Below are 72089 nucleotides of genomic sequence, written 5' to 3' on the forward strand. Positions count from 1 at the left end.
GTGCATAGGACAATGATACCTCAGTCCCCTTCAAAGTAGGCACCTTGAGACCTCACACAGTTCTTCTACCATCTCTTCCACTGTTCAAAACACTCTGCAAACTCCTTTGTTTCAATTGCTATCAGCTACCCTGTCATATTTTCCTCAATCTCATTGACAGTCTGAAATCTCCTTTCAAAGGTGATTTTAGTTTTGGGAAAAGCCAGAAGTCTCAATGCACCAAATCTGGGCTGTAGGGGGGCCTGAGTCACCTGAGTGATTTGATGTTTCACCAAAAAATCTGCACTAGACGTGATGCATAGGTGAGCGTGTTATTGTAATGAAGCTGCCAATCACCAGTTGCCCATAGCTGAGGCTTCTGAATCATCTGAATAGTTTCCATGGAGAATGTTCAAGCTTAATGCAAAATTTGATGCAGTTTCATTCCTCTACTCATTCAATCATCTTGAATGCAACAGTCACACAGTACACATGCACACTCAACAACTTCTACTATCCCCACTGACTAGAACAGTGAAGTCCTCATTGTTCATGCACACACATTCCAGCCCACTCTCCTTGGCTGCTGGTTTACATTGATGTAGTGCAAACTGTTCTCATTATATTAATAATGGCTGGACTTTTTCCAGACAGACCTCATATAGAAGATTCCATCCAAAAACAATAGAATAAACATTTTTTTCAAGCATATGAGAAGGTAGAAGCCCTAGGATAGATAAAACTAATATTTTTATATTATCTCCATCTCATTGAGCTATTTTTCTGGAGTTTTGAGCTGTTCTTTCATTTGGGCCATGTGTCTTTGTCTCCTCAGTCTGACAGCCTCCTTGTGTTTGTTTCTATGTATTAGGTGGAACAGCTATGACTCCCTGTCTTGGTAGCATGGACTAATGTAGTAGGTGTCCTGTAGGGTCTAGTGGCACAGCCTTGCCTATCACACAAGCTGGGTACTCGAGGTGAGCCATTTGTGTGAGCTGAGTACACCTTCCTCTTGTAGTTGAGCCTTGGTTTCTGTTGGCAGATCAGTGGGAGTGATTTACTAAGGCCAGTTAGCTTCAAGGATTGACTGTGACCACTGACCACCACCCTCCACCTCCATGGAGGATCAGCTGTGCAGGGGCAGGGTGGTGGTGGTGCTCTGACATGTTCTGTCGCTGTTCACTAGGTGCATTGGCCCTGGGTTTCCCAGGATTGTGCTGGGAAGGTCAGCCCCCACATGTGTTTTGCCTGGAGCCACCCTGCCTGAACTATAAAACAATCTGAGATGGTTGCTACTTGTGCTGGGCTTGGACATCTTTATTCTTAATAGGTAAAAACTGGAAATAGCCCAGATGTCCTTCAACAAATGAAGGATTAAACACACTGTGATATTTCCATACCATTGAATACTGCTATTCAGAAATAGAAAGGAATAAGCTACTGAAACATGCAACAACTTGGATAAATCTCCAGGAAATTATGGTAGTGGAAAAAGCCAATCCCAAAAAGGTTTTTAATAAAGCATAATTCCATTTATGTAGCATTTTGAAATGCAAAATTTTAGAAATGAAAGGCAGATTAATGGTTGCCAGGAATTAGGGACAGGAGAGGGATGGCAAGAGGGAAGTGGCTGTGGTTATAAAAGGGAAGCAGAAGGGATTGTTTTGTAGGTGGAACTGTTTACTATTTTGACTTTTGTGATGGATACATGAACCTACGCAGGAGAAAAAAATGTACGGATCTAAATAGACAGTGTACACACACACATATACAAATACACAAAGACATACCAATAAAATGGCAAATCTGAGTAAGATTGGTGGATTATATAATATCAATATTCTGATTGTGGTACTGTGCTATAGTTTTGTAAATTATTGTCATTTGGGTATCTGGGAAAAGCAAACAAGCAATCTTTCTGTATTTTTTACAACTGCATGGGAATCTTCAATTAGTAAGAATTTAAATTAAACTTGTTACTGTAGAAGTCTAGTGAAGGGAAGAGGAAATTGGATTTGGATGATAATGGAGGTCTCGTCAGTATATTAGTCAATTAAAAAAGACAAGGTACAGATAGTTCATGCAGTGTGTTCCCATTTATGATTTAAAAGGATGCATATATATGTATTTGTATATCAACATCAAAAATTGCTGGAAGGAGACATAGGAAACTGTTGAAATAGAGGCCTCTGGGAATTCTAGCATGGAAGAAGACTTCACTTTTTAAAATAAACCCTTTCCTGGTACTGACACTTATTTTTTTTTAACAACTTGCCTATATTGTTTGTTTATACTAAAAAATACATAGAAACTAGAATATCATACATAAAATATAAACCAGTGTTTTTTAAAATTCAGACTTATAATTGTGATGAGCATAACAACATTAATGACTAAAAGTTTTGAATACGTCCTATGTGTTAATCAGTACTCCAAATGCTCTAAATACATTAATTTATTATCAACATAATAGCTTTTAAATATGAATTTTATATTTGATACTAATGCATCCATCAAAAAATGATTCCCATTGCTCTGATACCCCCAAGACTTCACACTCCAGGCCTGAGGAAATTGCAGAGGAAGCTATCACCAGGGAGTGGGCTGAGTTGTGATAGCATCTTCATGGTGGCTTTTAAAAAGTTTCCGTAGATGCTATATTTTGATGTTGAACTGTATGGAAGAAATTATTTTTTGTGCTAGTGTTTTGTCATATATACTGTCTCACATTTTAAATATGTTCATGAAAACAGGTGTATATAATTTAAAAGTTTATATCCTCCTAATTCTTGGTTGTGAATGTCAATAATATTGACAGTAGTTGGTGTCTAATACTGCTTACAGTCTACCAGCAGGGAAGAGAAGAACTGATGCATGGATTACAGTAACCAGTTGGGCCTAATTCTGGGTGCAGCAGGACTCCCTTTTAGGGTGTCCTTTTTAAGCTGATCCATTGTAACTTAATGAGGAACAGCTAGGGAGCAGGTCTGCAGTACAATTAATTGTTGTATAGGTTCTCTGAGACCTTTACAGCTATGTATCAGCTTAATACAGAGGCAAGACTGCACAAACAACGGAATCTATGTAAACTGCAAAGGTGGTGGATCACACTTAGGTTATCTTGGACCAATGTGATTTTGAAAATGGGGGGACTTGACTCGGAGTGGTGAACACACAATACAATATACAGGTGATGTATTATAGAATTTATACACCTGAAACCTATATAATTTTATTAACCAATGTCATCACAACAAATTAAATAATAAAATAGTGTCTTTTCAACAAATTATACTGGAACAACAGGATAACCATAGAGGAATAAAATGAATCTTAACTTATACCTTACACCATACACAAAATATAATTCAAGATGAATCATAGATAGATATGTAATGCTTAAACTACAAAGCTTCTATAAGGAAACAGCAAATATCTTTTCAATCTGAGTGTAAACATGTTTTTTGGAGACAGTACACAGACACACACACACACACACACACACACATATCGTTGTCAACTAGGCTTGATGAGAATAAATAACTTCTGTTTATCAAAAGATACCATTAAGAAAATGGATAGACAAGTCAAATGCCTGGAGAAAATATTGATAAAATATATTAAGTACAATAAAAATGTGGAAAAGAATGTTTCCCCTCAACTCCATTATTCTCTTTATAGCTCCCCAGTTTTTTGTTTTGTCATTTATCATGGTATTTAATTATGCATGTACTTGTTTGTTGTCTCTCCCACAGAAATGTAATCTCCAAGAGAGCAGTCTTTTAAAAGTTTCTAGTTCAGTGCACACAGTAGGTTCTCCAGAACTATTGGTTGAATAAATACATAGTATTTATGCATTGATCTAGGAAGGGCTGGGACTGTATATTTATTCACTGGGTGAGGGTTGGCATCATCCAAGGAACCAATCAGCTGTGTGTGGGAGTCTGTAAGTGTGCACTTTTCACAGTTTAGGCTGGATTCACTTAGGTATTTCCTATTGTTGGCAACTTGAGATGTCTTTATTCCAGCCTCTGCCTCAGGAAGTGAAATTTAATGTTTGTTAGTCACCAGGAAATAATCAGTCTCTTAGGTGTGTATTGTTCCTTGAATTACTCCTGTGCTTACCTAGAAATTCAGTTGGAATGGTCCTAAATTTTATGGTAAATATTTTTGAATAGAGTATGGCAAAGCCCAGCACTTTATTATGTATTCAAAGTTGTTTTCATGCATTGATGAGGATATTGAAGTATTTCAAGCTCCAGATGAAAGTACTTAAATGAACTGCACATCATCTTGGTGCAGGGAGTATTGAGTTTGGTGCTCGTTACACATGGGATTTACCAACCTTGTCTTACAGTCTAAAATGCCAGCAAAGATAGTGAACACTGAGAATAATTTGGGTATTGATTGTTTGTATACCAGCCATTGTTAAAATGTTGCTTTCAAATTCTCAAAATCAATTTCTATTTGTTTGCACACAAGTAAAGAGGCTAGGGTTTTGAACTCAAGTTGACACCTAAATAAATGCACCCAACAAATGCTTGCATTTGACCAGCGTTTCTAATCATCATCTGGAAGGGGCAAAGTGAGTAATTTGCAAAGCTGTGTTTACTCTGAATAAATTTGAGAAATTCTGTTTCAGTCCAATATATACTTAATATAAAATGTTGGATTAGACAAATGGCTGTTATAGATCAGCCAGCCTCAACCATGGTCAAAGTTAGAAGGGAAAAATAGCATGCTGTGGGACATTAAGAGAAAGCCACTGGCTGCCTTTGAGGAGAGGAATTATCTGGGCTCTTGTGTGATTGTCTAACACTCCAGTGACCTATCACTGGAAAATATGCTGACTCACATTTCATCACAATTATAAATTTCTTAAACAATTTGATATGTCAGGCACTAGGCCACCTACTCCATTTTTACATTTACAAAACATTTTTATATGCATTTCCTCATGAAGTGCCCATAGTTGTCCATCAAAGTAAGCATCACTAACCTCCATTTAACAGATAAGTAAACTGAGGTCCAGTGGGAAACAAGTGATTCCACATCACCAGTGGATGGAAGAGCAGGATTCTAATTCCTCTGTCACTCCAGAGGTTTGCTTAGTTTTTTTTTCTTTCTCATCACAAATATAATAGCATCAACTAAAAAATGTAGCAGAATGAAATGAAGAAACTTAGGAGACTAAAGTAGCAAGAGGGGTGCAAGGATCATGCAGGCTGGTTCTTCTGAGTCCCAGGGCTTCTACAAGTGCATTTCTAGAACCAGTATCAACTTAAATTCTCTGTATGAGAATTGCTTCAGAGAGCCTACTAATTTCTCAGGGAGCCATACAGGGTGATCTCTGATTTGCCATTACATTCACTCTGAACTGCAGAAATAATTCCAAGCCTCAGACTCCCAGCCTGGGAAAGGAAACCTTCAGAGATGAAATGATGGTCCCTCCCTGTTTATCTGAGTTGGCTCTGTATTTTTCTACTTGACATCAGAGCATCTGGGCTATCTATGGCGGTGAGCTATCTGCATGAAAGAAACAAGCCCATTGAAGATAGATCCAATCCTAAGGGGCTCATTTGAGTCCTGCAGAGTCAGTGGAGAGGATATAGCTTACAAGCCCCTTCTCCATTATGTACTCAGTAACTGAATGGTGTGGGCCTGGAGAATTTTGGAGCCTCAGGCCTCAGGCACAGGAGATTCCTGACTAAGATCAGAGGATGGCTGCTTTTGAGAATGCTCAGTGATTCTCCACTGCTGAAGCACTTGGCCGAAGGCTGTGCATTAGATCTCCAGAATGTTTTCATCTTCTAACTGAAAGTTTGTACCCTTTGACTAATATCTCCCTATTTTACCCACCCTCCAGCCCCTGGAAACCACTATTATACTCTTTGTTTCCATGAATTTGGCTTTTTAAGATTCTATATATAAGTATACAACACTCCCAAGATTATTGCACAATTATTCACAATAGCCAAGATATTGGAAACAACCTAAGTGTCCATCAACAGGAATGGAACATATGTGACAGGAAAGATGTGACATATCTATCTTTATCATCTATCTATCTATCTATCTATCTATATATCTTTATATCTATCACCTGTCATCTATCTAGGAATAGTACTTTGCCATGAAAAAGAAGGAAATCCTGTCATTTACAACAAGAATGGACTTTGTGGGCATTATGCTAAGTAAGATAAATCAGACACAGATCACATTCTTAAATCCTTCACTATTCTGCTTCCAGAAATGTCCCTAATCTGGAATCAGAATTTCACTGTTGCCCATGCATTGTTCAATTCCAGCTGATTATAGTAACAGTACTAAGGACCACCATATGTTTTTCATCCATGATGTGCCAAGCACTTTACAAAATTTATTTTGAATCCTCACAAGAACTCTGCCAAATGGGTGCTTTTTATTTTATGGATAAGGAATTTAGGTTCATAGTGTTTAGGCAACAACTTCCTGTCCTTTAAGATGGGTAAGAATGGTAAGGATAAGAATGCCTTTGGCAGCACAAGGGTTGTGTGCTAACAGATTTCATGAGACACTACTCGAGCTGGTAAGAAACACAAAACGTCCTGTTCTTTTTGATCAGTGCACCTCTGGGAAATAATAGAAAGTAGGAAGTTACCTCTGTGTTTCCACAGTCATCAGCCATGTCATCCTGGGCAAATTCATTTTTCTCTAGGAGTTTGTTTCTTCATCTGTACAGTGAAGATAACTCCTACCTCACAAATTTGGCAGGAACATTAAATGCGAAAGTACATGTTGACTGTCTATCCCAACATCTACCTCTTCATTATCCTTCCCTTTCCTATAATTATATATCTCACCTTTCTGTGGACTGTTGGCAGGTTTCTGTTTCACCTTTGCAGTAGTCATGGCTGAAATTTAGCTTGACTATTTTTCACATTAGTAATATATAATTTCTCTATGTTAGCATTTGAATAAATTGGGAAAATGATGGGGTAATTTTGTATCTGATTCTCCTCCCTCTGAAAAATCTAAGCATTCTATTCTTTGGGTGTTTGCATGGAAATACTAACCTCACAAAAACTGTACATCATAGAGGATTCCAAAATTTGACCTTTTTTTCTTACTTTATATATTTAATAATGCATGCACATGGGGGAAAAGGCAAAAGCTAATGAAGTGTGTACATTGAAAAATAAATTGCTCATTTCCATCATCCCCAATCCCCAGTCACTCTTCTCAGAGGTAAGCACTTAAGTTATTTTGGGTCTTTCAAGTGATATTTTGTGCTTCTATGAACATTGGGGTGCATAGGTTCTTTTGGATTGTTGTTTTAGGGTTCTTAGGATATCGTCCCAGCAGTGGAATTGCTGGGTCAAAAGGCAGATCCATTTTTAGTTTTCTGAGAAAATTCCATATTGTTTTCCATAGTGGTTGTACCAGTCTGCAATTCCACCAATAGTGCACCAGGGTCTCTTTTTCTCCACAGTCTCTCCAACACTTGTTGTTTGTTACTTTGTTTGTGATGGTCATTCTCAATGGTGTGAAGTGGTATCTCATTGTGGTTTTAATTTGCATCTCTCTGATAGCAATAGCCAAATGTTGGAAGCAGCCTAGGTGTCCATCAGTACATGAATGGATCAAAAAACTATGGCACATTTACACAATGGAATTCTATGCAGCAGAAAGAAAGAAGGAGCCCCTACCCTTTGCAACAGCATGGATGGAACTGGAAAGCATTATGCTAAGTGAAATAAGCCAGGTGGTGAAAGACAAATACCATATGATCTCACCTTTAACAGGAACCTAAACAACAAAACAAAGAAACAAGCAAAATATAACCAAAGACACTGAAATAGAGAACAGGCTGACAGTGTCCAGAGGGGAGAGGGGAGGCAATTTCAGGGGAAAAGGGGAAGGGTTTACAGGAACAAATATAAAGGACACATGGACAAAAACTAGGGATGAGTGGAAATGGGAGGGAGGTGGGGAGGGTGGGGTGGGTGGGCTGGGATGTGAGTAAAAGATAGAAAATCATACTTGAACAACAATTAAAATAAAATTTAAAAAAGAAACTACTTTTGCAGAGTACTTAGCTTTTAGGAATACCAGTTGCAAAAAAGGGAACTCAGCTGACTTGGAGGTGAAGTAAGGGCCAATTTATTGCTGAAACACCCCAGACCAGTGAAATAACTTAATGATATCTGACTCAATAGCAATATAAACATGAATAAATGTACAATTACTGTTTGTAAAAAAGATATTTTGTGCATATACAAGTGTATGTTTTTTTTATATTTCCCTGTTCATGTTTGTTCATTCTCACAAACATGATAGCATATTCTACACACAGTTTTGAGCCTTGTTTTAATTGTTTAACAATGTGTCTTGGCAATCTTTTATTTCAGTATGAATAGATTTCCCTCATTATTTTTAATGGCTGTGTGGTATGCAAATAAGTGGCCATCCTATAATTTATGTAAACAGTCCCAAAGTTGTTTATGGTCTTTTGCTATTACAAATAATTTTGAAGGCATTATCTTTGTACACACATCATTGCCCACATGCACAGAGTCATAATATAAATGGTTGTTACTGGAATCTCTTGATCAAAGTGTATGTACATTTACAATGGTGATAAATATTGCCAAATTGTACTTCAACTAGGGTGTCCCAGTTTAATTACCACCAACAATGAATGAGGGTGTCTCCTCACACCCTGGAACACAGTACATGTAGTGTTTTATTCTTTTCAATTCTAATTGGAAGATGATCATTTGTTTTAGTTTAATTTCATATCTGTTTTACTCTGAGTGAATTGATTATCTTTTCATATATTTGAGTCATTTGAATTTCTTTTTCAATATAGATGTTCCTTGACAATTTATCTTATGAATTTTTAAATTTATTTTACTTGTTTCTCAAACCTTTTTATGTATTAAAAGTTCATTCTTTACCCTATATAGGGCCTGGCAGAAGTAATGCCTGCTTGAGTGTGGTTGGTAGGTTAATAACATGGGTGTAATAATTTGTAGTTTTCATTTGAACATTTCACCTAAAATGTCATGTGGTATGCTTCAGTGTGATATTGTTGTGTTACAGAATCACATGCCTATGATTTTGTAATAAAAGATTTAGTAATAAAAAGGGGCATTATTCGATCCAGACCCTGTATATTGATAGTACTTTGCCACTTTTTTAAAAAAGATTTTATTTATTTATTTGTAGAGAGAGAGAAAAGGAGGGAGAAAGGGAGAACGGGAAAGAAACAACAATGTGTGAAAAATACATCAATCAGTTCACTCTCACAGATCATCACCTGGGGACCTGGCCCACAGACCAGGCATATGCCCTGACTGGGAATCAAACCGGTGACCTTTCAGTTCACAGGCCTGCGCTCAATCCACTGAGCCACACCAGCCATGGCTGTCTGCTAATTTTGACTTCATTCATAGTATTCATGATATTTTGATACATGGTGTGTTTCAAATTTTAATATCTCTGTCTCTTGTTTAATGGGTTTTGGTGGTATGTCATATTTATATAACATTACTGAGAATATAATAAGCAGTTTCTCCTGTTTTCTTACTTTAGTGTTATTATTTTTTTAAAGAAATTATTTTAACACTATAATTCATCTGGTATTTACTTTAGCATAAAAATGGTGCAGGTATCCAACTTTATTTTTTCAAATGCCTAGCCAGTTGGCCCAATACTATGTATTGAATAATTCGTTTTCCCCTGTTGATTTTAAATACCTCCTTAATAATAAACCAGATTTTATATAGAGATAAATATGTAGAGAGGTATCTGTCTATCTTTTCTAGATTCTCTGTTCCATTTCATTGATTTGCCTACATCAAACTGTGTTAATTACATTAATTTTATGATATTTTAACTGGTATTATTGCTAGCTCTCTCTCACTACCCTTCTACAATATAATTGACTGTGTTTCTTATGCTATACTTTACATTCCCATAACTATTTTGTAACTACCACTCTGTACGTCTCAATTCCTTGACTTTTTTCACCCTGTCCCATAGCCCACTTCTCTCTAGCAACTGTACGTCTCTACTCTGTATCTATGAGTCTCGTTCTGTTTGTTTGTTTATATTGATGTTTTGATTTTATGTGTAAGTGAAATAATATATTTGTCTTTCTCCAACTGACTTATTTCACTTAGCATAATACGTTCAGGGTCCATCCATGATGTGGCAAATGGGAAGAGTTCATTCTTTTCATGGTCAAGTAATATTCCATCATGTAAATGTACCACTATTTTTCATCCAGTCAACTATTGATGGGTACTTTGGTTGCTTCCATAGCTTGACTATTATAAATAATGCTGTGAAGAACATAGGGGTGCATGTATTCTTTCAAATTAATGTCTTGGATTTCTTTGGATGTAAACCCAGAAGTGAAATCGCTGGGTCATAAGGCAGTTTGATTTTTAATTGTTTTGAAGTAACTCCATAGTGCTTTCCACAGTGGCTGCATCAGTCTGCATTTCCACCAACAGCGCACGGTGGTTCCCTTTCCTCCACATCCTCGCCAACACTTGCTGTTTATTGATTTACTGGTGATGGCAATTCTGACAGATGTGAGGTGATATCTCATTGTGGTTTTAATTTGCATTTCTCTGATGATTAGTGATGTTGGGCATCTTTCATATGTCTGTTGGTCATATGTATGTCCTCTTTTGAGAAATGTCTACTCAGGTCCTCTGCCCATTCTTTAATAATATTAGATTTTGTTTTTCTTGTATTTTTTTGGTGTTTAGTTGTATGAGCTTTGTATATATTTTGGATATTAACCTCTTATCGGTTGTAACATTGGTGAATATGTTTTCCCATTCAGTAGGTTGTCTTCTCATTTTGTTGATGGATTTCTTTGCTGTGTGCAAGAACTTTTTAGTTTGATGTAGTCGCATTTATTTTTTCTTTTGTTTCCTTTGCCTGAGGAGATATATCAGAAAAAATATTGCTAAAAAATGTTAGAGATTTTACTGCCTATGTTTTCTTCTATGAGTCTTATAGTTTTGTGTCTCACATTTAAGTGTTTAATTCATTTTGGAGTTTATTCTTGTATATGGTATGAGAAGGTGGTCTAGTTTTTTTTTTTTTTTTTGCATGTATCTGTCCAATTTTCCCCACACCATTAATTGAATAGACTGTTTTCATTTACCTCTTTGCCACCTTTGCCAACTATTAATTTCCTTCATTGGTGTGGATTTATTTCTGGGCTCTCAATTCTGTTGTATTGATCTATGTGTCTGTTTTTATGACAGTACCATGCTATTTTGATGACTATGGCCTTGTAGTATAGTTTGATATCAGGTAGCATGATTCCTCCAACTTTGTCTTCTTTCTCAATATTGCTGTGGCTATTCAGGGTCTTTTGTGGTTCCATATAAATTTTTGGATTATTTGTTCCAGTTCTGTGAAATATATTATTGGTATTTTGACAGGAACTGCATTGAATCTATAGATTGCTTTGGGTAGTATGGACATTTTAACAATATTAATTCTTCCCATCCATGAGCATGGTATATACTGCAATTTATTTGTATTCTTCAGTTTTTAAAATTTTCCAAGTAGAGGTCTTTTACCTCCTTGGTTAAATGTATTCCTAGGTATTTTATTTTTATGTAATTGTAAATGGGACTGTTCTCTTGGTTTCCCTTCCTGATAGTTCATTATTGGTTATAAAAATGCAATCAATTTCTAGATATTTATTTTGTATCCTGGTACTTTACTGAATTTATTTTTCAGTTCTAGTAGGTTTTTGGATGGAATCTTTAGGTTTCTCTTTATACAGTGTCATTTCATCTGCAGATAATGACAGCTTTACTTCCTTTTCTACTTGGGTGCCTTTTTCTTCTTCTTGTTTGATTGCTGTGGCTAGGATTTCCAGTACTATGTTGAATAAGAGAGGTGAAAGCAGACATCCCTGTCTTTTTCCTGACCATAAGGGAAACACTATTTATTTTCCCCACTGAGTGTAATGTTAGCTGTGGGTTAGTCATATAGGGCCTTTACTATGTTAAAATATGTTCCCTCTATTCCCACTTTGCTGGGAGTTTTTTAAAATCATAAATGCATGCTATACTTTATCAAATGCTTTTTCTGCATCTATTGATATGATCAAATGTTTTTTATCCTTCCATTTGTTTATGTGGTGTACCACATTAATTGATTTGTGGATAGCATACCAACCTTGCATCCCAGGAATAAGTCCCACTTGATCATGGTGTATGATGTTTTTAGTGTATTGCTGGATCTGTTTTGTTTATATTTTGAGGATTTTAGCATGTGGGTTAATAAAAGAATATTGACCTATACTTTTCTTTGTAGTTTCTTTATCTGATTTTGAAATTAGGATAATTCTGGTCTTATAAAATGAGCTTAGGTGTCTTCCCTTCTCTTGTATTTTTTTGGAATAGTTTGAGAAGAATTGGTGTTAGTTATTCTTTGAATGTTTGGGAAAATTCACCAATTAAAATTCACAAAATATTAAATAATTTTGAAGCCATTCAGTCCAGGACTTTTATTTGTTGGAAGTTTTTTGATTACTGCTTCAATTTCATTGGTTGTAATCATTGTTCTTATTTAAATTTTCCTTATGTTTCTTTTCTTTTTTTCAAATGTTCTTTTTTTATTGTTTTTTTCAAGTATAGTTTTCTGCCTTTTCCCTTCATTCCTCCCCACCACCCCAGCCCTTCCCACCTCCCTCCACCATTTCCACCCCACCTTGTTGTTGTCCATATGTCCTTTATAATTGTTCCTGTAAACCTTTCACCCTTTCCCCCTTTATCCCCTCCCCTCTCCCTTCTGATCACTTTCAGCCTGTTCTCAATTTCAATGTCTTTGGGCATAAAGTTATATTTTCATTTATACTTTAGAATACATGTGTCTGATTCAAAATAGGATCCTATTTGGATTTTTGAAATAAGTATTCTTGATAGAATTGTTTGAGTAAAAAACATTTCTGTTGCTACCCAAATGGGTTATTTTATTTGATTTTTAAATAAATGGTTATTATATATAAGAAAGTTTGTTATTTTTATTAAATAATTTCCTATATAGCTCTAAAATTGTGACAGGGAAGCATACATTTTGAGTATACATGATGAGTACTCTGGTTCCAGTTTTGGTATATACAGAAATATATAAAAAACAAAGAGGGATAGGATCAAGGGTGGGAAGCAGGGATGGCTGGGGTGTGCGGGAGTGGTGGGGGGAAAATGGAGACAACTGTACTTGAACAATAAAGAATGTGGAAAAAAATTAAAAAATAATAAAAATAAAAAAAAACTTTTAGAAAATGTATTGGCAGGACATGAGCCCAAATGTCAACCTTGATTATCTCTGAATAGTGGATGATGATTATTAATGATCTTTGTTGTCTTCTTTGTGGTGTCCATTGTTTTCCATATCTCTGGCAGTAAACATGTGTTACTATTATATCAAAAAGAAAAATATTTTACAAAGAGAAAAGAGTTCATGGCATCATTAAGAGATGTAACCTTGGAGTATAATTGTGGTGCTTATATAGGGAGAAATGGAACAACATGACCAATTGCATAATCAGGAGTCTAATTGCTGTAATAAACTGTCTCAAACACTCAGTGACTGGACATAAGAGAAGTTCCCTTTTTTCTTACAGTGTAATGTAGGTCCACAGTAACTGGGATAGGGAAGGTGTGCTGTTGCATATAGTAGGTTTTAGGGGGTCAGCTCAGAAGTTATATGGTTACTTGCACTCACATTCAGTTGGCCAGCCCTTAGTCATGTAGCCATATCTAGGTGCAATGGTGACTGGGAAATATAATCTAGCTGTGTTCCTAGGAATTTGGATACTGGTGAGCACACATAAACTCTAAGTGAGTCTAGTGAGTACTCATTAGAGTTGCATTAGTGCTTTTGCATCATTTTCTAAGACAGTTATTTGGGTTTGGAAATATTCTTCCTAAAGAGCTTTCTTGAATTTTTTTGAGACTACCCAAATTGCCTCTGAATAATCAAACAGAGATGTTCCCTCCCCCACTAAGATTCACAGGCAAATTTATTGGTACTTTGGTCCCTTTGTTCAGCCTTCTTTTGGACTGAATCATCTTCAATATGAAGTTGAGTCCTCAGACTCTAGTTTCCCACAGTACATCTGCTCTGGCTTTGTATCTTCAGTCATTTAATGAAGTAACTGACTTTCACCTATGATGGGCACTGCTTGCTCTACATACATGGTGAATTGTCTACATTTCCTTCTGTGTCTGAACTCAACCCCTCTCTTGCTTCTTGACATGACACTAGGTTGTCAGGCTGGCATCTCAGAAAGACTCTCTGTCATCTTAACTAGGGCTGATTACTTCCTGGAGAAGGAGGGAATAATTTTCCCTGTCCTGGTTTCTGGAAAGTGATTGATGAACTATTTACAGTTGAGTTAATGTAATCACCTTCTCAATGTCCTTTGGTATTTCAAGTTTGTGTAAGGTAGTTGATAGATGTATGTGGTACAGCCTGACATGGCTTATTTGGAAAAGATTTCTGATGGACAACTGATGCCATTGCCATCTCACAAAATATCAAATACATGTTTGTGGTGAAACATTTGGTGTATTCATAAAGGACAAACCCTCCATAAATATCCTGGGAAGCTGGGGTTCAATTTTGTTAGTTCTGTGCTCACATTGAAGGGAACTATTTGTTTCTTTCCCATAGGGGCTTCAGAATGAAACTCCTTTTTTACCCATTACGAGTTTTCTGTGATGTGTTTTAAATGGGGGCCTCCATTTAAGCAATTTCTGTGCTCTGCTCATGTTTTGCTCCCCAACAAATTGCTAGACAAACAAAATGCCTAGGGCCTATGACCAACTGTGGGTATTGGCATTCAGAGCTATTTTTAAAATAACATTTCCTTTCTGATTATAAAAGTAATGCATAACAATGACTTATGCTTCCCAGTTGATACCAAGAGCACAGTGCAGGACTCAGTCTTTTGCATGCATTGAATAATCTTTGTAACAGCTTCTTGGATATAACTATAATGATTTCCATTTAACATAGGTGGAAATGGAGGTCCTAAGAAATCCTGTATCTTGTTTAAGTTGACAACTAGGAAGTGGTAATACTAGAATTAGAACATGGGTCTTCTGATTCTGATACTGGGACCAGAACACTACTGCCACCAGATCCTGCCTTTATACATAACTATTACAGCAAATCTGAAGAATGTAAAATATAATGCAGATAAAAACAAAAATAAAAATTATTTGTATTACAATAACCTAGAGATATCTGTTTTTCCAAATGAATATTTATTAAAATGAAAGTATATTAAAGTGATTTAAAATAGGATTAAAAATAAGAAATTAAGATAATAGGAGCTCCCAAAGGCAGATGGAATTAATTGATTATATTTTTCCTCTTGATTCTATTTTTCCATATAAGTCAAAATTTCTCTGCAAAAATTTTGTGCAATGTTGAAGAGCTCAGGACTTCTGACCCCTTTTGGAGTTTTTGCCCCTTCACAAAATAAAACCTTTAAAGATCATAGTAGGTACTTAAATACTTGTTGATTGATGTGAGATTTCATTTGCTAGGAAATAATTTAGTTCAAGCTCATCTATAAAGTCCTTTGTAAGTGAAAGCACTATTCAATGCAGATTATATCTGAATGTATACACCCTGACTTGATAGAAAGGCATTAGCTACAGGCTTCCAAGTTTTCACTCTTGGAATCAGTAAAAGAAAGGAAACCCAGACTCTTCAGTTTAGCTTTCACATTATCCATAAGCTCCTTGGAGGACTTCTGCAGTGGAAGCCAGGGTGGGCCCATTGGAATTCCAAGACACCAGAGTCGTGTTGGCTTTGTTTGGTGACATGCCAAAACCTAGTTTGACCACAAAGTTCATATATCTCTGAGCACAATACTCACAATTCAAGGCCAAAGAGAAGTCCTTCCATTGAGAAGCCTCCAATATTTGGTTTGTCTGTTTCCTGGGTAGTTAAAGATATAGCCCGTTGCTCCAGTTGCTCCCATTACAAGAGCACTCAGCAGTTGCTCACCCATCCCAAAAAGGAAAGCAAGCTGTCACTGGCAATTTTGATCGACATGCTGCCTGAAGTCTAAGAGATCTGTGTCACTAAATTTCAGTCCTTGGAAGGTAGGGATCTTCTCCTGAATCCCAAGCAACAACTCCTCAGCATGACTGCTCAAAACAATAAATGCCTCATTAATCTGCCCACCAGATATATTTATTTTATTTGGTACATATTCTTCAAGTCTTTACCTCTGATGGATAGGTATTTTTTAAATGAACAAGTTTTACGCATGGTTCTGTACTCCACTTTTAACATTTAACCTCTTACTGTTAGCATATTTTCAAGTCATTAAATTTTGTTGAAAGCATTTTGTTGGTTGTGTGCCATTCAAGCTGTACCATAATTCATTTAACCAGTCCCTTATTACTGGACATTTTTCTGCTTTCAGTTTTTGCTATATTATAAAGCCAATTATAAATAATTCTACCATAAATTCATTTGACTATTTTTGACTGATTATTTTCTTGTTATAAATTCCTAGTAGAATTACTGTTTTAAATATATGCACATGTTCAAGGCCCTTGACACCTATTGTCAAATATAACAGATTCTTGGTTGCATCTGTATATCAATCAATCATAATTGACTCTAATATACTTTATAATTGATTCTAACCAATACCAGGGATATCTTTTTTTTATATGACCATTGAATACAAGATAGATTAGGGTTATCTTAAGTACCATATTTTCTTCTTTATCTCTAGATCTATGTTTTAGGAATAAGGAAAGGATTGAGCCTCAACCTTACCAGCTCAGAAAAGGCTTGATGACCTCAGGATACCTGAGGTGGGACTGGATGGTGTCTTCAGCAATATATGGCTACCAGGAAGGAGGGCCTGTAGGATAGGCTGAGGGAGTTCTGCCTACTGGAAAAACTGTGCATAGATGCAACATTTGTGGGTATATTCCATTTGTGAGATTGGCATTCTTGAATACAAAAGAATGGTAAAAATAACTCAACATTTAGTCTCTTTCAGCTTAGATACTGAATTTAAAATTCTACTCATTTGAAGCTGTCATGACTTTCCCTACGTAATGCCCTTGCAACAACTCTATAAGGCAGTGGTCCCCAACCTTTTTGTCAACAGGGACTGGTTTTATGGAAGACAATTTTTCCATGGATGGGTGGGGGGAGTCAGGTGGTAATGGGAGTGAATCTTTACTCACTTGCCCACTACTCACCTCCTGCTGTGTGGCCCAGTTCCGGTACTTGTCTGTGGCCCAGCAGTTGGGGACCCCTGCTATAAGACACACAGATTAAGTGCTATTTTCCTCAATTTATAGAAGATCACAACAGTAGCAGTAGAAATTTATCAAGTGCATGCTATAAGACAGGCATTGTGCTAATACTTTGTATGCATTATTCTCTTTAATGCTTGAAAGAACCATATGAAATTGGTACCACATTTCATGGATAAAGCCATTATTGTGAACCAATGTCACCCGAGTAAATTCAATAAAAAAAGAAAAACAGCAATTTAAAATAACGTATTTAAAGCTGCAAATTTAGCAAGTGGCGGAAAAGAGATTCAAATGTACTTGGTTTCCAGAGAAATCTCAAGGGTGCTTAATTGCCTTGTTTAATGTCTGCCAGAGACTAAGCAGTTGAACTGGAACCATGTCTAGGTCTCAGTGTTCATTGATCTTTCCAGTAGTCCAACATTCCACTGTACATATTTGGAGGCAGTTGGCAATATCAGCCCTCATTTGAAGTGCCCAAACTTTGAAGAGTCTTTCAAGCACAGGCTAAGTTTGCTTAAAAACACAGGACAAATCATCGGCTTTGTTCCCAACACCTGTGCATGCCCCTGTGTGTGTTTGTACCTGTGGGGACCTGAAAATTCCCACAGGCACCTGTTTATTAATGAGTAAGTGGAGGAACTAAGAGATAAAATAACCTGTTGAAGGGGCATAGCTGGTAAAGGAAGTAGAGATCATAATGCCCCTTTCCCAGAGTTGTTGAGAGCATTATATGCATGTTGGAAAGTGCCTTTTATAAAGTAAGCATTTGGTAAATATTCATAAGTATTAATAATGACTATGATGATCATGATAATTATCATGTTACTATAATAGTGTAATCAGTTCTTCTGCCTCATTAATCCTTCTGTCCTCAAATGAAGACCCTCAGTGTCATTCCTTGTCTTACTGGATCAAATATTGCCTGACCGATTGGCAAATATCAATTCCATGGTATATGAAGAATGCCTCTTGGAAGCTGCTGTTTAGCTAGGGGAAGCTGGCTAACCTTGAGATCCTCAGACTTGTACCAAAACTACAGAAGCCTCTAAACAGAGACATTTTTTTTTCAATGTGTCAACCTCACACATATCTTTTATAAGCAGAGGCACTTCTACTTTTACACACTATACTTGAACATGATTCTGCTTCAACATGATAGGAAGCAACAAGCTACCCAATCCCTGCTATTTTAAGTTTTTTAATAGCAAAATCCTCTGAAAATCTAGAACACTTCTTACTATAGAATGTGCTGACACAGTGGAATGGAATTCAAAGGGACCTCATACCTAGTGTATTTCACCACCAACATGTTTTATTTATGCTCGCTTGACTGTATGAATGGGCAATTTTCCTTTCAGATGAAGAGGCATTCTAGTAACTGAACTATAATTTTCCAAGGAGAATTACTTGGCCCCTGTTTTGAAGGAAAAGGTCATTTTGGCTGAGAGAAATTAATATTTTCCTGGTGTGGTAGTCCCATTGACACTAAAATATATGGTGTGTAGATGCTAGCTTGATTTTTCTTACAAAGAGTGAATACAAATAGTGACACTATCTAGTCCTCCATTATCAAAGCCGTATATACTAGTGAGGCTAGAACCAGGCAGACATGGCTCTGGGTTGGAGTTCTGGCTATAACTGTACTGGAGATCACATCACTGCCATGTGCAGGAGCCTTCTCACTTGCAAATGGGGAAACAGAGCAAGCCTTGCCCCTCAAGGAAGCATAGTGAAGAATGTAGGTTTGTATCATTAGTCCTCCCCACACAACTGTGCTATGTATTGACATGGCCAGGGCCAGCCATCATCCTGAGAACAGGCAAGAGAATATGGCAGACACTATAAACCCATTCCTGCTACCAGAAATAAAATAAAATATAAAATAAATCAGTTAATGAAAAACTTGGTGTTTACTGTCAATTATGTGAACAAGTTGAGCACCTAAAATGTGCTGGGATATTGTAATAGATGTTTTACTAACAGTATTGCCAAACTTCAAAACAATTATGCAGGATAGGTACTATTATTCTTATACCCATTTTAAAGATGAGGAAACCAAGGTGCAGAGAAATTAAATAATTTTCCAAGGTCAGATGGTAGGAGTCAAGCTTGAAGTTGAGTTACAGAGCCTGTGTTCTGAACTACTAAGCCCAGTTTTTCATCAGCGTAAAAAACAGCCCTGGCTGGTGTGACTTAGTGGACTGAGTGTTGGCCTGTGAACCAAAGGGTCACTGGTTCAATTCCTAGTCAGGGTACATGCCTGGGTTGTGGGCCAGGTCCCCAGAAAGGGGTGTGCGAGAGGCAACCATGCATTAATGTTTCTCTCCCTCTCTTTCTCCTTCCCTTCCTCTCTTTCTAAAAATAAATAAAAATCTAAAATAAATAAAAAGACAGGTGCATTGCTGTGGACACCAGGGCAACATAGAAATTTTATAATATATTCATTAGAATACTTGTGTCTCAACCTGTGTGGGCCACTTAAAAAAAAAACACAATAGCAGCCTTTAAGGATAAATACTGTTATCACCACCATACAGATAAAGCAACTGAAGCACACAATAAGTTCCCCAAGGTCATCTAACATGTATGGCACAGAGCTGAGACTCAAACTACAGTTTGATTCTAAAGCACCAGCCTGCAAGGAGACTATGAAGATGAATAAAACAGGATGCTTGCTCATATGATTTTGTGTTCTAATAAGTGAGGAATGGACCTTGGACATGAATCACTAGAATTCAAAGTCCAATGTAATAAGTTCCATATGAGTAATAAAAGAAGAAGAAAGAGAAAGAGGGGAGAGAGAACATAGGAGGAAGAGGAAGGACAAAAGGGAAAATAGGAAAGAGATTGAGAAGTAATCCTGTAGAAGAGAGAAATTCCATTTCTGTTCATTATAGCTCTGAGATAGGCCAGTAAGCCAGGACAGGTGGAATGGGGAAACTGAGACAGATAGCTGAACAAAATGACTGAGCAATTTATAGTCAGATACAGAAGGTCTAGGCCTCAGTTTTATTTCAGCTCCAGGCCCAGAAAAGCAGCAAAACAAGGTGGGTGATGCCAGGACGAGCTGCAATGCCTAAAGACCCCTGCCCTGTCACTGACCAATCAGTGGAGACCATGAACCTGAAAGGGCACAGCTGGAGAACTCATGAATATTCTGCTGAAACCCTACCCTGAGACCTCCCCTAAGATTCTCACCTGCAAGAAAGAAAGAAAAGCTTAAAGACAAAAGGCCCAGCACTTGAGCTGTCCCTCTGGGAAGCAACATGCCATTCCCTTTCCCTTCTTCCTTTTCTTCTTCCCCCATAGGCACACATTCCCTAAACTCTAAGAGACCCCTAAGATTTGCAGTCAGAGGAGCAGTGGGCAGCTGCAGCTGGTCCCAGGTAACCCCCTGAATCCATCCCCAAGGCCACTTTTCTTTGACTTCCCAGTGAGCTAAGGCAGCCCAGCCTAGGCTGTCCTCTTGCTTCTTCTATGCCAAGTCCTTCCCTGTTTCACTGTCCCCAGCTTCAATAAACATACCCTCATAGTCCCCTGGACTTGTGTTGTGAAATCTTTCCTACACAGAAGTCCAGAACCCACCCACTACTGGCTAGCCCTAGGCAGACCCACTCAGGGCCAGGCCCATGTCCGGTAACAGCTGCATTGAAAAGGAGGCATTAAGTGCCTCCCTGAGGGATGGAAAAGAGTTGAATAGATAGTGCCTCCTTTCATTTAGATCCTGCTATATGCCAGGCATTGCACTAGGTTCTTTACATCCACTAAGATTGGGTCTCATAAGAACAATATCATTGTTTCCAGTGTGTATCTGAAGAAACAGAGACAAGGCAAAATGACGTAGCCAGATGTAAGTGAATGGCATATAGAGTCTTGGCCCAGGGATCATGAGTAGAGATGTTGTTGGAACAGAATTCACAGTGGTATTAGAAAGGAGTGTTGGGTCCAGATTGCAGGAGTTCTGGGACTGTATCCTGTTCACAATGGAGAGTCAGTCAAATTTCCTAAGAAGGCAGCGATGAGATAATTAGCAGGCTATTTTAGGAAGATCCTCAGGCATTGGTTTGCAAGGGTGAATTGAATGGCAGTAACTAGAGTGAGTAAAGGTGCTGTTTCTATACCCCAAGCACAGGACAGTAGGCACAAGCCTGGAGGCCTGAGTCTGAGGCTGAGCTCTGTCATTGATTAGCTGTGTGATCTTAGGCAAGACATTCTATCTCTCTTGACCCTCAGTTGTCTTAGCTGTAGATAAAGATGATAATACAATGTACTTGCCTCACAGGGATGCTGTGAGGAGTAAACAAGACAAAATATGTGAAATGCTCTGCTTAGTGCCTGGTTCTTAGTAATCATGGGAACCCCTATTTTGTTTCATGAAAAACTGCTACTAGCTTAGAGGCTATTAAAGTAATCCATGTATGAGGTAGTAAGGGCCCAGCCTAACATGGTGACTAGAGAGGACTGAAAGGCTGGAAATAATAGTAAGTATTAGTGACTCCTTCTTACATGGCTAGGCTGTTGAGAAAAAAATCTTACTTTAGCCATATTTAGAATACTCTGCTCTCAAATGCAAAACATCTGAAAATGAAAATTATCTGTCATGCATAGTGTAGTATTTGTATGGCTTTTGTTAGACTCAAAAACATTGACTCCAATTTTATTATATCTATCATTCTTTAAGCATTCAGTGTATTGATGTCATATCTAACCAACACCTTTTAAGATTAAGCAATGGATTTGATAATATATGAAAATGAGCCCTAAAATGGAAGATTGGATTTCATTTTTGCAACCTTTTGTTCTGTGATTCCAAAAGACTTGCCTTTTTATTATTTCCATCACGTTTTCTGAACTGACATTAATTTTATAGATATTAGCTCTGATATTTAATTAAAGGGAGGTTGTCTGTTCATGTAATTGCTGTCCAGGGTAATCAGTCACTTGTCTTAGGTAGCTAGAACTGAGTGTTTCCACCACAAACCTGTGTCAGGTATTTGATACATAAATCAGGCCCTGGAAAGAATAAGCTTAGGAATTTAATGTCTGGAACATGGCTTTGATTTCAATATTCAACCCACAATAAAAAAATTCTAAAATGCCAACCTCCAGCCCTTTCATATAATGAGTTTATTAGTTGATCATTAAACATACAGTATATGCCACAAAATTAATTTTATAGTAAAGTTGGCTAGAGCCTGGATAAATAGACGATTAATGTCTCCTCTGAGAACAGATCTATTATCATAATTGCTAACAAAAATACAATTCACGTGCATGCATAAGACAAAAATAGCACCTCCTTCTCTCTTAGGCATTTGATACAGAAGCAAAAAGCTCAATCTGTAAGATCTAGTAAGACTAATTCACTTCATTGTTTTCTTCTTCACCTTGAAATGGTAATCAAGTTTTTTTTTTTTTGTGGAGCTCTCCTATCTTGTTTGCATTTAATGCTGTAGCATTCTTTATTTGAAATCTAAAGCTTTTGTTTAACAATGGAATATATTATTAGGTAGATTTTGAATACCTAGTTGAAATAAAGAGACAACATATAAATTTCATTAGGAGACTTTAAAATCATAATTAACCTAATGATCAATCATTTATAATGTATCTATACATTGATAGGTTATATATTTCTGAATGTGATATAAGAGGAAAGAGATGTTGCATACTTTAATAACTCTTCCACTGCAGACAATAATATTGATGGATAAAATTTCACAAAAATAAACAAAAAAGACATAGCTAGTCTTGAATAAAAGACAAGCATCTCCCTGGATCAGATACAAAAAAAGAAAAACAAGTGTGAGCAGGGCTAAGTGTTGCTTAGCTCCTGCTCTAGTAATAGGAAATAATGACTAAGAAGTTAGGTCTTTCTGGAGAAGGCAGCTAACATGCTTCACACAGGAAGGGAGATCAGGACTAATTCAGTGCTTAAAATCAGAAACTGGGCATGGGGGACACAATATTTCACCTTGTTTCATGAAAGGAAGCTGCAGCTCTATCCTGTGTGACTTGGTTGGGCATTGTCCCACAAAGTGAAAGGGCATTGGTTCAATTCCCAGTCAGGGCACATGCCTGGATTACAGCCAGGTCCCTGTGTAGGGGCATGCAAGAGGCAACTGATTGATGTTTTTCTTCTACTTCCTCCCTCCCTTCCCCTCTCTCTAAAAATAAATAAATAAAATATTTTTTGAAAGAAGGAAGCTGTGAAATGTGACCTGAGACCATATCCCCTACAAGATATAGGCCTTAGAAAATGAGAGGACACAGATATAGCCTCATGGCTTAGGAATGAGCCAAGTTGTCCATTTGTTCTGTGAAAAGATCTACCAAATGTCCAACATAACCACTGGGCAGAAACTCCAAACTGAGTCTGTAAGACCTGGTTCCAGAATACAGACCTGTAAGGCTGAATGGAGACAACTATAAAGTTCGAGATTGGAGGGATAAAAATAGAAACAGAAAGAGAAAGAAAAGGCCCTATGCATATTACTTTTAAGAAGGCACTTGTACACAGAGTAAGTGTCTCCTTAAATTTTGTGCTTTAGCTGCCTAAGTCTCTTCACTAGGCTCTGCTAAGAATCAGTGAGTTCTTACAAATATAAATAAATGATCAATAAATGGAGGATTAGTGAGAGTGTTTCATTACAAAAGTGTTAATAAATGTGGAAGGAATAATAGAAAATAATCATTTGGCAATAATTGTCAATGCTTGCTAAAACTATTGGGTTACATTTTGATGAGTAATGATATATTTACCATATTTTTTGGACTATAAGATGTACTTTCTGCCCCCCCCCAAAATTTGGGAGGAACAATGGTTGTTAATGCTTCTGTTGAGTTCTGTTTATATTTACATTGGTAAAATATTATGTTATTTATGTTATTAAATATTTTACCACATTTTTTGCTTCAAAAATTTTTTCTCCTCCTTTAAAACGTAGGTGTGCCAAAAAATAAGGTACATAGTTTCACAGGCTCTTGTCTATAACATACTTATTAATAACAAAGGGGAAAATAAGAACTTTACAGTGGGGAAACCCATATTTTCTTGTGATGAGAAATTTTAACATCTACTTTCTTAGCAGCTTTCAAATATGCCATACTTGCAATATTTTTAACTGCACTCACCATGCTGTACATTATATCCTCATGATTTATTCATTTTATAATTGAAAATTTGTACCTTTTGACCCCCTTTACCCATCTCACCCATCCCCACTACCCACCTATGGTTTTTGTTTTCACATATAAATGAGATCCTACAGTATTTGTCTTTCTCTGTCTGACTTATTTCACTTAGGATAATGCCCTCAATTTCTAATCATGTTGTTGCAAATGATAAGATTTCATTCTTTTGTATGGCACTCTGAATACTATTCCATTGTGTGTGTGTGTGTGTGTGTGCGCGCGCGCCACATTTTCTTTATCCATTCCTCTGTCAGTGTATACTTCAGTTGTTTACATGTCTATCACAATACTAAAATGAACATGAAGTTTGTATAGTTAGTGAGTTAGTGTCTGCATTTTCTTTGGATACATACCCAGAAGTAGGATTGCTGGATCATGTGATAGTTCTATTTTTAATATTTTGAGGAACATCCATACTGTTTTCCACAGTGGCTGCACCAATCTGCATTCCTACCGACAGTGCACATAGGTTCCTTTTTCTCCACATTCCTGATAACACTTGTTATTTCTCGTCTTTCTGAAAGGAGCCATCCAAACAGGTGTCAGGTGATATCTCATTGTGGTTTTGGTTCTTATTTCTCTGATGTTTAGTGATGTTAAATTTTTTTCATGTACATGTTGGGTATCTGTATCTCTTCTTTGGAAAAATGTTTTGTCAGGTCCTCTGCCTATTTTTTAATCAGATTGGTTTTTGCCAATGAGTTGTATGGATTCTTTATATATTTTGGATGTTAGCATTTTATCAGGTATTAGATTTACAAATATTTCTTTGTTCAGTAAGTTGCCTTTTAATTTTGTTGATTGGTTCCTTTGCTGGGCAAAAACTTTTTTGTTTGATATAGTCCCAATTGTTTATCTTTATTTTGTTGCCTTTGCTTTTGGTGTCAAATCCAATAATCATCACCAAGACATGTCAAAGACCTTACTACCTATGTTTTATCCTAGGAGTTTTATGGTTTTGGGTCTTACATTCTTGTCCATTTTGAGCTAACTTTGTATATGGTGTAAGATAGTGGTCTAGTACCTTTCTTTTGCATCAGGATATCCAGTTTCTCCAGCACCATTTATTGAAGAAATTGCCATTTCTCCATTGTATATTCATGGTTCCTTTATCATAAATTATGTAAGGGTTTATTTCTAGGCTCTTTATTCTGATTTAAGTGTCTCTTATTATGTCAATAGCATACTGTTTTAATTACTATAGCTTTATAATATAGTTTGAAATCAGGGCACAGCATGATGCCTCCGGCTTTGTTCATTCTTCTCAAGATTGCTTTGGCTACTCAGGGTATTTTGTGGTCCTATATGAATTTTAGGTTTGTTTGTTCTATTTCTGTGAAAAATGCCATTGGAATTTTTGATAGGGATTATGTTAAATCTGTAGATTGTTTTGGGCAGTATGGACGTTTTTACAATATTAATTCTTCCATCTATAAGCATGGTATATCTTTATATTTATTTGTATCTTCTTCAATTTCTTTCATCAATGTCTTTTACTTTTCATTGTATAGGTCTTATGACTGTGTAAGTCACCCAACTTCTCTAAGTCTATGACAGTAAAGGTTAGTATGGTTTAGCAACACTGGCCAGTAATCCATCCTCTGAATCAACAAGCAGACCTGATGTTATTTCAGTTACATTTGCTGAAATGCTTAGAGAGGCCTGCCCTCTCTCTAATGGGTAGAGAGATCTGGGGTATGGAATTTTTCTCTGTGAACCAGAGTCACAGGAATGATACTCAGCTTCAGATACCTGAAGCCAAACTTAAAATTTCCTAGATTCTTGTTTTGGAATCATGTACACATATGCATGCATGATGTATACACATGTCCTTTTGATTTGTTTGTTTGATTTTTTCACTTCATCAAACCCAGAGTCCTTTGCTACTTTATTCTCCTTACTCGCTGCTGAGACATTTAGACATAGATATTCTTTTTCTACTGGGGAGGAAAAAGCCTGATGGTATTCCCCTTGATGAGGTTCTGACTGGAGCAGTGAGTAGCAATCACTCACCCAGGGGAGAAGGAAGCAAGTTTTGGTGCTGTAGAACACTGAATCCTATAAATGGGTCTGAAGGATGTTGCCAGTCTTTGACAATGTTTTATGTCTGTATTTAAATGAGAAAAAATAAAGACAAGGTCATGAGTTTTTCAAAGAGCTAAAAGGATTTAACATAATGACGTGTCCTCTATTTTGAGATTATGCCCATCTAGTATTTTAGAGGATAAAGTGTTTTTTGAGATTGTTGCGGTAGCTTTTACAAATGCTTTCACTTAGCAACTAAACTTTGGAAATCCTACATATGTTCCCAAAATGTTTGTGGAAAATATTATTGTTTTATGAAAATGTATTATTGTTTCTATGAAATCTAAAAATCTAGGGACCCCTGATTCATATTGACAAAGATGAAAGGATTTTCAACATTGAGCTCCCCATATCGATTTTATGGATAAGTCAACTGAGAGACTTAAACTCACATAGAAATTTGGTAAGAGGACAAGGTCTAGAACTGCATGACTTGATATCCAGGCTACTGAGCCTTCCTATCTTCTGCCCTGCTATTCCAAATGGAAAGAGGGACTGATGAAAACCTCCCTTGACCTCACTATGTAACAAATTTTTACCATGTACTGTTGGTTTCCTGTTTGGTTTTAAGTTCAGGAACTAAAAGAACAGCCAAAATCCCAATGGGAAATGATGACAACTAAGTTCCCTGTCCCCTAATCATTAACCCTGTTGGAATGGGGGTGGGCAATAAAATGGTCACAAAGTTTTGCATACTTGCTCACTGTTGAGTCAGAGTTGCTTACTTAGAGAATTAATTTCTGATTAGCTGTTAGTCCAGCCAGGTTAGAAAATTGGATGGAGAAAAATAAGCATTCACATAGATTATTCAGATCATTAACTAGTAATGGCTTATAGAAATGTGTCAGTGCTGTTACAGAGGGGGAAACTGGAGGTTTCTGAGCTCTCCCTAAAGCAAGAGACAATACAATTGGCTTCTGGTGTGGGGAAGCCAATGGGGGTGGAACCAGTTCAAAATTGGGCATTTGGGTAGCTCATACCTAGAATTCTAACTGCAGTGCCAGGATTAGAGGAACCCTTACTCTAATCATGTAGAGGCACTGCTTTGGGAAAACATCTCTCTACATCTTGATTAAAGGAGGCCTGACTTTGAATAGAAAGGGCTCTAAATGTCATGTTTTATAGTAGTGTATTCATTTCCTATGATTACTGTAACAAATCACCATGAACTTAGTGGGTTTAAACAATGAAAATTTATTATCTTATAGTTCTTCATGTCAGAAGTCCAAAGTGAGTCTCACTGGGCTAAAATCCAGGTGTCAGCAGGGCTACTTTCCTCCTGAAGTCTCTAAGGAGAATCCATTCCTTGCCTCTACAGCATCCAGAGGCCACTACATTTTTTTTTTGGTACCATGGTGGCACCACTTAGACTTCTGCTTTCACAGTCACATCACATTCTCTCTAACTTTCAGCCTCTTGCTTCTGTCTTATGAGGACTCTTGTAATTACATTGGTCCTACCAGGATAATTTGCCCATCTCAATATTCTTAACTTAGAACACATCTGCCAATTCTTTCGCCATGTAAAATAACATTCACAAGTTCCAGGGATAATGTAGATCTCTTGGGGGACATTTTTTAGCCTACCACAACTAATAAAACATTTTTTCCAAGTGAAGTCATGTGAGAAACCCTAATATATAAATTGCACCAAAGCAGAACAACTGTAATTAAAGTCTTATCCATTCAGCCTCTACTACTTCCAAACTGTGACAGTCAGAGAAGCACCCAAATGGAACCTTGTGGCTTGAGGACCAGTTTTAATACAACCGATTTATACCTGGAGGGAGGATATCATTTGAAAACACCTCAGTCAACACATCCTCAATAGTCATTATATTCTTCAGTGAAACCAGATGCCTCTTAATGCTTGTCAATGAAGTCTATAGGACAAGAGACGTTGCTCATTTATCCCTGCATTACCAGAATCTGAGGTGCTCAATTTTTGTTAAATGAATGAGTGAATAATCAATTAATGGTGAATGAAAAATGCTTAGGCAGCATCTGTTTCCTGTTTCCCTGCTAACAATTACATGAATCAGACCTATATATCAGCATTATTGGAGAAAGATGAAAATGGAACTGTGCCACCTTGCTCTCTCTCCATATATCCTGTCCCAAACTATTTATGCACATGTATACACACTGAATTTAACTGCTTGTCATGAGTCTTAACAGAATGTGTCACTTTAAATCTTTATCATGGACATCTTATTTGCATATCATGGAAGTAAATAGTGGTATAATAAATATTTTTATCCACTTATTTCCCAGAACCTCATTTCTGAGGGCAAATCTAGAGATGGAACAAACAATGTTTAGAGATGAAGGTGCTTTGGTGCCCTAAAGGCTATCTAGAGCAGGCAACTTTACAGATGAGGGAACTAAGGCCTGGAGAAGAGAAGGGACTTATCCAGTAGCATAGAGCACATCTTATAAGATTGAAACTAGAACCCAAGTCTTATACTCCTGAGCAGAGTGTTCCTTCCATTGTTCCACAGTTGTGCAAAGCTGAACAATTCTATCAAGAAGAATTTTAGCACCCTGGTTGGTGTGGCTCAGTAGATTGAGCACTGGCCTGTGAACCAAAGGGTCCCATGTTTGTTTCCCAGTCAGGGCACATGCCTGGGTTGAGGGCCAGGTCCCCAGTAGGGGGAGTGTGAGAGGCAACCACACAGTGATGTTTCTTTCCTTCTCTCTCCCTCTCTTCCTCTCTCTAAAAATAAATAAATAAAATCTTTTTTTTTAAAAAAAGAAGAATTTTAGCTATAGAGATCACAAAAATGTGAGGTTTCAAGGATGGTACAATTGTCTCTCTTTTTAAAAATTGTTTTACTGTTGCTCAAGTACAGTTGTCTGCATTTACCCCTCACCACTCCCCACCCTCAGCCATCCCCACCTCCCTCCCCTGATCCCACCCCCCTTGGTTTTGTCCATGTGTCGTTTATAGTTGTTCCTGAAAACCCTTTCCCCCTTTCGCCTCATTATCCCCTCCCCTCTGGTTACTGTCAGATTGTTCTTAATTTCAATGTCTCTGTTTATATTTTGCTTGCTTGTTTTTTTATTTTTAATTTTATTTATTTATTTTTATGGGAGAACTATTTTTAATTTTTTGAGGAATCTCCATACAGTTTTCCACTGGTTATACCAGTTTATCATCCCACTATCAATGTGGAGGGTTATCTTTTCTCCACATCCTTACCGGACTTATTTGTTGATATTTTTGAATCCTCACCTAAGGGTATGTGTATCGATTTTAGAGAGAGAGTTTAGAAACATAGATGTTTCTAATCTCTGTTTGGAGAGAGAGAGAAAGAAACATTGATGTGAGAGAGAAACATTGATCAGTTGCCTCCTGAATGAGCCCTGACTGGGGATCAAACTGCAACCTAGGTAGATTCCACTTAAAGTTGAGATCACATGGTATTTGTCTTTCACCACCTGGTTTATTTCACTTAGCATAATGCTCTCCAGTTCCATCCATGCTGTCGCAAAAGGTAGGAACTTCCTTCTTTCTGCTGCATAGTGGATGGTACAATTATCTCTTTATCTCTGTAAACCTGAATTCGGCAAACTGGTGGCTCTCAAGAGAAATCCAACCCAAAGACCTGATGAAATTTGTCCCATAATTTTTAAAATTATTGATATATCTTTAAATAGAGCAGGCACACTCCAGCCCATCAGTGTCCCTTATGCTCCCTATTCTCTTCAATTTAGTTCATATAATTCATTTATGTTATATATTTGACCCTTGTAGATATTTGAGATTTTAATCCCTGATATAAACAATCTAAATGTACAAGTACTGTCAATGTTTGGGGTTACAAGCTCTATTTCTAAATGCTTTTTACACTGTAAGTAGCATAAACATTTATTTGACAGTCCATGTCTTGAAGACTGATGGTTCAGAAAATAATCACCATAGTTAACCCATATTTCATTCAATACATGAGAAGGGAGAGATGACAGAGCAGACCATATCTAGTCTTCCTCCAAGCCAATCATCACTCACTTCTCACCTGGACTTCTTCACAACAAGGTTTTGAAATTTTTAGGTATGACTCTAGTTGAAATTAGTCCTAGGTTGTATGTAACTGTGACTTAGGCAGTCTAACCTTATAGCATATAAAGAAGATGATTATAAAGCTAGTTATCATGTGAACTCTTGAGCATGAGGTAAATGTTAATAGTGAGGGCAGAACAGAACTCCAGTACCAGTGGGGAACTGGAATGATAATTAGGAATTATTTTGAGCACATACAATGTATAGTTCATTTGGAATATGAGTGCCCAAAGTCTCCTCTTAGATACACCAGGGAGCAGGTTCTAGGCAGCAGGGCTAAGACTAACCCTACCCTTGGTGGAGGTAGGGCTTCTGGTATCTTACCTTGTACATATTTTATAGGCTTTTCATACTTAAAGCCCAGAGTTGGGGCAAGTAAACTTTAACAATTACAACACTTTGGGGCACATTGTTGGCACCCAGTCAAAGCATGTTGATTGAAACAACTTATTGGAGATAATCCCAATCTACCCAGTAGAAATACAATTACTTCCAAGTTGTGGTTCTGAACTTGCACACCTAAAAACATTGAAACAACCTCAGAACTTTAAGTCTGGCATACCACATAGAATGTTTTTGGAAACTCTCATTTTATTTGGAAAATTATATATGATATTTGGCAAAGGATTAAAGTTTCCTGGGCTTTGAAGTAATTCTGAATCCTAAACAGTGAACTTTCAAAGCTTCAACTCCTCCATATAGCACTGATGGGATCTACAAACAAAAAGAGAACAGTATTTGAAAAGGAAAACAAGTACCAAATTTTGACATTAGATGCAATAAGGAGGATTCTTTCTCTATTTCAGCAATAGTCCTATCCCTTAGGAACACAACTCTAAGCAATGATATCTTAGGAGTAGGACTGAGCAAGAAAGCAGGGCAGAACATCTACCCGGCTCTGCCACTGATGTCATATGGCTGGGAGACTGCCCAAAGTACCTACTCCATGGAGATAGCATGTTGCATAAGTGATGGTGAAAGAAATACAGTTCACACCAGAAATGTCTCCTGGGAGACTTAGACATATAAGTTCCATGAAGACAAAAACTCTGCTTATGACATTCACTAACATATCCCTGTGACTTAGACTTAGACTATGTGTCTGACACAAAGTTGGTACTTATTGTGGCTCCCAAAGGCCCAATAAATAGCACTTTATTTAATCAAAAAAGTAAAACAATACATATGGGTTTTAAATCACACTTTATTATTTTTGGAGCTCAGGCTAGACAACCTGGTTTAACAAGGAAGGAAAATGTGTTTTTTAAATGAACTGTAAAAATTAGACAGACTTACCCACCATTTAAATATAACTAGCACTACATCAGAAATCGAGTGCAATGGAAGTCTGACTACTATGGAATTAAAGAAACCACATCCATCCACACTGTTAGGATGGGTGGAGATATGGCATGGGCTGGTCCTTCATACACATGTGATGGATAAAAATTGGGGAGGGATATCTCGGGAGCAAAGAGTCCCAGTCCTACACCAGGCCCCCTAGTCCAGGGTTCCAGTGCCAGGAATATAAGTCCCTATAACTTCTAGCTGCAAAAACCAATAGGAATTGAGTCACCGGAAGAAATACTAAAGTTCCAAGAAGTTCCCCTAAAAAAACCCACACATGGATTTACTCAGACTTATTCCCTTTGAGCTCCAGCACCAGGGTAGCAGCTTGAGAGGCACTAGTGGCATACAGGAATGAACTGAAATGTGTGGCACCAAGATGAGAACTAGAGAACAGTTTTCTCCCAGACAGAAAGGCAGACAGAGACCATTGTCCCTTTTCTGAACCCTCCTACCACAGAGTCATAGAGCCATCAGGCTGGTGGCATATCTGAGACTCTATCAACTGGCTAACATTGTTAGCCCTGCCCTGGAGATACTCTGAGGCTTCATCCCACCCAACTTACAGCTGTTAACAATGGATTTTTCATATGAATCACTGGTCTTGGCTGATGCTTCACAGCTTCCTAAATCCTCTCAAACAAGCAACAACCAGTCTCTGTGATACCCCAGGCCCCATACCTCTTACTAAGTGGCCCCAGGCCCAGCACTAGCAGCAGCCAGCCTAAATTCACAGCCTGACTTTGCCTAGGAATCTCCAAGCCTAGCACAACTAGCAGGCACCTCAGATAGTTTTATAGCTCATGCAGGGTAGCCCCAGGCAGAACACAGGTGGGGACTGACCTTGGCATGCACCACCTGGGAAACCACAAGGCCTGCACACCCAGTGCACAGCTACAGACCATGCTGTAGCACCATCACCCTGACCCTGCACAACTGATCCTACAGGCAGGGTGGAGGTTGGTGGTTTGTGGTCACAGCCAGTCCTTGCAGCTGACTGGCTTGGGTAATACTTCCCATTGACATGCCAGTGGTAACCAAGGCTCAACTACAAGAGGAGGGTGTACTTAGCCCATGCAAAGGGTGCACCTTGAGTACCCAGCTTGGGTGATAGCGGAGGCTGAGCCACTCGACCCTACAGGATACCTACTACATTACTCCCTGCTACTAATACAAGGTGTCATAGAACCTCTACCTAATACAGAGAAACAAACACAGGGAGGCTACCAAAATGAGGAGACAAAGAAATATGGCCTAAATAAAAGAACGAAATAAAACTCTAAAAAAGAACTAAACAAAATGGAGATAAGCAATCTATCAGATGCAGAGTTCAAAACACAGGTTATAAGGATGTCAAGGAAATTAGTGAGGACCTCAACATCATAAAAACGATCCAGTCAGAAACAAAGGATACACTAACTGAAATAAAGAACAATTTACAGGGAAACAAAAGAGTGAATAAAACCTAGAATTAAATCAATGGTTTGGAACATAAGAAAGCAAACAACAACCAATCAGAACAACAAGAAGAAAAAAGAATCCAAAAAAATTAGGAGACTGTAAGCAGCCTGTTGGGCAATTTCAAGCATTCCAACATTCACATCATGGGGGTGCCAGAAAGAGAAGAGAAAGAGCAAGAAATTGGAAATCTATTTAAAAAAATAATGAAGGAAGACCTCCCTAATTTGGTGAAGGAAATAAACATGCCAAGTCCAGGAAGCACAGAGAGTCCCAAACAAGATGGAAGCCCAGAGAGTCTCAAACTAAGAGGCCCACTCCAAGACATGTCATAATTAAAATGCCAACGGTTAAAGATAAAGAGAGATTACTAAAAACAGCAAGGGGAAAGCAGATAATTACCTACAAAGGAGTTCCCATAAGACTTTTCTCAAAAGAAACTTTGCCGGCTAGAAGAGATCAGCAAGAAATATTCACAGTCATGAAAGCTGGGACCTACAGCCAAATTAGCTCTGCCGAGCAAAGTTATCATTTAGAATTGAAGGGCAAATAGAGAGCTTCCCAGACAAGAAAAAACTGAAGGAGTTCATTATTACCAAATCATTAATATATGAAATGTTAAATAGACTTATTTAAGAAAAAGAAGAAGATCAAATCTATGAACAATATAATGGCAATAAATACCTATCTATGAACAATTGAATCTAAAAACGAATTAAGCAAACAAGAAGAACAGACACAGAATTATGGATACAGAGAATGTTTTGATGGTTGCCAGATGGGAGGGGATTGTAGGGGAATGGTGAAGAGGTAAGGGGATTAAGAGGTACAAATAGGTAGTTACAGAATAGCCACAGGGATGTAAAGTACAGTATAGGAAATGGAGTAACCAAAGAACTTATACGCATGACCCATGGACATGAGCAAGGGCATGGAGATTGCCTGAGGAAGTGAGGTGTGCTGGGTGGAGGGGGGCAAAGGAGAAAAATTGGGACAATTGTAATAGCATAATCAATAAAATATAATTTATCCCTGGATGGTGTGGCTCAGTGGTTGGAGTGCTAACCTGCAAACCAAAGGTTCACCAGTTCAATCTCCAGTCAGGGCACATGCCTGGGTTGCAGGCCAGGTCCCCAGTAGGGGGCATGTGAGAGGCAACTACGCATTGATGTTTCTCTCTCTCTCCCTTCCCCTTTTTCTAAAAATAAATGAAAATATATATATATAATTTAAAAACAGACAAAATATGACTTTAAGCAAATGGAGTTAATAGGGAGTGTCTATGGGATGATCTAGGGCTTATGGAAGTTCTTGACCTCTATGTATTTGCACGAACCCCATAGGAAGAACTCTATGTTTAACAATAAAGCTCTGTGTTCTAACTTTCCCTTCCCTTGTCTTCTTTTTCCTTCTATAAATACCCTTCCATCTTGGCACATAGACCAGAGTGTGCAAGTGGCTGCCATGTGTGCATGCACTGGGTTGCAGCCCTTTCATTTTCTTGAATAAATATTTGTTGGTGACAAAAGTACATACATACATACATGCAACACTAGAAGAACAGAATAGAACATTTGCTTCCATGAGTACAATTGCTCCCAAGAGAAAACAGGACTGAATTGAGTTAGGCATGTCCAGTAATACACCAAAATTTATCAATCAAATAAGAGTTCCTCACTTGCGGTGCTCAGTATATACTTTATGGAGGCATACATAAATGGTACCTGTGAAAAGTGGAATGTGAACTTGAAACACAACCTGTAGTGATCAGTGTAGCACAAACATGTATCTTTATATTTGCCTGAGGTACACTGGGAGAGCCACAGTGGGGTCCTTGTGTAAATAGCACTTTGGAGTCCATATCACATTTCTATAGCACCAGGCTTCAGATCATCTTATATGCAAATGAGATAAAGGCTGCCTCAACTTCTGCATAGAGAGTCACAGGCAAACATCTTTCACCCTAATATAAAATGAGTTCAACTAGGGGCAAGGGCAAAGTTTTACTGATGGATGCAGCTTGAATAAGAAGGATCAGCTTAAATTTTCACCAGTATCAAAATGGAACAAAATAGATTTATTAAGCCAAAGCAAGTTTCATGCTTTGTTTTCCTTTCTTTGTTTTGTAGAATACCTGTTAATGTCACTCTATTTCTAGCCGTGTATCTCATTGAACTAATCCAAGACAACAAAAAGAAGAACCAAGTGGCCTAATGCTCTCAGAAAGAAATCATCAGAAGGGAGCTACCTTGTTCCTGAAGACCTCTATGATTTAGAGCCATAGCCTTGGAAGATAAAACATTTGAATCATCTCCATATCCATAGTACTGAATTTAGTGATTGACAGTGATTGAAAAGAGTTGTGATCATGGCTGCCACACTTATGAGGTAATAAGACAAGCAGGTTTTGTTATGCAACAGCCGTTGCTGTTGCAGAACAGTCAGTAGGGTTCTACTGTTTGCTGTGTATAGGAGAACCTATGCAGTCATAAATTTGCTGAAGAAAAAGAAAAGGGGTGGTTTATTTAACGGCTATACAGTTTTGAAATAACTGGCAGGTTTCTGCTGCAGAGCCTCACTCCCTTTAAAACACCCAAATACAAATAATCCTGCCATACTCTGCCAGGCCAGACCAGCTCCAGAAAGTGCTTGGAATCCCTTTTCCCATTTTAAAGTAATGTCCTTTGGGAAATGCAGGTGGCTATAGCATGCTCATCCAGGCTGCTTGGCAGGTTCCCAGTCACAGTTAGGCTCCAGGTGTTTCTCACAAGTCTGTGGGCACCTGGCTGGGTAGGGCACCAGCCAGTGCTGCAGCCAATTTCTGTGCAGAAAGAGCACTGGAAATGTTCCCAGACCATGTGGTCTCCAGAGCCCAGTGGTATCTGGAACTCAGGCCCTCTGTGGTGGACTAGAGTAGTGAGAGGAGGGGAGAGGCTGAATGTTTCACAGCACATTCCATTTTAAAGACTCTGTCCAGAAATCCATGCACAATGGAGTGTGTGGCATTGCAGTCTATGTTTACCAAAGTCCACCATGTTTGTCAGCTCCCCAGGGTCTTTAACCCTCTTCTGGCCACCATTTTGCAGAATGGGGCAGAAGTTTCCTGACTGTGCACAGGTGCACAAGTATCTTGGCCTGTGGTGGGGCACCTGGCCCCCACAGCTCATTTAGGCTCTGTACAAGCTCTCTGTGGCTGGGTCACAAGCTCACCAGTTGTTTACCCTTCCCTGAGGTAAGGAAGCCTAATTCACAGGCTGTAGCTTCAAACCACTGCTTCAGGCTTTCTCTCCGCCCTGTTGAGGGAAGGTACTGGTTCTGGCACCAATACTGGTGTCCCCTCCTCTGCTTCCCAGTGATCTGGCCCAACCTACCCTGTTACAGTTTTGCATTGACACATTTTCCTTTCAGGAAAGTTGTAGGCAAAAATATCAATGCAATCACTAATGTGCATGGATAGGTATGTGACCCAAAGTACTGGGCTTAGCTATCAAAGCACAGTTAACAATATTACCATATGTTAATGGTAATCATCCACATTTAACCTAACTCTGCTTCTGCTCACAGAGTTTGATTAAAACATCCTTGTTAACTTACTATAAATGATATCTGAGATTTAAATCCTTCCTAGGTCCAAGACTTGTATTAACAGCTTAATAATCTCGAGTTTTCTTTGTGTCACAATCATCGGTGTTCTCTTAACCCTGCTTGAGCTTTAGAAAGAATTAAAGGGATAGACTTAATTCTGGTATTGATAGGTGGTTATTAATTAAACATTTATTGAGAGCCTACACTGTTTTCTTTAAGCCCTTCACATACACTATCTGCCAAGTTGATGGTATTCTCTCAATTTCCCAAGTGAAGAATCATCTCATTAAAGAGGTGAAATCACTTGACCAAGTTCCACAGAGAATAAGTAGTGGAGCTGGGATTCACACCCAGGTCTGTTGAGCTGCCAAGGTCCATAGACTCTTTCTAATAATATTCTCAACTGTTTATAGCTGCCTTTCTAGCTGATCTCCAGATCAGAGGAACCACTCCTTCTTCATGAGATGTTTACTATGTTTCTTCTCCCTGTTGAAACAGAAAGAGGAGCTGGCCAATCACACTAGGATAGGCCCCTTAATGGTAAGGATTGCTCACTGATTTCCTTTTTGGGGAAGAACTGAATGGTTCTCTTTGTGTTATCTGCTCCTTTTTCTGGAAACTAGCGTAACATCACTAAAATATGTTCTAGGGCTTCCTCCAGTAACTACTGGAACTAACAAATGGCCTTGTTGGACAGAGCTCCCAGTCACAAATGGAGGCTTATACCTCAACAGAACCTTTATAGATGTTTTAATTTAATCATTGGCAAAATTTTTAAGCAGAGATTTCAAGCAGTTTCATCCAAACCTCAAATCATCGTGGATTTAGACTGCTGTCTCCACAGATAGGCATTAAAGTCAAGACCTGTGGGTCTGGGAGCACTGACCACGAAACTTCCCCATCCCAATTTTGAAGGTCAGAAGGCAAGGGAATGGGAGAGTAGGAGTGTTATGATTCCTCAGTCTCTGAATTGAAATGTCCCAAAAGATTGTTTTCTTAGGACATTCTTCCACACATGGGCACTCAGAAAACAGATAAGGAGAAGGGAACATCTGGGAAATATGAGAGCTTAGAATTTATTCAGTGGATTCCAGGATCCTGGTGGAGGCAGTTGGCACATTCCCTAGAGTGACCTTCCATTCCAGCTGACTCAAAATAAATCATCTAATAGAGGGTGACTCTCATGTAACAACACTGGAGAGTTCCTGTAACTCTAGTACAAGTTGGTGTTTTGATTTTTGTAAACAGAAATCTTATACAAATGATTTCTCATTAAAGAAGCCTTGTGATGAATCTTTTTGTAAACTGAAGAGACCTTTTGTAATGCAAATAAGCTCCCTCTAATCTATCTGTATTGTTTCTGAGTTTTGTGTAAAGGATTTTCTTGGAGGATATATTAGTAATGCCCCAAATCACAAATATATTGCTTATTTATAAGCTTCTAATTTTAGAACACAGCCCATCTAGAAATTCATATCCCATTGTTTCTCTTTATTGTTAATAAGTCTTGCAAAATACTGACTTTGTTTTACAGCCATTTAGCTTTGGAAACTTTGCAGGAGATTTTCAAAACTAACAAGGATAAAAATCAAGCAGATCTTGGAATAAAAGAGAAGCCAGGTGTCAAATATTATGATAATGGCGTCAAGATCTTTGTTTTTGCTTTAATTTTTGTTTTTCCTTTGCAAAATAAAGTAGGTGACCTTATGCATTCCAAATAAGGCAGAAGACTTTTCTCTATTTTCAGTTATTAAACTGGAGTTAGGGCACTGAAGTCACTAAACAGAAATCAGTCAAAACCAAAAAGTTTTGTCTTAAAAAATACCTCCAACCTTTGATGGGTGTTGGGGACTAGTTTCTTAGTTGGCTAATTTGCATGCTACACTCCTGGAGTTCCATCTGGATATCTGAGACATAAACAAGAAGTTAGAGAAACCCACTGAGATTTAGGGTATAGTTCTCTGAAAAAGAAAGCACCAATTTTGAAGTGGGATTGGAAGGATAGTAGGTTTGGGCCACAACATTGGTCACTCCAATTGAGTAGAGATCTGTTTTATTGATCATCAGCAACAACAGAGTAAGAGGAAGTTTATAATGAAATATATGTGTCTTTTCCTGAGGTGACATTGCAAGTGGGCTGGCAATACCAATGTTCTTGGCCTCTTTCTTAAAGAGGGAGCTTCCCAGAAGATAACTGGAAGTAACAAGGACATAAACCAGCAATCCTCAGGAGAACCAGGGAGACCAAGAAGTGAGAAACAACACTCCTAGAAGCAAATTGTTATCCATGTTCAAAGACTAAACTCCAGAAAAGGGAATGGAGACCAAGTAGATTGTTGGGAGGACATAGTGTCAAATAGTAATTGGCTTTAAATTTATTTGTGAATTGAGCTAGAGTTGATGGTACGAAGTGCCCAGGTGACTGAGAAGGTACATTCCTCAAATTGTGGGACCTGGGGCTCAGAACATTGGGCAAAATTCCTGAAGGAGCCTCCATAATCTGTGCCACAAGTAAACATTACAGGACATATGCACATCACATTTGGTCTTATCTTCATTACCTGTAACAACATGGTATTTTTGAGATACCAAACTAGGTAGATAATATTCAATTAAATTCCTAATAAATTTCAACATAACTAGAGAGTAAGAGGGAACCATTTTGTTCTGTGACTAGTTCAGTAACTAGTCACTGATGACATCTTTGAAATTAAACTCGATGAGAATTCTCAAAGGATATGTTAATAGATGAATTTGTACATTAAGTCAATTCACCCTTAATTGTGCTCTGCTTTCCTATATAAGAAAACAACTAATTTTGAAACAAATTGAATTGTGATCCTGTATTTGGTTTATTTAATTATGAATTTCTTTGTTTTAAAAAAAACTGTCCATTTCTTAATAACACCTGCATTCTCAAATTTCCTGCCTGAACAGATTCATCTGCCATCCTAGTAATCCAGCCTTGCACTTGAATTTTTATCTCTCCATACAGAGGTGAGGAAGGTGGTTGGGAAGCAACTGGAAAGGAAGGTACCTATAGTACTAAGAAATCAGATGGGGTGGCAGGAGTCTAACAGTATTTTGCTTTGAATAATTTGCTCATTCACTTATGTATATATGTGATTAAAGTAGCCCCAAACCACATTTTATATTATAGGATTGAAAATGACTATCATTGCTGAGCCCTTCAAAAGTAATTGTAGGAATAAATGGTGGCTAATGCACAATTAGCCCTTGATAAAAAGCAAACAACATGGAGACAGCGTGAGGACCAGATTAGTGATAAATGGTGGTTAGAAAAATGATACTTGGAGCCCCAATCAGCTGGGAGTTACCCAAGAGACCTGAAGAACTGGATTAACTGTACTGGGGGAGGTCCTGCTCAGTCACCAGAGTGTTCCTCAACACATGGGTGGAACTGGGAAGAACTTGGAGTTGGATTCTGCAACTTAATGATTGGTACCTGAAGAATACCTCTCAGCTAAAGGGGCAAGGGGGAGGATGAGCACTGCATCTTCATCTTCATCAATTACCTCTTTATGTCACTGCATGTAATGGGTATTTTTCAGTCCTTGTCTTACTTGACATGTGTCCCGGCAGCTATTGTTGATTGCTCCCTCCTTGAAGCACATACTTGTCTGGCTTTCATTCTGGCTTGTTCTTCTCAGTCTCCTCAGTTTATCCTCTGCATGACCTTTCAATGTTATTTATGAGAGTTCTGTAGCGAGTCCTCCTTTGCGTTCACTTTCTACTCCCCCAGGTGAAGTCCTTCTCTCCTTGGCTTCAAGAATCACCTTGGTACTGAACTGACAGAATTCAGATTTTTATCTCCTTTCCACTGAGCTTCAGGTCTATATAAGCAACTGCCCACTGCCATGCCTCCAAGGCACCTCAGTTCAAGACATCTCAAAATGAGCTCACTATCATGTCACCCCAGTCATACCTGTACTTCTTTCTGTATTTACCATTCAGTGAACAGCTCCCATCATCCACCCCACATGCAAGCCTGAAAACAGAGTCATCCTTCACACCTCCCTCACCCTCACACTCCACATCCAGTTCATCATCAAGTCTTTTCAGTTACTCTGACATCTGTCTCAAATTAACTCACTTTCTCATTTCTTACCACTCTCCTACTCCAAGCTGCTCCAGCATCTCTCACTGGACAATAGCATTGAAACAGGTCTCTGCATGCCCCCCTCTGGCCTGCCTTCCCCCAACCCATTCTTCACACAGCAGCCAGATCTTTCAAAAACATAAGTCATATCTTGTCACTCTCTGGTCTAAAATTCATCAACAGCTCCCCTACTGCCCGTGAAAGAAAGTCTAAACTCCTTATCGTGGACAAAAGGCCCATTAACCTCATCACCTGATTTTATCCCATTCTTCCCTTTGCCAATTACACCTAAACTCACTAGCCATCTCTCAGCTCTTTTAAAGTTGCCATGTGCTTTCCTTTCTTGGGGTCTTCCTTAATGTTTCCTTTGCCTCTAATCATTTCTTCCATCTAACATCTGGCCTCCTACTGCCTCTGCCTAGATTACTGCATCCTTCAGAGCTCAGACCAAACATTAGTTCCTCAGGGGAAACTTATGCGATCCTCCAAACTGAATCAAGCCCCCATTATCTGCCCCCTTAGCAACCTGTTCCTTTTCTTTCCAACACCTAGACAGCAAGCAAGTGATTACAATAACAAGTATATAATGACAATTATGCAGTCCTCTTCACGAGATTGTAAGAACCATATGGTTTGCGGCAGTGTCTGTTTTTTGAGTTACCAATACATTTCTAACACTGAGCATAGGACTTGGCACAAAATATGTACTCAGTTCGTAGTGGTTAAATAAATAAGTGAATAGCCATAATCACCTTCTTATTGTTATTTCTTGCTCAATCAAGTGGTTTTTCTGATAACTAAGGGCAGAGACTGTATCCATCTTGCTTATCACTGTAGTCTCAGTGCCTAGCTCAGTGCCTGGCAAAAAAGTGAGTCTGGGATGGGAGTAAAAGGCAGAAAACTGTACTTGAACAACAATTAAAATAAAAAAAAGTAATGAGTCTGGTTCAAGTGTCAGCACTGGCCTTACCTCAGGGACACTGAGCAAGGCAGCTGTGGGAACCTGGTGCTGAATGCCAAGCATATGGGAGGCATACTCAGTATTTGCAGCAGGAGAAGCCATAGTGTGTAAAACCCACCCAGAGGGAAGTCCAAGAGCTAATCCTTCTGAGGCTCAGCTGTCCCAAAGGGGCTTCTAGAGCAGCAACACTGAAACAGGCCCTCCATTTTCCAGAGCCTGATAAAAATAGACACCTCACTAGTCGTAGTATTAGTAGTGAGGACCTAACTGTCACAGGTAACAAATGTGAGCAATAGGCAACTAGGCAAGCTTTGAAGGACGGCTTAGGGGCAGCAGAGGTGCAGGGCAGCAGAGAAAATGGCTGTGACAGGCAGGTAGAGTTTCAGAGAATTCAGAAAAGGTAAGCAAAAGCTTCTATGGACTGAATGTTTTGCAGGTGCCAAACACTGTGTTAGAATTTTTATGGGCATTCTTTCATTTAATCTTGGGGAAATTTTGAAGTAGGTACTTCTTACTAGATGAGAAAGTTGAGGAATAAAGATATTAGGTAATTTTGTCAAGGTCATATAGTTAGCAAGGTGACAGAGTCATCTTGAACTCCAGTGTAGAGACTTGCTCTATGGACATGAAATAAAACAGACTTACACTAATGGATTTTTTTTTATACCTATATGAAAACTGAGGAGGTTGGGCAAGATTGCCATAGTGTTTCCGTTTGGCAGTGACAGCTTATTTTCCTGGGAAAAGTGGCTCAGACCCCTTTCTGTGCCTAGCTGTCACTTTTTCTTGTTTCATTGTACTGTGCTGTCAGCCTCTACCTACTGTACCCGCCTCAATGCCTTCCACGAAACCTCTGCTCCAATTGCACTGTGAGAACAGGGGCAGACTGTTACAGGCTGCCACAGCTGCCTAATGCTCAGGGTTCTTCTACATCCCAACACAAGCTGATTTAAATCCTACATTCCCTTTGCAGGGTACCTCCCCTGGTCTCCCAATTGTGGTTGCCAGGGAAGCAGTTGAGGTACAGGGGAGCTGGCTCCCTTAGTGCTGGGTGCACAGCTTCTCTTTTACAGTCTTATGATACAAATGGCTACTGTGCATTCGGCATGTCCTCTGTGCCAGGCTCTGTGCTAAATGTTGTACTGGTGTTACCACGTGTGATTCTTGCCACAATGCAGTAAGGTTGATATAATCATGTCCATTTTATGTATGAGTGAACCGAAGCTCAGGGAAATTACATTGAAGAGCTCACATCTGGAAAGTGGCCATAATGGAATTCCAAGGCCACTCATTCCCCTGCTACAGTGGTTTCTTGTCATTTACTCTCTGTGTGGGTTTTGACAAGTGACTTATCCTGTTTAAGCCTTAGTTTCTTTGTCTGTGAAATGAAGATGATAATAGTGGCCATCTCATGGGCTTGCTATATGGTCAAATCACAATGATGTGTACATCTAGCACATAGTAAGTGTTCCATAGTCTGTAGTCCTAATAGTTGTGGTTGTAGTTGCTGTTACTATTATTATGATATCATTACCACTGTAAGCTACCCTCACTGAGCCTTTCCAGCCATCACTCTTCCCCGCACAGCCAAGGCTCCTGGTTATAAGAGCAAAGCCTCTTTGTGGCTTGGGAACAATGGGATGTTTTGTCTCTCAATAGTCAACTTCCCTTTTTCCATCCTCTCTTTCCTGGGAGAAACAGCTTCTGAGTCATGGCTCTGACCAGGTGACAATGATAGTGGAGTGATCTACATTATAGGCAACTAAGCTGCTTATGCCTAATAAAAATGTGACATTCCTGAGGCTAGACAGCTAGTGCCTTTAAATAAAACTAAATCAAATGAAAGAAGAACTCTTCACAATTGTTGAAATCATTGTTTCCTGCACCTGCAGAAGGGGATCTGCAGCACTCATATGTGGTCTCCTCATCTCTTAGAACTGATTACTTTAATGAATTTTAAAGGGAGAGCTTTAATTAAAACAGGTCTCAGTGGACAGAAAGCATGTTATTTTGTGAACTTTGTAAATATTATCATTTAAACTAATAAGTTCAGTTACCAGAAATACTACTGCATATAAACAGTTGGTTTCTTTTTCTTGCTGTGCTTTGGAAACATAACTAAATATTGAAGACAAGCTGGCTGCATTTCAAAGCCTGGCATTTGGCTTTCAAAATAATAACAACTTAAATTTGTAGGACATCTTTCTCCTCTGGAGCACAAAGAACTTTCCAGGCATGATATCACCCTGTCTTTAGACATCCCCCTATGAGCCTGGACTGAGGAAGACGTTTATTATGTCAGCTCTGCCAGGCCTTTGTGACTCATCCCAAGGTCTCCATGGCACCCCCATTCCACATTATTGAGAAGACTGAGGCCAGCCCAATGGCTGCAACAATTTATTTTCTCTTTTGTCTTACCCAACCAGTACCACTTTCCTCTTGTTCAGAATAAGAATAATAAACAATATCAGTACTATTTACAATAATGCTGGCTTTTATGTTCCAGGCACTAGGCTAAGCATTGACAGCACAGATAGACCTGGAAAGCATTATGCTTAGTGAAATAAGCCTGTCGGAGAAAGACAAATATGTGATTTCACTCATGTATGGAACCTAATGAACAAAATGAACCAACGAGGTAAATACAAACAGAGTCAGAGATAGATAGCAGGCTAACAACTCTCAGGGGAGGTTGGGGGATGGGTAGGGAGCAGAGGGATTGAGTGAAAAATAAAAAAAGAGAAAAACTCAGGAACACAGACAACATGTGATAATCACTGGGGGGAGGGGGAAGAGAGGTAGGGGCAGGTGGAGAAGGGTAAAGAAGGGATAAATGGTGATGGAAGGAGAGTTGACTTGGGGTGATGAGCACACAATGCAGTGTATAGATGATGTGCTATGGAATTGTGCACCTGAAACCTGTACAATTTTATTAACCAGTTTCGCCCTAATAAATTCAATAAAAAGAAAAAAGTCTCAATCAAGATGATCATTATGTTTTGAACTTCTTAGAGATGGTAAAAAAACATATTTCATTTAATCTTCAAAACTAGCCTGTGAGGTAAGTACTAATATTATCCTTAAAGGTTCTTCCATTTCACTCAGAATAACATCCAACGCCTTTGTGGTGGCCTGCAAGTCCCTTGTAAAGGTCCCTGTTAGCTTTCTGATCTCATTGCCTCCTATCCCCCTCTTTGCCCACTTGGATATCTCAGAGCAAGACGGGCTAGAGCAGTAGGTCTTACATTTAGAAATTAGAATGCCACTATTTTACAAAAAGATCCTCCATTGGGCATTTTCTCTGTGCCAAGTTTCATGCCAATCACCTTAACATGACCTTTTTACCCTTCCCAGTAGCTCTGTGAAAAGGTATCATCATTATACCCATTTTAGTGATGAGTAAACCAATGTTTAGAGAGGCTGAGTTCTTTTCCCAAGGCCCAAGTCCAGTGCTTAAAATGGGACTATCTACCTCCAGAGCCTTCTCTATTTCCATTAAATGCACTGTATCCCAAAGTCTAGAAATAGGTGGTCTTCAGACAGTTGGGGAGTCTGTAACCTCTCTCATGTCACATCCCCCATTGGTTACATTTGTTTTAACTTCCTCTGTAAGCTGAGAAGGCAGTATTCATGGTTTATATCATCTGTCATTCACCTCTAATTATGTGACTCAGCCATTGAGTGCTTTATTGTCAGGAAGCAGATCCTTTCTGTCAGTAGAGGTTCTGTCTTCATTCAAGCAATGTCTAATTTGTGGGCTGGATATTCCCTTTGGGTAATTTGAAGGAGGTATTAGTCATGCTGTGGTCAGTTTCAGTATCCCAACTTGTTTTCCCTTGTCTTTACTTATCTCCAGATTTATTGTAATGACTTAATGATTTGTATTCCTGATTAAAATAAAAGAATGGTGGACTTGACCTTGGAGGAAGTGGCAGAGAACCCCCAACCCTCACAAATATTTGTGTTCTCTTCTTCTTAGGCACATAGATCGACCATGGTTCCCAAGCTCCCCTACAATAAGGCATGGCCATGTTACTATTCCACACAAAATATAAGTGAAAATGATGTGAATTTTGTGCAGACTTAGCCCATAACAACTCCACATGATCTTCATTTCCTTTCCTATACATCAGATTGATAGGGAGAACTCTGCAAATTAGAGGACCCTGGGTCCAGGATGACAATGAGGAATCTACCCAACCACGAATACTTACATTGGATTGGGATGTGAATGACAACCCTTTTTCTGCTAAGCCCTAAAGTTTGACAGAGGCTAGCTTTAGTTACCCTAACTAATATAGAGGGAAACAATAATTTTTCAGTGTCCATAATATAGATGGAAAGGAAGGAGGTATAACAAGCCAAGAGAAACAAAGTCACTGATTAGCAGGAATCTGATATATAGTGAATGAATAACCGCCTTTTGCCACTATCACATATCCTTCCTTTTATTCCTCTCTTTTCCCTCTTGCAAAGAAGTAAACAGAGCTTAGGACAAGACCATTTCTTTCCCATGTACATCTGATTAAGAACAGTAGACACCAATGGGTGAGTACTTCTGTGTATATGCAAATCCACTGATTAACACCAATGTCTCTTCAGTTGGTGGAATATATGTGGAGGGGTGGGTATTTTTGAGGAGGGGTCTACTGTGTGGTGATCACTACTGACAAGAGAGGGGCCTTTATTCCCCACCATCAGTCCCCATGGGTCTCTCTGGAAATCAACCTGTCCTTCCAGTCCTTCAGCAGTGACTCTGACCCACTAGCTTCAGCATAAGCAGAATCATCTGCCTTGGGGAAAGGGAGTTATGCATGTTCAACACCAGAAACCCTAATGGAGACAGGCCTTTGGACAAGAATGCAAAGAACCTTCTATATTTTTAACAGGTGACACATAGGCTTATTTTAGATTTCATTAAGCTGTGGAGTCATTATTCTTAGATTTGGAGGAGGTTTTGAATAGATTGTACAGGTGCAAACACAGAGGCCTCACAGGGTGGGATAGATATTACTTGTACAACACCCTACGGCTGGTCAGTGCCAGAGTGAGAACTTGATTGAGGCTGACTGCTTCAGATCATTTCCAAGCAAACTTGGGTTTAATAATTTCATAAAGGTGAGAAGTAATTTTAAGGTAATAAATGTTTTACAGTGTGCTGGGCTTAGAGGCATACCATCCCTCAAACTTTGGGAAAGTTGTGGAAATATAGCTGAGTGAGTAATCTCTTTGTGAATATATTTACTTGAAAATATCAGAATGTTGTAAATGAAGTGTTTCCTTTTGATATATTAATTTGGGCATTTGCCTGAAATCATGCAGTGTTTGCCACTGTTATGTTGTGTAAAAAAATTGTTTCTTAGTGAGTGACTAATAGCTGTGTATTTGTTTATCATTATTCAGTCATTAAACATTTACACAGCACTTATTGTGGGACTATGTTAGGTGTGGATGTGTGGACCAAAGATAGTGCCTTGCTCTGGGACACAGATCCTTAAGCTGTTGGGAGCCATCCCTTGTATTTACCCACAGGAGCCTTCCAGAAAGCAAAGCAGCTTTGAAAACAAAGTGAAGTTTTGCCTTTCTTTAGTCAACACTGCTTTGTCCAAGATCCATATTTTCAGCTTCATGGATTCATTCCCATTAGCTTCCCTGATATTCAGTCTCTTCTGCTTTAAATGGTCTGTCTTGATTTTTATTAAGCATTAAACATTTTAACTATTAAAAAGGAGATATTCTTTGTAGAAGATATACAAAGTATAGACAAGCAAATAGAGAAAATAATGTATTAACTCCACCAACCACAGGAAGCCACTTTTGACATTTAATGAACATATTGCCAGTCCTTTTTCATATGTATGTAGACGTAGATACATTTTTAATTTATATGCATGGAATTGTATTTCACACACTATTTTATAACTTGCCTTTTGATCAATTTTGAAAAATATTTTATGACCACAAATACATATTTCATTTTTATTTTTAGTGACTGCATACCATCCCACTGAAAAGAACTATCATGTACTTAATCATGTTGTCAAATATTAAGTTACAGTATTTCTAATTTTTCACTATAATGAATAGTATTTCTGTATTCATCCTTATATATACATATTTGTAGCCTATCTTATTTCCAAAGAATAAATTCACAGAAACTGAATTTCTACTTATATATACTTTTTCAAGGTTCTTAATATCTATCTGTTTGGCATTTGATCTAGTTTCTCCTAAAATATTGCCTCCCAAATTGCTCCATTTTTGGCTGTAGAAACCTCAGAGCAAGTGTTGTGCCACCAACCAAGACCTCAGGTCACACAGCCAGATAGCTCAGGGATGAGGCTAATACCTGCATTTCCTGAGGCAATTGACATAAACATTTGAGTTGCCACTAAGGGTTAACAAAGGTTGCCAGCCCTTTCTTCTCACCACCTGTGATCTTGCTAGTGCCTGGAAGGAAGAGAACGTAGTCTGCAATGCAGCTCTGGCTTATCTTGGCGTTTTAACTTGTCCAAATGGAAATCACATTATGTGAATTATAAAAATGATTTAACAATTTTAAAAATGTGTAGCTGTCTCCATTCTAACTGATCATTAATGTGGGGAGAATGCCTTTAGAATTACTTGAAAATGATATACAGATATATATGAAGCTAAGAAGAAAGGAGTGAAAGGATACAGAGTCATCTAGTAGAGAAAAACAATAGACCATGGTACTAACTCTCACTCTACCACTAACTCTCAATGTGACGTTGAGAAGTCTTTTTGCCAAGCTGGGACACAATGTCCCATTGTGAGCAAAGAGGAGGTTGGATATTTATCTCCATGATTCATACCAGTTTTCATGATCTAATATTCAAAATCTGCAACTTAAAATTTCCCCCTTTTTCCATGCTCTGAGTTTTATAAAGAAGGAAAATTTGAGATAGTCTAACAATAGATCCTAGGTCTAGAACTTGAGAGAAGAAACAGGATATCACTTGGTCACCTTTATTAAAAAGTTTGAATCACTTGCCATGAAATTAATGTATCTCAAAGTCTCCTAAATAGAACTAATTCAATATATCTTATAGAATATAAGATATTACTTTTGTAGAATGCTTTATTTTGTACCACTAAGAAATTATTTAATGCTGAAAATCAAACAATGAAACAGTGCTGTCTTATGCACCAATTATAACATATGTTCTAATACCTGTGATGTTGTATATATTAGAATCAGTGAAATAGAGTGTGAATGTTTCCTCATGAAAAGTTAAAAGTGCATTGACTAATAAAAAAAATGGTCTTGAGATAAACCAGCCTTCATACCAAGAGTCCTCTCTATGTTGTACAGAGAAAGAGAGCCCAGAGAAGTTATGTTGAGTAGCCCAAGTTCACAGAGACAATATAGAAGTAGAACAAAAAGCAATAGGAAAGGAGAAGCACTTGCAGAATGAGTAAGTCTACAAGAGACTCCCTTTAATTAAAATTGTTTCAAGGACAAAGAATGATACTATTTATTGATAAAAGGGGCAATCCATCAAGAAGATACAATTATAAATATATACATAGCTAATAATAGAACCCCAAAACCTGAAGGAAAAATTGAGATAATTGAATAGATTATTCTATATAACAGTGGGGATCTCAATACCTCACTTTGAAAAATGAGTAGAGGTAGAAGATTAATAAAGAAATATTGGATTTGGGTAATACCAACTGGACCTAACAGACACTGTACCCACCACCAACAGAATATCCATTTATCTGAAGTGTACATGGAGCATTATCCAAAGAGATAGGCTATAGATTAGGCTATACAATAAGATTCAATAAATATAAAGATATTGAAATCGTACAAAATACTTTCTCCACGTTAAAAGAAGTGAAATGAGAAATCAATAACATAATAAATCTGCAAAATTCACAAATATGTGAAAATTGAACAACAGACTCTTAAACAGTCAATAGATGAAAAAGAAATCACAAGGGAAATTAAAAAAATATTTGAGAGGTGAATGAAATGAAAAGATGTCATACCAAAACTTAATAGATACAATAGAAGAAGTACTTGGGGGGAAATTTATAGCTAGAAATGCCTACATTAAAAAATTAAGATCTCAAATTACCTATTTTTATACCTTAAAGAGTGAGAAATATAAGAACAAACTAAACTCTACAGTAGCAGAAGGAAGGGAATAATTTAGAGCATAAATTTAAAATATAGAGAATGGAAAAACTAGAGAGCGATTTAACAAAACCAAAAGTTGGTTCTTCAAAAAGATCAACAAGTTTGACAAATCTCTAGCTAGACTGACGAGTGAAAGCACAGATAAGACTCAAATTACTAAAATCAGAAATAAAGTTGAGGACATTAATACTGATGTACAGAAATAAAAAGTATTATAAGACAATACTATGAATACTATGAATACTTAGATATCCTAGATAAAATGGATAAATTTCTAGAAACACTCAAACCTGACTCAAGAAGAAACAGAAAATCTGTTGACTCATAACAAATAGAGATTGAATTGGTAATCGAAAATCCTAATAAATAAAAGCCCAGGACCAGATGGCCTAACTGATATATTCTAGCAAACATTTATAGAAGAATTAACATTAATCCTCCTCAAACTCTTTCAAAAAATCTAAGAGTAGGAAATACTTCCTAACTCATTCTTTGAAGCCATTGTTACCCTATCAAAGCCAAAGACATCACAATCAAAGAAAACTACAGATCCATAATCTTTATGAATATAGATGCAAACAGCCTCAACAAAGTTTTAATAAAATTGGGTGTGTAAAATAACACATTGAGCGTTCACTGTATGCCAGGCACAATGCTAAAGCCTTACTTTGATTATCCCTTTTTAATCCATACAACAATCATGTGAGGAAGGCACTCGTCTTCTAGACTGGGTGGTTTATAAACCACAGAGATTTATTTCTCACATTTCTAGGTTGGGAAGTCAAAGATCAATGTGTATGCAGATTCAGTGTCTGGTAAGGGCCTATTTACTGGTTCATGAACAGCTGGCTTCTGTGTCATCTTCACATGGTGGAAAGGGCTATGGAGCTCTCTGGGGACTCTTTTATAAGGGGACTGATTCCAGTCAAGATGGCTCTACCATATGACCTAATCACTTCCAAAGGTCACACCTCCTTAGACCATTGTATTAAGGATTAGATGTCAACATATGAATTTCAGTCTATAATAGTACCATTATAACTGAGGGTCTGAGTACAGAGAGGCAAAATAATTTGTGTATGTTTTTAAGTTTATTTTATTGATTATTCTATTACAGTTGTCCCAAGTTTTCTCCCATTTATTCCCCTCCTTCTTGCACCCCCATATACTCCAGCACTCTCTGTCCCCCTTAGTTCATGTCCGTGGATTGTATATATAAATTCTTTGGTTTCTCCATTTCCTATACTATCATTGACCTCCTCTTGTCTATTTTGTACCTACCAATTATGCTTCTTATTCCCTGTTCCTTTATCCCCCATTCCCCATTCCCTGTCTCCACTGATACCCTCCATGTGATCTCCATTTCTGTGATTCTGTTCCTGTTCTAGTCATTTGCTTAGTTTGTTTTTGTTTTTTAGGTTCAGTTGTTGATAGTTGAGAGTAATGTTGTCATTTTACTATTTATAGTTTTTGATCTTTTTCTTAGATTAAGTCCCATTAACATTTCATATAATAAGGGCTTGGTGATGATGAACTCCTTTAACTTGACCTTATCTGAGAAGCACTTTATCTGCCCTTCCATCCTAAATGATAGCTTTGGTGGATAGAGTAACGTTGGATGTAGGTCCTTGCCTTTCATGATTTGGAATACTCTTTCCAGTCCCTTCTTGCCTATAAGATTTCTTTTTAGATATCAGCTGATAGTCTTATGGACACTGCTTTGTAGGTAACTGTCTCCTTTTCTCTTGCTGCTTTTAATATTCTCTCCTTATCTTTCATCTTGGGTAATGCAATTATGATGTGCCTTGGTGTGTTCCTCCTTGGGTCCAATTTCTTTGGGACTCTCTGAGCTTCCTGGACTTCCTGGAAGTCTATTTCCTTTGCCATATTGGGAAAGTTCTCCTTCATTACTTTTTCAAATAAGGTTTCAGTTTCTTGCTCTTCCTCTTCTACTTCTGGCACCCCTATGATTTGGATATTGGAGTGTTTAAAGTTTTCCCAGAGGTTCCTCAGCATCTCATTTTTTTAAATTCTTGTTTCTTCATTCTGTTTCAGTTAGATGTTTATTTCTTCCTTTTGTTCCAAATTGTTGATTTGAGTCCCAGTTTCCTTCCCTTCACTGTTGGTTCCCTGTATATTTTCCATTATTTCACTTGGTATATCCTTTGTTTCTTCCTTCATTTTGTGAACAAACTCAATAATTTCTGTGAGCATCCTGATTACCAGTTTTGAACTCTGCATCCGAAAAGTTAGCTATCTTCTTGTTACTTAGTTCTTTTTCTGGAGTTTTGATCTCTTCTTTCATTTGGGCCATATTTCTTTGTCTCAGTGCAACTGTTACATTGCAAGGGGCAGAGCCTTAGGTATTCACCAAGGAGGGGCAACCCACTTTCCTGCATTGTACCCTGTCTGTGGGGGAGGGGTGAGAGAGGGAACAATGCTGCTTGCTAGCTTGCTCTGCTCTCACTTCACTTTCTGTCACTTCCTTTGCTTCCCACAGGAGGATTGTGCCCTTTCAGGTGCTGATTCCCAGGTGGGCAGGCTTGTGTATATTCTAAGATCCTGTGGGTGGGCCTCTCCAATGGACTCTCCTGTGAGATGGAGAGTTTTTCCCACTGCCACAACCCCCACAAATTTTTACAACCGTAGGTTTTGAAGCTTTAGTTTACTACACTGAAGCCCTGGGTTGTGAAGTCTGTCTCACTCCCCAGTTGTTCCTCCTGCCTTATCTGCTCATAAATGTGGGAAATCCCATCTGCCAGCTGCTGCCTCACCTTCCCGGTCTGCTGCCTTGCTGCAGGTCCTTTTCACCCTGGCTTCCTGTCTCTGCCCCTCTTACTGGTCTGGGTAAATGTTTCTTCTTTAACTCCTTGGTGTCAGACTTCCATGCAGTTTCATTTTCTGGCAGTTCTGGTTGGTTTTGTTTTTAAATTGGTTGTTATCCTTCTTTTGGTTGTGTGAGGAAGTGAAACATCTCTATCTACTCCTTCATCTTGGCCCAAACCCCTGGTTTGTCTATGTTTATACATACAGAAAGTGGCAGAGCCAGGAATCATATCTAGATAGTTATACCCAGAGCTTTTTAACTAGTGTACTATCCCAACCTTGCATGAGAGTGTCTACCCAGAACTCATAAATTCCCCACAAAAAAATGACACACCTATATACCCACATTCAAAGTTAATAAATCTTAAGATTTTCCTTCAGATTTTTTTCATTTTTAAACTTAAAAAATGTTATAAAACATTCCCGTTTTAAGGTGGTATAATAAAATAGTGGTTTTTGAGTTGGGGAAAATATAGCCTTGGGAGTACATGGGCACTCTGGGTCTATTTTCATATCCTCTCCTTAGGTATGCTCTCCTGAAATTTATCTGCCTGAGAAAAGATGTTAGAAGGACTTAATAGACTTGCCCACTGAAATATGTCATTAAATATAGTTCTTGATGAAATACCACTAAGTGATTTGGGTATATAATTCGGAAGTAGTTCAGGGAATTTAGTGACATTGCTATACCAAACTCCTTCTAGTGTTTATGTGAACAAAGTTTCTTAATCCTCATGTATACAAAAATGTAAGAGGGATAGAATTGAACCCACTCTCATTTTGCCAAAAAGTAATATTAATTCAGAGATGCATAAGTTAATTGAGAATTTATCCTTATCCAATGCATTAAGAGATGAGCAGAATTTTATTTTTAGGTTTAGCAGTTTTTATCAAATACTTATATCATTTTAAACTGTTGTATAATAGTAATAATTATACTTTAAAAAAATTTATTTATTTATTTTTAGAGAGAGGAGAAGGGAGGGGGAAAGAAAGGGAGAGAAACATTACTGTGGGGTTGCCTCTTGTGCATCCCACCTCCTTCTGGGGACCTGGCTTGCAACCCACGCATGTGCCCTGACTGGGAATTGAACTGTCAACTGTTTGGTTTGCAGGCCAGCACTCAATCCACTGAGCCACACCAGCCAGGACTTGATGAAAAAAAAATTTGAGTAAATTTCAACCAATTTTATTCAAACAACCAAAGTTATCTCATCTTTGACTTAGGCAGTAGCAAATTTTCAATTTATTATGCTTCTCAGTGAGATTTGCCAGAGAATCAGATCATATATGGTCTATAAACTTATAATCACTAGAAAAATACAAAAAAGTACTTCTCAATTCATGCAAATACCTATACCTTAGGTCATTGGTGCCATCTTTCCTGGTCTCTCCTTTTCAGGTTTGTATCTGTGCGCTATCCAGGAGAATGCACTCCTGCTCTTTCAAATCCATTAACTGACCAGTATGTACTGATTTCCATAATTCTTTAATATGGAGGGTAGAATAAGTGACTTTTAGAAAAAAATATCAGGCAAAAGACTTTGTTGACAATGCAGGATCTGATTTCTGCTCAGGAATATTTTAATATAATAATAATTTCAAGATGTAAATTAGTGATTTTTCCCAATGCAGATAGTATTAGTAAAACAGAAATTATGTCCCTAAGCAGTACCTGAATTAAATATATGCATGATAAGAATACTTAAAATATTTTTAAAAGCAAATGTTGGTGGGGAGGGATGGGTGGGTGGGCTGGGATGGGAGTGAAGGACAGAAAACTGTACTTGAACAACGATTAAAATTTTTTTTAAAAAAGCAAGCCCTGGCTGGCATAGCTCAGTGGATTGAGCGCGGGCTGTGAACCAAAGTGTCGCAGGTTCGATTCCCAGTCAGGGTACATGCCTGGGTTGCAGGCCATGACCCCCAGCAACCGCACATAGATGTTTCTCTCTCTCTCTCTCTATCTCCCTCTCTTCCCTCTCTAAAATAAATAAATAAAATCTTTAAAAAAAACAAATGGAAATGCGATCATTTAAACTATTGTTTGATTAAAAACTAATCTTGGAATTAGTGATGTGTCATATCAGCACATCAAATGCTATAGGGTTAAAATAAAGGAAATTTAAATAGGTGGAATTGTAAATGAATGTCAAAATATTACTTTCAGAGGGGAGAGGGGAGGGAATTTCAGGGGAAAAGGGGAACGGTTTACAGGAACAAGTATAAAGGACACATGGACAAAAACTAGGGGCGGGTGGAAATGGGAGGGAGGTGGGGAGGGCTGAGTGGGGGGGGCTGGAATGGAAGTAAAAAATAGAAAATTGTACTCGAACAATAATTAATATAAAATTTAAAAAATATTACTGTATCTAAAAGTATTTTGGGGAAATAGGAAATATTATTGAGTTTCTAAAATGTTGAAAATATGAAGGTTAAATTGAGCCCTGGCTTATGTGGCTCAGTGGATTGAGCACAGGCCTGTGAACCAAAGTGTTGCTGGTTTGATTCCTAGTCTGGGGCACATGCCTGGGTTGCGGGCCAGGTCCCCAATAGTGGGTACACAAAAAGAAACCACACATTGATGTTTCTCTCCCTCTCTTTCTTCCTCCCTTTCCCTCTCTAAAAATGAATGAATGATTGAATGAATAAATAAATAAATAAGTTTAAAAAATGGAACCACCTAAATCTAAATATAGTTACATGATAAGATTGGGCCCAAATTTACCAAGAGAGTTACTAAGGTGAAGATGGGAAGGATGAATATAATTTGGAAAAGATGATACACAAATATCATTGTATAATATTCCTTCTCATCTATAGAAGTAAACTGTATACAAATACTTTTTTATGTCAGCTGTATATATTCATGTATAAAAATGAGTGAAAGCAGGTAAACAAATAGATGAAAAAGTTTTAAACACTCATAATGCTCTCAGTGGGAATTGTCATTTATATCTTGATGTTTATTTCAGCTCACTGTTATGCACACATGTGTATAGTTTTAAACAAAATTTTACTGTATATATTGTTTTAAAACTCTTTAAAAGGTAAAATTTAAAACACATTTTGATAGGATCTGATTTCAAGATGGCTGCCTAGTAGGTAGATACTATGCTCACCTCTTCCTGGCACTAAACCAGATTTACAGCTAAATTATAAAGCAATCATCCAGAATAACCAACTAAAGGACAGCTGAACAGAAGTATTATCTCCAAAGACTTATAGCAGAAGCTACACAGTGACTGGTAAGAAGGGTGGAGATGCAGAGAGCGCTGGCCCCTGCACCTATGTGCAGCATCAGAGAATCTGGAGGAATATCTCAGCTGCAAACCACCCCCTGAAGAGCATGGGATCTCATACCCATGCAAGGACCCCCCAACCTAGAGCACCAGGGTTGAAAAGAGGAACCTGCACTTGGAAGTGAAAATCAGCAGGGTCTCTCTCTGCTGGGAAGAGGAGGGAGTCTGTTAGAATCCCAGGTGCACTCCTAAAGGGCCAATGCATAGGTACTTGTTCTTGGGCACTCACCCAGGCTCTGGTAGAGGGAAGGTGACTTAGGGAATATGACTCAGGGAATATGAGAGTCATAAAGAGAAGATCTAGATGGCATGACCCTGAAGAGAGATCTGGAGGGTCAGCTACTGAGGATGCTGTACTGATTCAGTATTTCACATGGCCCTCAAGCACCATCCTTTCAGAGTCAGGCATTCCTACTCTAACAGCACCAGCCTGGTGAATTAACTAACCTAGTCCTCCAAATACAGGCAACACTAACCTGCCAAGTTTGAGTCTGGCAGAAAGGACTGTTGGTTGCACTCAGCAGGGAACTTTGATGAACTCTTTCTTCGGAGAAACTTTAGGCAGACACTCAGACAGACATTGAACTGTGAGGCATTGGAATGAGGAAAATATTCCCCCCACAACCTGCAGGCTTAGTCAGCACCACCCCAAATAGGAGACTATTATGTTCTATCTTCCCAAGTTCTGATAGCTTTGCCCTGCTGAGCTCAGTTCTGCAAGGGAAGGAAGTACCATTGAGAGCTGGGACCTTTGGTGCATATCTTTATCGCAGGCTCCATTCCAGGGCTCAACTGGGCCTATCTATGGAGCTGGAAGCAGGTGTGGAGCTTTCCCCCTCTCACAGGCTTGACCAATGTCACAACCCATGGATGACTCTCTTGATCTGTTTTCCCAAGTTGCAGTGACCCTGCCCTGCTGAGCTTGCTGCTGCCATGGGGTGAGCTGGCAGCACCCAACCTTAACTGGTGGTGCTCTCCTCCTAAGGGAATTAGAGTTGGACACTTCAGCAGGTACTGAGTTGTATGGCTCTGAATTAGGGGCCACACTATCCTCACTGAGTGCCTGACCATTATGCCTCCAAGTAGGGGACACACTAGTCCTGTCTTCCTGACCCAGGCACTCAACTCTACTGAGTGTGTGCCATGTGGTAGGGGCAGTGGGGAGGAGTGAGCTTGAGTCCACTCTATATCCTTTCTTCCAAAGCCTATATAGGAAGGCCTGACAACTTCAGGGAGTGACAGAGTAGCCAACAGGTAGATGCTGATCTCAGAGAGCCATGAATGTTTTATTGATGCGTCCCCAGCTCAAAGCTGCAAGAAGCTGACCCTTGTACACAGTTTGTCCCCTCCCACACACACTGAGACTCAGTAGATGCAGCCACAAGCAATGAATAGCATGGTAGCTCCAGACAAGTAGCCCAAAACTGATTACACACATCAGACATTGACCTGCACTGGGACAGAGTCCAAGTGGCTGCAAAACAAACATAACCAGTAATAGGCTTCAAAACTCACCAAACTCAATCCAACTAGCCATACAAATTGCATAGCAAAAGGGGGACTCCAGCAGGCACCAGACCCTGCTGGAAACAACTACTCCACAGGGGGAAGGCCCTGAACAGGGACTCATACATAGTGCTGAGGTCTATTTTTGTAGTTGGCCAGACCAAGGGTTAACTTCACTCATGTATGGGCCAGCAGTATTCAAGACTCAACTACAACTGGAGAGGGCACATAGCCTACACAAGAAACATTTACTGAAGCACCTAGCTCAGGTGATTTAGAAGATTGCACCACTGAGAACCACAAGGCACCTACATCGGAAAGCCCTCATAACAAGCTTGGGTGTCATAGCAGATCTACTTATTACACAGAGTCACAAACAAAAAAGCAGACAAAATGGGTAGACAAAGGAATATACCCCAAAGGAAAGAACAAGAAAAATCCCCAGAAAAATATTTAAATGAAATGGAAACAATCAAGTAACTAGATGCAGAATTTGAAGCAATGGTTAAAAAATGTTCAAGAACCATAGGGGAAGAATGGATGATCTCAGTGAGAACTTAAACAAAGAGATAGTAATCATTTAAAAAGGAAATAGAAACCATAAAAAAGAATCAACCAGATATGAAGAATATAGTATCTGAAATGAAGACTATACTAGAAGCCATCAACAGCAGGTGTGATGAAGCAGAGAATCGAATGAGCAATTTGGAGGACACAATAACAGTAAGCACCTAAACAGAGCAACAAAAAGAAAACAAAATTTTAGAAAATGAAGAAAGGTTAAGGGAACTCTGGGACAACATTAAGTGTAACAACATCTGAATTACAGGGGTACCAGAAGGAGAAGAGACTCTGTGCAAGGTATGAGAACCTGTTTAAAGAAGTAATGGCTGATAACTTCCCTAACATGTTTAAGGGAAAAGTCATACATGTTCAGGAAGCACAGAGTCCCTATCAAGATGGACTCAAAGAGGCCCACGTAAACACACATCATAATTAAAATCACAAGGGCTAAACACTAAGAAAGAATCTTAAAAGCAGCAAGAGAAAGACAGTTACCTACAAGGGAGCTCCCATAAGACTGTCAGAATATTTCTGCACAGAAACACTTCAGGCCAGAAGAGACTGGCGTGAAATGTTCAAAGTGATGCAAAACAAGGACCTGCAACCAAGACTGCTGCATCTAGGAAACTATAATAAATTTCAAATGTATGGTGAAATAAAGAGCTTCCCCCCCAAAAAGCTAATGTAGTTTATTAACAACAAACTAGCGTAACAAGAAATGTTAAAGGATCTTCTTTAAGAAGGAGAAGAAGAAAAGAAATAGAGAGAGAAACATAGGTATAAAGAATAAAATGGCAATAAATAAGGACCTATCAATAACAACTTTAAACATGAACAGATTAAGTGGGAAGGGATGGGTGGGTGGGCTGGAATGGTAGTGGAGGGCAGAAAACTGTACTTGAACAATGATTAAAATAAAATAAAAAAAAAACAACTAAAAGGTTACAAAAAAAATACAAAAAACCCAGAAGCAAAAGCAGAGGATGGGAGGGTACACACACACCCCTACTCCCTCAAGTGAATGAGTTACCTAGAAAATGAATTTACTTGGCAAATAAACAGGCAGCCTTAAAAAAAAGACATGAAGTAGCTGAATAGATGATAAAACATGACCTATATGGGATATGTCCAGAAAAAATCCAGCCATTGTTAATATAACGAGAATAGTTTGCATGACATTAATGTAACCTGGCAGCCAAGAAGAGTGGGCTAGAATACACATGCATGAGCAATGATGACTTCACTGTTCTGGTCAGTGGAGGTGGTAGATGCCACTGAGTGAGCATGGGTACTGTGTGGTCATCACATTCAAAATGACTGAGTGAGTAGAGCAACAAATCTGCATCGACTTTTGCATTAAGCTTGACCATTCCTCCAGGGAAACTATTCAGATGATACAGAAGGCCACAGCTATGGGCAACTGGTAACTGGCAGCTTCATCATGATAATGTGCCCACTCAGGCATCATGTCTCATGCAGTTTTTTTGGGGGGGAAACTTCATATCACACAGGTGACTCAGCTCCCACACAGCCCAGATTTAGCACCCTGCAACTTCTGGCTTTTCCCAAAACAAATCACCTTTGAAAAGGAAAAGACATTAGACTTATGATGAGATTCAAAAAAATATGATGGGGTAGCTGATGGTGATTGGGAGAACTGTGTGAGGTCCCAACGTACCTTTGAAGGGGACTGAGTCATCATTATCCTATATACAATGTTTCTTGTATCTTGTATCTTCTTCAATAAATGTCTCTATTTGCCACAATACATGGCTGGATACCTTCTAGACAGACCTTGTATATATGCTGTCTACAAGAGACCCATCTCAAAACAAAACAAATCAAAACAAAAGATACAAACAGACTGAAAGCAAAGGGATGGAAAAATATTCCATGAAAGTGGAACAATAACAAAGCTTGGCTAGCATACATTTATCAGACAAAATAGACTTCAAAACAAAGGCCACAACAGGAGGCAAAGAAGAACATTACATAATATTAAATGGATTACTCCAACAAGAGGATAAAACCCTTGTAAACATGTATGTACCCAATATAGGAGCATGAAAATATATAAAGAAAATCTTGGTGGTTATCAAGGGAGAGATGAAGAGCCATACAGTCCTAGGTGGGGATTTTAATACCCCACTGGCATTAATGGATAGATCTTCCAGACAAAACAAACAAACAAACAAACAAAAGCAACAGTGACCTTAAACAACACGTTGACCTGGGTGCATTTAATTGACATTTACAGAACATTTCATCCCAAAGCAGAAGAATATACATTCTTTTCAGGTGTACATGGAACATTCTCTATGATAGACCTCATGCTAGTACACAAGGTAAGTTTTAATAAAGTCAAGAAGTTTGAAATCATATCAAGCATTGTTTCCACCATAGTGGAATGAAACTAGAAATAAATTACAATAAAAATACCTCAAAAACCCTCAAACACATGAAGGCTAAATAACATGTTATTAAATAATGAATGGGTTAAAAACTAGATTAAGGGAGAAATGAAAAGTTACCTGGAAACAAATGAAAATGAATACACAACAACCCGACATCTATGCGACACAGCAAAAGCAGTCCTCAGGGGGAAACTAATAGCATTACAGGTCTATCTCAAGGAGCAGGAAAAATCTAACCCTACATCTAAAAAAAAAAACTAGAAAAATAACAACAAACAAAGCCCAGGGTAAACAGAAGAAAGGAACTGGTAAAGATTAGAGTAAAAATAAATGACATAGAGACTAAAAATGATACAAAAGATTGATGAAACCAAGATCTGGTTCTTTGAAAAGATAAACAAGATCATCAAACCTTTAACCATACTCATCAAGAAAAGAAGATACAGGGCCCAAATAAATAAAATCAGAAATGAAAAGGAGAAGTAACAACTGACACCACAGAAATACAAAGGATTGTAAGAAAATATTTTGAACAACTGTGTGCCAACAAAGTGGACAATCTGGGTGAAATGGATAAATTTCTAGAAACATGCAATCTTATATAACTGAATCAGAAAGTAATCAGAAAATCTGAATAGAACAATTACAACTAATGAAACTGAAAAAGAAAATTGGGACAACTGTAATAGCATAATTGATAAAAAAATTTTTTTTAAAGAATGGCTATCGTCAATAAATCAACAAACAACAATGTTGGCAAGGATGTGGAGAAAATGGAACCCTAACACTGTTGGTGCGAATGCAGACTGGAGCAGCCACTGTGGAAAGTAGTATGGAGTTACATCAAAAAGTTAAAATGGAACTGCCTTATGACCCAGCTATTTCATTTCTGGGAATATAACCAAAGAAACCCATAACACTGATTTGAAAAACTATACTCACCCCTACATTCATTGCAGCATTATTTACAATAGCCAAGCTCTGGTCCCAATTGCCCATCAATAGATGAGTGGATAAAAAAGCTGAGGTACATTTACACATGGAATTACTACTCAGAAGTAAAAAAGAAGGAAATCTTACATTTGACACAGCATAGATGGACCTGGAGAGTATTATGCTCATTGATATTACCTGGTCAGAGAAAGACAAATACCATATTATCTCACTTATATGTGGAATATAATGAACAAAATAATTTAACAAATAAAATAGAAACAGAAACACAGATACATGAAAGAGACTAACAACTGTCAGAGGAGAGGGAGCATTGAGGGGTGGGTGAATAAAAGTGAAGGGATTAAGCAAAAACTATATATTCATATCTCACATAGACACAGATAACAGTATGGTGATATCCAGAAGGAAAAGGGTGAGGTAGAGGAAAGCAAAAGATGGATAATTAGAGACAGAAAGAAATTTTGTTTTGGGCTATAGGCACACAACACAGTACACAGATGATGTTTTGTTGAGTTGTATACTTGAAACCTGTATGGTTTTGTGAACTAATGTCATCCCAATAAGTTCAAAATCAACCAAACAAACAAAAAATAAAATGCATTTTGATAAATAATAATCTGCAGTGTCTTTTATGATGACTAAATAGCATTCATTTATTTGACAGAGCCATAAATTTTTCATTCAGTCCTCTATTATGGGCTTTTATCTAGTTTGTGGTTTGTATCTATTAAAAACAATACTATAATGATGTAATATTTTCAGGATACGGATCTGGCATATATTTTGTTAGATTTATACATGAGTATTTTATGTTTCTGATTGTATTGTACAAGGTAATGCCTCTTTAAATTTCAATTCTAATTTTCTTTCCAATATAGAAATATAATTGATATTTATGTACAGACCCTATAGCCTATGAGTTTAATAAACTCACTTATTCTAGTTCTAGAAGTCAGAACTCACTAGTTCTAGAAGCTTTGTGTTAGACTGTTTGAATGTTTTCACTGAAATAATCATGTGTTCTATGAGTGAAGATAGTTTAATTTCTTCCTTTCAAATCTCTTTTGATTAAGTGTGATTAAGTATCATCTTCCATTATATTTGTATCTAGGACCTCCAGCACAATGTTCAGTAGAGAGGTCAGAGTGGACATCCCTGTCTTATTTTTGATCATAGGGAAAAAACTTAACCCTTTCACCATTTTGATATGATAGAACATTGTTTAAAGAGATCTACTAACTGTAGTTTTTGGTTGAGGCTCTTTATCAGTTTTATGAATTTCCCTTCTATTCTTAATTCTTGAGAGTTTTTAACATTAATGAATGTTGAACCTTGTCAAATCTTTTTTTCCACATGGAGTGAAATAGTAAACAAAATTTAAAATTACCTTATTGTTATAGTGAATTGCATTATTGGTCTTTGAATTTTAAACCAACCTTACATTCTTGGGTTAAAGTCTACTTGGACAAGATTCATTATTCTTTTCATATATTGTTTGATTAAATATGCTAAGGATTTTCTTTTTTTTTAATATTTTATTTATTTATTTTTAGAGAGGGAAGGGAGGGCGATAGAGAGAGAGAGAGAGAGAGAGAAACATCGATGTGCGGTTGCTGGGGTTTATGGCCTGCAACCCAGGAATGTACCCTGGCTGGGAATCGAACCTGGGACACTTTGGTTCCCAGCCCGCGCTCAATCCACTGAGCTACGCCAGCCAGGGCGCTAAGGATTTTCTTGTTAAGGATTTTCACATTTATATTCAGAATGGAATATTGTCTGTCACTTTCTTGTAATGTCTTTGGTTTGGTATCAAGGTCAAGCTGGCCTCATAAACTTAGTTGTTAATTGTTCCTTCCATTTTGTGGGTCAATAGTTTTCTTTGGGGAGGTTTTTAACCTGGGACTGGAGTCATGCTTGTGGAAATGTTTTGGATACAAATTCTATTTTTTAATAACAATAAGGACATTCAGGTGATATATTTCTTCTTAAATAACTTTAAATTTAATCCTTATAGTAATTCTTTCCATCACCATTTATCCCCCTTTTTTCCCCTCCCTCCCCCCAGCAATCACCACAATGTTGTCCATGTCTATGAATCCTTTTTCCTTTTTCTCAATCCGTCCACTCCCTAACCACCCCACCTCCACTAGCTGTCATTGCTTCTTGGACTTTTGGCTAAGATCAAGGTTTAAAAATTTTAATTGTTTGTATTTTTCAAGGAATATGTCTATTTCATGTAACTTACCAAATTTGTTGGCTCAAAGTTGTTTATAATATGAACTTAATATCTTTTAAATATCTTCAGAAGCTGGTTATAGCATTAGTCTCATTTCTGATGGTGATAATCTGTCTTCTCTTGTTTTCTGGAATAGACTTTATAGAGATTTATCAATTTTATTGATTGTTTCAAAGAAATTAAATTTGGTTTCTTGATTTCTTGTATTTGTGTTTTTGTTTTCTATTTTATTTATTTCTTCTTTTTATTACTTCTTTCATTTTCATTGTTTTGGTTTTAATTTTCCCTACTCTCTAGTTTTTTTGAGGTGGGAGCTTACAGTATTGGTTTGAGAATTTTCCTCTTTTCTCATTTATGCATTTTAGTGCTGTAGTTTTCCTCTTAGCTCTGCTTTAGCTGCATTCAACATATTTTGACTATGTTATGTTTTTATTTAAGTCAAAATTTCTCCTAATTTCCCTTGTTACATCTCTATTGTTTCATAATTTATATAGAAGTATATTTCTTAATTTCCAAACATTTGGGGATATTCCAGATATCTTTGTGCTATTGACTTCTATTTTCATTCTTTTGTAACTGGAAGACATACTTTGTATTATTTAAATTTAAAAAATATTTTTGAACAACTTTCACTTCTGATAAGATGGAATAGAGTTATTCCATTTCTTCTGCTAAGTACAACTAAAAGCCCTAGAAATTATATATAAAACAAGTATGAGAAGATCAAGTATGTACAGCCACTGTGGAAAACAGTTTGGAATTTCCTCAGAAAACTAAAAATGGAACTGCCTTTTGACCTAGCAATTCTGCTGCTGGGATTATATGCTAAGAGCCCTGAAACACGAATCCAAAAGAACCTATGCACCCCAATGTTCACAGCAGCACAATTTACAATAACCAAGTGCTGGAAGCAACCTAAGTACCCATCAGTGAATGAATGGATCATAAAACTATGGTGCATTTACATAATGGAATTCTATGCAGCAGAGAAAAAGAAGGAGCTCCCACCCTTTGCAACAGCATGGATGGAACTGGAAAGCATTATGCTAAGTGAAATAAGCCAGGCGGTGAGGGACAAATCCATATGATCTCACCTTTAACTGGAACATAATCAACAAAAGAAAAAAGCAAACAAAATATACCCAGAAACATTGAAATTAAGAATAATCTAACAATAGCCAGAGGGGAGTGGGGAGGGGACAGTGGGTAGAAGGGTTTGCAGGAGCTACTATAAAGGACACATGGACAAAACTAATGGGGAGGATAGAAGCAAGGGAAAGAGGTGGGTTTGCTTGGGGTGGGGAAGAGTGGTGGGGGAAAATTCAGACAACTGTAATTGAACAACAATAAAGTAATTTTAAAAATATTAAAAAATAAAAACTTAACATTCTCAAATTAACAAAAAATTTACACACTCTTGGTTCTTTATATGTTTAGTAATTTTGAATTATATCTTGTGTATTTTAAATATCATATTATGAGATTCTGGGTCTTGTTTAAATCCCATGATGAATGTTGATATTTTGGCTTTTTTAAAATTGAATTTATTGGGGTGATATTAGTTAATAAAATTACATAGGTTTCAGGTGTACAATTCTATAGTACATCATCTGTATATTGTGATATTTTAGCTTTTCTATGTAATTGGCCCTGTCTTATTGAAGGCACAAGTTCCAACCAGCCTTCTGCTGGTTGCAATTTCAATTTCCATTTTCAAAGCCTTTACAGAGTTTTTGGTATCTGCACCATCCAGTGGCTAACCTGGGTGGGACCTGTGTGGTGGGCTATTCTTTCTCTCAGTTCTCAAAGGCTAGTTTATGCTGTTTAAGGTTAGATCCACTTGTGCACATGATCTCATAAACAATTTCATGGGTTTGAATCTGATCTCCTTTCTCTCTGTGATCTCATGTGTACTTTTGTCTTCCAATTTTGGTCCTCTGGCTCAATATCTGAGGCTGTATTTACCCCGTGCTGCTCTGCAGTTCACATGACTGTGCACATATTTGGCATAACTTGTGGGAGAACAGAGGTAGAGGGAAAACAATGCACATTCCACCTACCCATTTTGGATCTGAGCTCCTCTGATTGGAGAGGATGGTCCCGCTCTTTCAGAGTTTTTTGGCTCTTAACAATCCCTGTCACTGCTTTTTGTCATGACTACTTCCTCTAAAACAAGTTTGCTTGAAGGCTGGGGTGGGAAAGGATGGAGAAAAAAATTTAATATGGATTCCCCACCACCACCACTTTCTCTGGGCATGAGGAAGTTACTTTTCTCTTCATTGAACAATAACTGGAGGGTATTTCCTGTAGCTCCCTCTATCCATTGCAGTTCCCACTTCCAAGATTTAGGCTGCATTAAGTCTGGGTTTGATAGCAGAGGGGGTAGAAAATGATAAACTCACTGCAGGTTTGGTGATATGTTGAATTATGATATACTGCTTCAACCCATCAGCTACTATTTACTTTCAATCTCCTCAAAGGAGCCTCACACATTTTATCAAAATTTTATATCTGCTTTCAGTGGGAAAGAACATTTGAGTGTGATTTCTCCAAGTTACTCAGAATTGAAACTTATCAATTATCTTTAAAGCCATTAAAATATGAAAATAATATATTTGATGTTTACCTTAACTTTTACCATTTCTTCCACTCTTAATTTATTTGTACATATTGAAATTTCCATCTACTATCATACTCCTTCTGTCCTTAATATAGTAATAATATTCACTTTCAAGTCCCTGTTTATACATTTCAACAAAAGGGTTATCTCTGAGTCTGGTTCTTTTGATTATGTCATCTCTTGACGATCTTCCTTCCTTCCTTCCTTCCTTCCTTCCTTCCTTCCTTCCTTCCTTCCTTCCTTCCTTCCTTCCTTCCTTCCTTTCTTTCTTTCTTTCTTTCTTTCTTTCTTTCATTTTTTGTAGTTTTATATAGAGTCCTGGACATCATGGGTAGAGGAACTTGAGAAACAGAGTTAAATGGTATTTAGCCTGGCAGTGAGTACACCTTTTCTCCTGTTAGGCTGTTAGTGTTTGGGGCTGAGTCAATCTAGTTAGGAGTTTGGCAGGGTTTGGGTTTTGCTGTTGGTGTCTTTACCTAAAAAATGCCACAGACTTCAAGTTCCTGCATATATTTGCTTCTGTTACCTTGTTATTCAAATGGAACTGGGGTGCTGATGGGTTTTTCTCAGTGTTTTTTATTCTTCCCCTAAGGAAAATTATCAGTTCTACAACTGCCCTACAGAGGTTGACTTTACACTTTTGCTAAATTGCCTGTTTGTTACTCAATAGTAGGCTCATAGAAGGGGATGAAAGGGCTTTCTCCTACTCCAGCCTCTTTCCTTAGCTAGACTTGTTTATTTGGACCTCAAGTTAGGGCTTTCTCAGTGCTTTTTCCATTTTTTGTTCAGTGGCAGCCAAACTCTGTCTTGTTTTTGTGGTTGAACTAATATGAGAGTTCCCTTCCCCTCTCCTAGATGATGTGGATATTTGCTTGGTGTCCTTGCAGGATCCTGAGCCCCAAACACATTTCTGTCTCTCCCTTAGGGACAGAAAGCATTTACTTCTACCTCTCTTCCTGAAGCTGAAGCAATAAATTTCTACTTGGAACTTGGGTGGAAAAGAATTTTTGCCATTCCCACAGTGATTTAAAGCTTTTGCTTTATAAGTAGAAGGTTCGGGGAAGCAAGTGGGACATTGTACTTGACCCCCATCAGTAACTAATGACCTCCTAAATGCCTGTGTGTCCAAGGCAAGTTCTTTCAGTCTCCTGTCTTTTCTTTAATATTTTTAGTGAACACCCAATGGAAGCCTGTGGACGTCAGTGTGACCCTTTATGCCTATGGTTCTTAGCTATTCCAAACTGATATGCTAATCCATACTTGGCTTTTATGAATTCATTAGAATGTTAGTTGATACCACTTGTGTGCTAGCCTCATTTTCCCTTCTGCTTTGCCAAACGTGCAACATATCATATGTCTCATCTCTTCTCAAAGGATTTGATCATGCTAGAAGTCATTTTACTTGCTCTCCTGGTGAGTTCAGATTTCTATTTGGCTCAAAAAATGTTAGTTATGTTTTTATAAATTACCCAGATTTCCCTCATAGTTGGGGTGAAAATGACATTCTCTTGCGCCCTTCTACATCCTAAGTACAGTCTTTGTGCATGTATCTTTAATAATTTCTTACTATAATTCCTAGAAGTGCAATTAAACAAAGGATATACATAAAGATATATTTTAAAGATAGAAACATTTTATTTTATTTTTTAAAGATTTTAAAAATTTATTTATTTTTAGAGAGGGGAAAGGAGGGAGAAAGAGAGGGAGAAACATCAATGTGTGGTTGCCTCTCATGCACCCCCTACTGGGGATAGAGAACCTGGCCCACAATCCAAGCATATGCCCTAGACTGGGAATTGAACTGGCAGCCTTTGGGTTCACAGGTCGGCACTCAGTCCACTGAGCCACACCAGCCAGGACTACATAAACACATTTTTAAAAGACATTTACATATGGCTCAATTGCTTTTGAGAGAATTTCAGTTATTGCGATAGTCTACCATTGTAATTTCTATATCAAAAAAGCTATCTATTAAGTAAGGTGTGTATTAATTTTGATTAAAAAACTTCAGCTATATAATTCTAAACTAATGGAAAGGACCAAATGCTAGGCTTGTTATCATCAAAACATTTGATAATTGGATTCTTTGAGAGAATGTGTGAAGATCGCATTACATCAACTTCTGCTAACATACCTGAGATAAGCTAATGCCAAAATCATTATTAGAAAGATCAAGAAAATAACAGAAATAACTGATAGGGAGAGAAGAAACCTCAGTTGGTCCCTGGATGTCACAGTTTGGTCAGATCCCCAGATCAACTAACTTTCAAGTCATTTCCTCTTACTACTCTAGCTTCTTGAAGTTGAAATCATCTCCAAAAACATGGTAGCTGGGGCTCTGGCTCCAGATCCCCATGTAATCAGTCCTTCTAGTGAGCTGGTCTAAATGACCCAGATTCTTTTTGCGTAGACTAGAGGCAGGATAAGAAATCTGCTCCTCTTTTTCTTTCCTCTTGGAGCTACTTTGATTCTTTCTTTGCCATCTGAGGAAAAAGCCATCCTCTGATCCAGAGATATTCTGGGGCCAGTAGAGAAATATACCTCCAGCCCACCACACTTTGCCAACAGCAAGGGTGGTATGGAATGATTAGAGACACTCCCTGACATACTCTTTTGGCTCCTGTTACTTGGGGGTGGTGATTAAAAGTAGGCCAGCATGCTTTAGAAGGCTATGCAAGTCAGAGAGAGACAATGATACTGAACAGCATTCAGGGCACAGAGGCATAAAAATTGGAGGAAGGCTTGGGCACTTCAGTAATGGATGCAGCAACATCTGCTCAGCCTGGGTAAACCAGGATGATTGGTTATCCTACTGTGTTCCCTCTCACCCTCCTATTTATAGAGCTTACTATGTCTGTCTTCACCCTTCATATTGTCCTTGTAATTCAGCTTAGGGGTAAGAAGTGGGATGCCCTTTCCAAAGGACTGAATCCTTACATTCTAGCCCAGTGATCTTAGCCTTTTTCTGCTGCTACGTGTGATAGATGACCTTCAGAAGCATGACATGCACTATGGAATACCACAGTGTGCTTTGGGGCAGTATAATTACAGCTGGGTGTCCTCAGGTATCAGCTTTTCCAAGCCATCAAAAAGTGCCAGGTTCCCTCTTTGTTCCCCCAACTATTGTTCTCCATCCTCCCAGACCTGGGAGCTGAGCTGCGAGGAACTCTAGATGTCCCTGATCTCAGTGAGTCATGGACCCAGGTAGACCCCAGGCTGTACTCAATGGGAATTTCAGGCCTGGACAAGCATGGAATCACACTCAGTCTACCACCCTCCCTTCCTGTTCCCTCTACACAGCTTTCCAGACAGTACTCAATGCCTCCAGGGTCAGTAAAACCTGGTCAGCAGGTGATGCCCTCAGGGGAGGAGCCCACCTCTATCTCAATGCTCCTCCAAAGGCAATTCCCCAATCCCCCTACTGGGTCACCTATGGGGAAATATGTCCTTCCCTAGCCCCTCCCTCAGGTATATGGACAGTACAGTGAGGCCCTCTGGGTCATTCATAGCTCCCTGGATTTTTTGTATAAATAAATGGGATTTGAATGGGAAAGAGAGAACACGTGGAATGGTCTCTGAGTCCACATACAATTCCTGGTAGATTTGCTATAGTCACATCTTTCTCTTATACTGCAGAAGTGTACAAGTATACTAAGTTAAATAAGGTAGGTGGCAAAAGACAATCACCATATGATCTCACCTGTAAGTGGAACCTAATCAACAAAGCAAGCAAAATGTAACCAGAGACATCAAAATAAAGAACAAACTGACAGTAACCAGAGGGGAGGGCAAAAAATGGAAAGGGTCATCAAGGAACATGTATAAAGGACACATAGACAGACAAAGAGAAAGGGGTATAGGATCAAGGGTGGGAGGTGTGGAGGAGTGGAGCAGGGGAGAGTGGTCGGGAAAAATAAAAGAGATTTTTAAATAGAGAAAACAATGAATCTACCCTAATTTATTGTTAGAGAAAGTATTTCATTCTATGTTACTTGTGGCACCCCACAATTGTCCTCGGCACACTTGTGTGCCATGCCATCTTGATTGAGATGTATTTTTTGAGCTCCTTTTTACTCAAGGTGTGTGTAGTCCATCCATAGTGCAGTATGAGCATGGCCTGGGAGCTTATGAAAAATACAGAATCAGAATCATACCTGCTGAATCAAAATCTGCCTCTTCACAAGGACTCCAGGTGATTCATTCTGAGGTTAAAGTTTGGGAACACTCTGGAGGAGTGGTTTGCAAAGTGCGGGACCTAGACCAGCAGCATCAGCACAACCCGAGAAACCATGCATAATGTAGATTCTCAGGCTTTGCCCCAAATCTAATGTATCAGAACCTCTTGGGGCAGGGACCAGCAACCTGTATTTTAACACATGCCCCAGGCGAGTCTGATATAATCTAAAGTTTGAGACCAGTGCTCTAGAGGATGGTCAGAAATGCATGAGTAATGTGCTCCCATTCCACTATAAGCAGCTCACAGCAGGTATTACTAATCAATCATGACACTTTCTAACTGAATCTGGACATGGCCTCAGAGTCTTTCTCAAAACAGCATTCTAGTCAGTCACTACCAATTTAATGGAAGTAACCTACTTGTCAACCCAGCATAAGTGGCTATAGGACTGTCTGTACAGTCACCTGTCTGCATATCTTAACACTGGAAAGAAGCCTTCTTCTGGGCAGGGGCTACAACAGCCTCTGTGTAACTTATGAAAATGCTAATAGCAAGGATAAGGATTACATCCTTTAGTTTTTAGTCTCACAAATCAATACCATGATAAATTCTTATTTTCAGTGGCAGTGTTCAAAATGCACTCCCACCATGCTTTTCAGCATGCTAAGTCCCTCTTCCAGCCCTCACCATTGAGTTCATCCTTTGTCCTCTTCACATGTATGGTGGGGCAGGGAAGCTGTGGCTGTGGGCTTGCTGATATATAAACTCTCATTGTACCCTGCACTTCCCATTTATAATACTTTTATTGAATTTATTGGGGTGACATGGGATAATAAAGCCATGCAAGTTTAAAGTGTACAGCTAACAAAATGTCTACATACTGCATCGTGTGCCCATCACCCCAAGCAAAGTCTCTTTTTGTCCCCATTGCCCTATTTTGCCCACCTCCATCTACCCTCACCCTGTTTTCCCTCTGGCTATCAACACACTGTTGTTTGTGTCTATGTTTATATATGTATATATGCCTTCTCTCCTCTAGAGCCTTCTAATTTTTTTAAATTAGTATCTGTCTTGCCCATACCACGAAAGCAGAAATCATATTTATCTTGATCACTGTTTGTTTTAGTTACCTAGGGCTGTCATAATGAATTATAAGATCATGTGGCTTCAAACAACAGAAATGTATTCTCTCACAG

At 38.2% G+C, this 72089-nt stretch overlaps 1 pseudogene; it reads right to left on the bottom strand.

The window, feature by feature from the left end:
• Window positions 1-15664: 15664 nt before the first annotated feature.
• Window positions 15665-42220, bottom strand: LOC123819062 (annotated as a pseudogene).
• Window positions 42221-72089: the final 29869 nt, after the last annotated feature.

This window comes from Phyllostomus hastatus, unplaced genomic scaffold, assembly GCF_019186645.2.
Source record: "Phyllostomus hastatus isolate PE091 unplaced genomic scaffold, TTU_PhHast_1.1 phas_contig_30, whole genome shotgun sequence".
Lineage (NCBI taxonomy): Eukaryota > Metazoa > Chordata > Mammalia > Chiroptera > Phyllostomidae > Phyllostomus > Phyllostomus hastatus.